The 70,886-nt window shown below is 35.5% G+C and overlaps 7 protein-coding genes across 8 annotated transcripts; 4 read left to right on the top strand and 3 right to left on the bottom strand.

Annotated features, from left to right (window-relative positions):
• Positions 1-4,031: 4,031 nt before the first annotated feature.
• Positions 4,032-4,718, bottom strand: LOC130636138 (60S ribosomal protein L8-like). Its single transcript, XM_057445764.1, has 2 exons — positions 4,361-4,718; positions 4,032-4,252 (listed from the first exon to the last, which is right to left on the bottom strand). The coding sequence occupies exons 1-2, from the start codon at positions 4,655-4,657 to the stop codon at positions 4,091-4,093; spliced, it is 459 nt and encodes a 152-aa protein (XP_057301747.1). The 5' UTR covers positions 4,658-4,718; the 3' UTR covers positions 4,032-4,090.
• A 12,197-nt stretch (positions 4,719-16,915) lies between these two features.
• Positions 16,916-24,135, bottom strand: LOC130636136 (60S ribosomal protein L8-like). The gene is made up of 4 exons (XM_057445761.1): positions 23,978-24,135; positions 23,355-23,634; positions 17,245-17,579; positions 16,916-17,136 (listed from the first exon to the last, which is right to left on the bottom strand). The coding sequence occupies exons 2-4, from the start codon at positions 23,632-23,634 to the stop codon at positions 16,975-16,977; spliced, it is 777 nt and encodes a 258-aa protein (XP_057301744.1). The 5' UTR covers positions 23,978-24,135; the 3' UTR covers positions 16,916-16,974.
• Positions 24,136-25,024: 889 nt separating this feature from the next.
• On the bottom strand, positions 25,025-26,318 carry LOC130636137 (uncharacterized). The gene is made up of 3 exons (XM_057445763.1): positions 25,948-26,318; positions 25,827-25,859; positions 25,025-25,750 (listed from the first exon to the last, which is right to left on the bottom strand). The coding sequence occupies exons 1-3, from the start codon at positions 26,303-26,305 to the stop codon at positions 25,386-25,388; spliced, it is 756 nt and encodes a 251-aa protein (XP_057301746.1). The 5' UTR covers positions 26,306-26,318; the 3' UTR covers positions 25,025-25,385.
• A 13,104-nt stretch (positions 26,319-39,422) lies between these two features.
• Positions 39,423-40,245, top strand: LOC130636920 (uncharacterized). The gene is made up of 2 exons (XM_057446771.1): positions 39,423-39,545; positions 39,832-40,245. Exons 1-2 carry the CDS (start codon positions 39,423-39,425, stop codon positions 40,243-40,245), a joined length of 537 nt encoding a protein of 178 aa, XP_057302754.1.
• A 2,947-nt stretch (positions 40,246-43,192) lies between these two features.
• LOC130636135 (F-box-like/WD repeat-containing protein ebi) lies at positions 43,193-57,879 on the top strand. 2 transcript variants are annotated; one of them, XM_057445759.1, is made up of 15 exons: positions 43,193-43,364; positions 49,312-49,452; positions 49,627-49,772; positions 52,419-52,628; positions 54,032-54,078; positions 54,167-54,293; positions 54,424-54,490; positions 54,771-54,868; positions 55,144-55,204; positions 55,448-55,569; positions 55,658-55,747; positions 55,838-55,935; positions 56,263-56,428; positions 56,627-56,728; positions 57,661-57,879. In XM_057445759.1, the coding sequence occupies exons 2-15, from the start codon at positions 49,392-49,394 to the stop codon at positions 57,697-57,699; spliced, it is 1,434 nt and encodes a 477-aa protein (XP_057301742.1). In that variant the 5' UTR covers positions 43,193-43,364; positions 49,312-49,391; the 3' UTR covers positions 57,700-57,879. The 2 variants fall into 2 exon arrangements, with proteins under 2 accessions (XP_057301742.1, XP_057301743.1); XM_057445760.1 differs by having other exon boundaries at positions 43,200-43,364; positions 55,658-55,732.
• Positions 44,610-45,197, top strand: LOC130636919 (uncharacterized). Its single transcript, XM_057446770.1, has one exon. The coding sequence runs from the start codon at positions 44,610-44,612 to the stop codon at positions 45,195-45,197; it is 588 nt and encodes a 195-aa protein (XP_057302753.1).
• A 5,727-nt stretch (positions 57,880-63,606) lies between the features above and the next one.
• On the top strand, positions 63,607-69,793 carry LOC130636134 (eukaryotic translation initiation factor 3 subunit F-like). Its single transcript, XM_057445758.1, has 8 exons — positions 63,607-63,837; positions 67,506-67,585; positions 68,141-68,278; positions 68,395-68,486; positions 68,583-68,658; positions 68,734-68,794; positions 69,155-69,268; positions 69,691-69,793. The coding sequence occupies exons 1-8, from the start codon at positions 63,643-63,645 to the stop codon at positions 69,769-69,771; spliced, it is 837 nt and encodes a 278-aa protein (XP_057301741.1). The 5' UTR covers positions 63,607-63,642; the 3' UTR covers positions 69,772-69,793.
• Positions 69,794-70,886: the final 1,093 nt, after the last annotated feature.

Here is a 70,886-nt window from a genome sequence, read left to right as displayed (position 1 = left end):
CGATACGGTGAGTTCGTGTTTCAACTTGCGGTAATGCTTCAGCTCGTCTAGTTCTTTGCTTCTTAAATCAGGGTAGTTAGTCGGTTTGTCTAGGAGGTGCCAGTTGTTCTTTTCTATAATACTGGCTAGATGTTGACATATTTTATCTTGTGAAGTTTGTGTTTTAATATCGTCTAGGGTAATCGCTTTTGGACATGCATATGTGGCTGTAAAGTTTACATATTCTTCTATGCCGTTGTTTTTTTGTCGTCGCTAAAGGTGTAAGGGTGTCTGCTAGCGTAATCTGATAAGTTTTCTGCACTCTTTACATGTTTTATTGTGAAGTTGTAACCTTGAAGTCGAAATGTTAGTCGCTCGATTCGCAGAGGTATCGTGGATTTTTGGTTACTTAAGAGATTGACTAATGCTTTATGGTCGTTGAATATGTGAACTCTCTACCGATTAAGTACAAGCGATTTTTTTCGCATCCGTAAACTATGCTTAAACATTCTCTTTCGATTTGCGCATATTTCATTTCAGTTTCTGTAAGGGATTTGGATGAATAAGATATAACCTTAACATCATCTTTACCCTTGCTTTTCTGCAACAATACGGCGGATATACCATATGGGCTAGCGTCTGTATACATAAATGTCTCTTTGTTTTCATCAAAATATGCTAAGCAAGATTCACTACCCAAAGCGCTTTTCAAAGTAGCAAAGGCATGTTCACATTCGGATGTCCATTTCAATTCGGCTTTCTCTTTAATCAATTGTCTAAGTGGATAAGTTATTGTACTGTAGTCCAGTATGTATGTTTGCATGTAGTTGGTGAGTCCCAAAAAGCTTCGAAGTGACTTGACATCTTCGGGTTAAGGCATGTTTGTAATGGTTTCATTTTCTTTGGGCTTGGTTTCATACCTTCTTCTGAGAAGATATGCCCAAAAAATTCTAAATTGCTTTTGCAGAATACACATTTTTCCAGGATCAATGTGAGTCCTTTCTCTTCGAAACGTTTTAATACCTTGTTTAAAATAACGTCGTGCTCTTCTTGAGATTTTGCGAATATAAATAAATCGTCCGCAATATTTTCAACTCCATTAATGTCTGCTATTAAGGATCTAAGCACATGTTGCATTTCTTCCGACGCGGAGTTCACGCCAAAAATCAGGCGGGTGTAACGTTTTATTCGAGTTTTGGATTGGAAAGCGGTGATAGGTCGTGACTCTTCGGATAATTCCAGTTGATGAAAAGCACTTCGCATGTCTAACTTAATAAATACTTTTGAGCCACTTAGCTTGATTTTTAAATCCTCTACGATGGGGGTTGGATATCTTGTTCGGTTAATAGCCTTGTTTGCTTTTCTCATATTGAGACAAATTCGTACTCCTCCCTCGGGTTTGGGAACAATAACTAGCGGATTTAACCATGGCGTCGCTTTGTTTGTGACATCTTCTATTATGTCTGCTTTCTCCATTTTGGCGATTTCTGCATTGACTTGCTTTCGTAAAGCACAAGGTATGCGTCTTTCTTTTTGCGCTACTGGGGGTACGTTGTTATTTATGTGAAGATGCACTTGATAGTCCTTCAGTTTTCCGATTTTCTCACTGAACACAGTATCTTTATAACTTTCTAAAACTCTGCAGAGGTGTGTTGGAATGTTTTCTTTTGATTTTAGTTTATCAGGTGTTTTGTAGTTTGGCTGCATGCTTCGCTGATTTTGTAAAGAAAAAACTTGTTTCTTCATCTGAATGACGTCAAGATCAACTGCTGTTCGGCCTGATAATAGGTTTCTATGGGAAGTGTCGATCAGGGAAAATGGAGCGTTAATCATTTTAGAGGTGGTTTTTACTAAGAGGTTAACGCGTCCTAAAACTTTCAAATTTGAAGTGTCACTTCCGTACGTTACGACGCTTGTTTTTGTTTTGAGTAGATTTAATTTTTTTGGAAGGCGTTCGTTTAACTGATTGAAAGTACGCAATGTGAGAATGTTAATGCTAGCTCCTGTATCGACTAGAAAATTTACTTTTACTCCTTCTAATTTAACAACAGTATGGAAATCAGAATTTTGCTTACTATTCTTATAACTGTGGTTACTGTTACTTGTGTTTTCTGTGCTATCGAATGGAGAATTCACAACATCAGACGAATAAGACACAGTACTAATCATAGGATGTTCACAATCATACAAAGTTTGGATAGAAAAAAACATTTCATCATCACTTTCAGCTTCAAGGGTATTTTGCATAGCAGAAAAATCGTTTAACGGCGAATGAGTAACGTTATTCAAGGGCTGTCTTGATTGGTAAAAGGATCCCCTCCCCAGACGTGCTCGGGTGTTTTGATGTCGATATGTTTCGGTTCTACAACATTTTGAAAAGTGACCGTGGTTTCCACATGCGTTACAAATTTGGTTTTCAACAGGGCATCTGTTTTGATGGGGAAATGGTCCATCACAACGATAACATCTAGCATTTTGAAGTCGGCCTCTTTTACTCATTTCTCGTTGGTTTAAAGAATGTGGCTTACCTTGGCGGTCGGTGTAAACCGACCGCAATTCATTGATTCGCTCTGTATCGTTCGCCTGTGCTTTTTGAAGAATTTATGCTTGCTATATGGTGCTTTCTAAAGTCTTTCCTGTCACCAGTATTTCTTCCAAGGTTTTATCAGAATTTCTGAAGCTATATAAACGTAACTTGTTGTTAGTAGTAGAAAGTTCAACCTGTCTTTTGATTTCCAAATTTTTATCGTGAAAGTCACATTTTACTGCTTGTTCTTTTAATCGTATAAAATACTGATGTATCGTTTCATCTTCTTGTTGTATCACATTGCGAAATAAATATGTTTCGTAACTCTTATTTACTTGTGGTTCGAAGTGTTTTTCTAACGCCGCGATGACATTCGGATATGTTATATCTTCTTCACGTTCAGGCTTAACATTTTCATATATTTCATACGTGCTATCTCCAACTCAACAACATAGCTAGTTTTTGAGACTCATCTGTGACACCAATAGCGTGACACAAAAGTTCAAATCTTTGTTTATACTTCTTCCAGCGCGAACTGAGTGTAGACACATCTTCTGTGGAAAACTCTGGAAAGGTTGGCAGATTAAGATTTCGAACAGCCATCGCAAGTGCATAAAAATTTAAAATTACTGCACAGATAAGAATTAAATCTTGTCGAATTTAATCTTCGTCTGTTATTCCCTTCTTCTCGTCGCCAGTTTAATATCGGGAAAGTAGGTTAAATAAGAACGTGTTTGCAATATATCTCTGTTTATCTCTTTCTCTCTATTCCCTATCATAACTCTCGTGTCATCAAAATCGTCCCTCTTCTGCCCAAGTCCTCTCCATCGTCGATGTCTTTACGACATAACAACATTCTGCAGACTCTTTTTCTCGCACGGTCCCGGGAGATGTCGGATTGGTGTATTAAAAGATTGGAAAACATCCAATAGCAGCAAGTCAGCAATATTTTCAGGAAAACTGGCGGAAAATAACCAACGACCCAGAAATGTTAGAATGGGTTTCGGGATTAAAAATTCCTTTTCTAAAAGCACCATTCCAAAAAGTACAACCCCATCAGGCTCGTATAAATTCATATTAAACAAATTTGATATCACAGGAAGTGGAAGCTATGCTGAAAGGGGGTGCCATTCAACCTGTCCGCAGCAAAAAAGGAGAATTTTTAAGCAATGTTTCTAGTGCCCAAAAAGGATCGGGGGACGGGTACAGGCCAGTCATAAACTTAAAGCATCTAAATCGTTTATACCTTACAAACACTTCAAAATGGAAGGTTTGCATCTTCTGAGAAAGAGATGTTGCAACAGAACGCAAAATAAATATAAAGGATGCATATTTCAATATACCTTTGCATCATGCTTCCAGGAAATACGTGCGCTTTATTTGACAAGAAATTCTTTACGAACTTTTGTGCCTGTGCTGTGGCCTAGGTCCAGCACCTCGACAACTTTTTTCGCCTTGGCTACTACTAGTAGAATGAGGTGGTGATCATAAATTGGGAGAGGAGGTTAACTTTAATAAATACACATTTTTAACTTTGGATTTATTTTATTCGTCATCAAATAACGGACTTTATCGACACGTCGGCTAATCTTTTTCAGTATCTCTGACTTTAGCAGTACCTCGAATCCTACCGGTACGCCGAGCAGCGATGAGACCAACTTTACGACCAGCTGAGGTATCACGTCTAACTGTTGAAGGGAAACCAATATGTTGATGATTACCACCACCATGAGGATGCTCAACAGGCTGAAAAATTTATAAAAAATAATTTATAAAATAAATTTATGTTGAATTTAGTTTCTTTATTTTTGAAAGTATAAAACACTTTATCAGACTGTGCGGAGGACGACTTACGTTCATAGCAACACCACGAACTTTAGGCCAGCAATTGCGCTTAACTTTGTATTTGTGATATGCACGACCTGCTTTTAATAATGGTTTGTCAATACGTCCACCGCCAGCAACAATGCCAACACTGGCTCGGTTAAAAGAAGGAACTGCTTTTTTTATGCCAGATGGAAGCTTTATCCTTGTAACTCTAGTGTCTCTGTTATGTGAAACAACAGTTGCATAATCGCCAGATGCACGGGCTAATTTACCACGATCACCAGATTTTTCCTCGATATTACATATGATAGTTCCTTCAGGCATAGCACCAACTGGTAAGATATTCCCAATTTGTAAAGTAGCTGATTAAAAAAAATGGAACAATATGTAAACTGTGGTGTAAACGATAAAACATTTCAGGCAATTTTTTAAAATAGGACAATAGTCTCATAACATCTCAACCTTAAATATTGGCTATTTTTCCTAACTACTCCCTAGATCTCTTTGAAATGATGACGAATAGAAAAATAAACAATGTCTGTTACGATGTAGTAAAAATTTGAAATACACACAATATCATGGAGAATTATGTGGTTAAATTTTGACATGTCTTATAACCATAATAAAATTGAGGAAAACCACTTTTAAGCCATTTTTTATATGTGAAATACCAGAAACGACAAATAGAATGTTCAAATTCGTTTGAAAACTGAAGTAAATAGACTTTACGCATAAACCCGGAAGCCCACATCTTTTGCGGTATCCAGCTCTCCCTTCAGTGCTCCCATATACCTACACCATGTCAATTCATTTTGTCTCTTTGACATGCCCTTACAAGAAAATTTCGTACCATCTTTACCTTCGACGAAATAGCACTTGGCTGTTAGCGCTATCATTCTCGATCCGATAAATTCTTCTTTAAATAACCCTCCGGTTCTACTTGAATATTTATCGGTGACTAGCCAATGAGCCACATCCTCATCGTACTGCTCGAGTAGTTCAGGACGAACAACATTACGTAGGTTATCACTAGAGATCGCGAAATACGCACTATCGGTATCCATGTAAATATATTCGAAATCTCGTCGATCTATGTACTTGTCAAGAAAATTATAGTAAAATTCGAGCATCCGCAATTTAGCTAATTAATACACTAGGATTCCCCATTGGTACGCCCTGTTAATGAAAACGCCTTGTTTAAGCCGCCTTACTTCGTATGCCTCTCCAATTTCTTCAAGATCCTCCAAGTAGGGGCTTCTCATAGCTGAATCTACTACCTTTTCATCTTTTGTAAATGTGGTATTGTTATGTCTCGCAAGATCCTCAATCATTTTCCCATAGAAGCTATTACCTTTTAATTTAGCAGTATCGCCAGCGACGCGCTTATCAGGGTCTTTATCTGCTTGGCGACGCGCATCCGCGATTTCCTCAGGAAACCAAGCGAATGGTTTACCCCGTGAGTATTTGAGTAGCTGGTAGCAAGCCGTAATTTTTAAACCATGCTCCAGGTACCATTTAGGCAGGTCAGTACAAAGCAGGATCTTCTCGGCTCTCATAACCCCTAACAGCTTCCTGGTACCCGGTATACGTTTTCGCCTTGTCTTGTTTAAATAATTGTGCATATGCTGCGGAACTTGATTGTCAGCGATCTCTCTAACCACAAATAACGGGGACATTTCACTGAATTTTTCGTACAACTCGGTGGGGACTTCAATATCAACTTGGGCAAACCCGAAGAGATCTCCGTCTATAATGCTCTGCACCAGATTATCTAATTCTCCAACAGGGTCTGCCATTTTTATCAGCTTCTCCTTACCACAAGGGAAATCTTGTAGTAGTGTGCTTGGGTAGAGCATATTGGCGTCATACCCGAGTATAGTCTTTTATTTGTTTGGCTCGGTATAAATATGTGAGCGAATACCCATCACATCCCTCTCGTGGTACCTGCAAAATACGATACCTGGGCCACCTACCATGCCTGTTTGGAGGAGTTCATAGGCCTCGTTCTTTGTACATATTGTACAAGCGTTTTTAACTTGTTTACAATCCTTGCATAACGCCTTGGTACAATGAGCTTCGCATTTATGCTTACATGGATCACCCGGAGCATAAAGCTTTATATCCGGGTTCAGCCGCAAGGATTTGTTTAATACATACCGCATCGACACACCCGGAATGCTCACGGCATCCTTCAAAATGTCAATCTCATCCTCGTAATATGTATTGCACTTATCCACGGCTTCAACAAATGGGACTACATCGGCCATATTGTATTCGGCTAACCAATCCAGCATCGTGATGCATCCCTTCTTAAAAAACCCATCTCTGAACGTCTGGTTACCCTCTTGTGAGAGGGTGTTTCTACCACTGAGTGTGCTATAAAACGCATCATAGTCGACTGGGCCTACATTGTTCAACGTTTCATAACATGTTAGCCATTCATATGGAAACACGAGCTTCTCGAGATTGCTATCCAGTGATTTGCACCATTTTTCATAACTCAGGCCTGGTGCGAGGAAATTCTTAATATCGATAAATTTGAACCTCGATGTGGTTAGAAACATATAATCGTTGTCTTTTTTCGCCACTTTGATATTATCATCATCCGCAATTCGTTCAACAAAGTACCGCTTTATCATGCTGATATCATATTTACCGCTGTTAAAGCCTATCACCGTCATTTGATTTATCCATTCGTACCAAGCATTTTGGGTTTGTTCCGGGAGCATATAGAAATCATCTGGCTTGGGATATATCCGTTTAACTTCTTGGACAATCCGGATCTGTCTCTGCTCCAGTTGCTCAACAAATTTTTGCACAAGCACCTTTGGGTCTTCATTCATGATGAAGTTAGGATGTTCTTGTAAGCTATCGTGGATGGCTACGCTGACGGGGATATGCTCTGAAATATATGTCAAATCAGACGTTTGCTGCTGGTTCAATGGTGCCAGGAGAGCCTCGAAATCAAAAACGATGAAATGGGGATAGGGTCGAAATTTTTTCTTGAATAACCTTTTAGCCTTAGGAGGCTTTTCGCACTCCCATGCAGTGACAAGATTGTAGCCTAGTTTCGTAATGTGGTCTTCTTTAAATTTGGTACGATTGAAATTATTTTTATCTACGTTGTTTCGCTATGGTTGACATGGGCATTCATGCCATTTACAGCCGTGATATTCGTATACTGTCTTTGTATGAGGATCATACCCATCTACCCTATAGACCTCTTTACCATCGCGTATCACACGCTCTCCTCCATGTCCACAAAGCGCGTGATGGATGTGTCGGCCTGTTTGCTCTGACATGGCCTCAATCCATTGGCATGCCGCGTAACTGAAACCCTTATCGGGATAGAATACCTTTTCAGAGCTACTCTGCATGCGCTCGATCTTTTCACTTTTGCAAATGATCTTGGTCTTGATGCCTTCGCATTCGTTATTCTTGTGTCGTGTGAGATTTTCGGATCTGGTAAATCTTTGTGTACAAACCTCGCATTCCCAATGCTGCGTCAATACATCCATCTTCTTGGTATAGAAACAATGACCTCCCAACATACCAATGTTGATCGTTTCCAACCCCTTCTTGTACTGGCCTTGTCCATAGACGAGACGCCATGGGGCCTTATCGTTGTTTGTTTTTGGTTCAAATACTCTTATGTTAATCTCGAATTTTTTGACGATGCCCTCCAAATCCAAGAGCCTCGTGGCACGTACCTCTTCCATCTTTAGATTGGGTTCCTCGTAGTAATCACGAGCTAATTTGACGGCTGTCCTTTTAAGGAACTCTGTCCCTCTTTTTACATCTGCTCTCTCTCTTACAGCTAAGCATCTCCAAAAGCACAAGCTGTCTGTTCTAGCATCTTCACCGTCCATGGCATATATACATCTCTTCTTTCGTAGCCAATCTGGTAATGGTCCACATCCAAATAGGGGTTCCCTCGTAGAAATTATTTTGATCTGAACGTGCTTGAATATTATTTTACCTTCATATGCACCGGGGTCTCGATAGTCCTTTCTGGTGGCAAGTAGGCTTTCGTCTCCGCATCTTCTAAATCAAGGCGTTTCATCTCACATTGCTCTATGAAAGCTTCGATTTCGGCCATACTTGATATTGACCCGGAGCTCTTGGATTGTGATAATTGGCCACATCGCCACCCCCTCGGTAAATATCGCAGCCAAATAAGTATATCACCTTCACACGCATGTCTACGTTGGTGTGATTTTTCGCATGATGGCGTCCTTCAATGGTTGGTTAATGTTATTATTAAATCGCCATGTTTTTATGCGGTTTCCCTCTTCAAATATTTTCACGTCATCATCCTCCCTCCCTCGTTATATATTTCTGGTATCTACTATTATGTGTTGGTTATTGGCATTTAGGGGAATTTCCCTTGGTCGTCGACTGTATTTATAAAAACTGGGTATATTCACTCCTTACTACTACTACACACAAAAGCTTCGTATTAAAACTAGACTAGTCGATAAGGCCCGTGAAAAAATCCACTTAGGCAAGAGGACATTACGAAAATAGGTTGTTTTAGATTTTTTGTTGTTTATTCGTTGTCTGTAATATGTAGAGGTTGAAACGCTGATCAGGAAAATGTATAAAATCATGTGCTTTTGATGAGCGGTTTATGAGATATAAGGTTTTAAAAATTTTGCTGACGTCGGCAATGGTCCGTCAAAACCTAAAATTTTTTTTTAGAAATTTATATACCTGTTGCTTTCATCGCATAACGCTGATCAAGAAAATGTATAGGATCATGTACTTTTGACAAACGGTTGCAGGGATGTTAGGGTTTGAAGGTTTTTTGATGACGTCATCGATCCGTTAATTCCGAAACGGATTCAGTTACCCAGGTTTGGGAAACTTACCCAGATTGCTCCCAGGTGGTCCCTAGTTACCCACGCGGTGAAAAATCATTGACGTCACTACCTTGTTTCCAAGTTATTTGACCTCAAAGTTTTAAGTGCAATGCAATGGCTTCACCAATCTTCTTAAAGAAGTTGACGGCAGTCTAAATGCATTGACGTCGCGCCGTAACGTTAGAAAGCTTGACATTTGAGAAAAAGAAACACATCCACTCTGCCTGTTACAGACAAACAGACACACAGACAGCGCACTCTCCGTATTATTATAAAGGCCCGTGGAAAAATCCACTGAGGCAGTATAAAAATGAAAAAGGAGCCTTATTTGAATTATGCTGACGTCAGCAAAGACCCGCGAAAACACAAAATTATTTTTTAGAAATTTGTATACCTGTTGCCTTCAACGTATAGGTCTTTAAACGCTGATCAAGAAAATGTATAGGATCATGTACTTTTGACAAACGGTTACGAAGATATGGTGGTTTAAATGATTTGTGATGACGCCATTCCAAAACCCAAAGGTTTTTTGATGACGCCATTCCGAAACGGATTCAGGTTTGGAAAACTTACCCAAATCGGTCCCAGGTAGTCCCTAGTTACCCACGCAGGAAATGACGTCAGTTATTTCCACCCGTTTCCAAGTTACTTAGCCTTAAATTTAAAAGTGCAATGCAATGGCTTTACTAATCTCAATATACTTTCCTTTGACGTCAATATTGCTTTAACGTCAAAGTTTGCTAATTTACAGAACACATTTATAGGCGATTTTTTATAGACTTATTTAAAAGAAATTTTATCCACTTTGAAAAAGTCACAGACAGACAGACAGAACTGGCGTATTATTATATAGAATAGTCGAAAGTCAAAATGGAAATCCACTTAGGCAGAAGAATAATGGAAAAAATAGGTTGTTTTAGATTTTTGCTGAGGTCAGCAGTGCATATACAAAAAAATTTGCCGAAATTTAGTTTCTTTACTGTAATGTGCAGAGATTAAAACGCTGATGAGAAAGAATATATTATCATGTGTTATTGACGAACGGTTAAGAATATATAAAGGTTTAAAAATTTTGATGACGTCAGCAAAGACTTGTCAAAACCTTAAAAATTCTTTTTAGGAATTTGTATACCTGTTGCCTTCATCGTACAGATCTTGAAACGCTGATCAAGAAAATGTATAGGAACATGTACTTTTGACAAACGGTTGCAGAGATATTAGGGTTTAAAGATTCTTTTATGACGTCATCAACCCGTCCATTCCAAAACAAATTTGGGGACGCAGGTTTGGGAAAATTACCCAAATTGATCCTAGGTGATCTCTAGTTACCCACACGGTGAAAAATCATTGATGTCACCATCTCGTTTCCAAGTTATATGGCCTCAAAGTTTTAGGTGCACTGTAATGGCTTCATTAATTTAATATAAGATAAAAGTAGTGTTATTGACGTCGCGGCGTAACGTCAGAAAATTTAACATATGACACACAGACAGACACACCTAGCGTGTTATTATATAGATTAGGAAACATTCGCCAGGTTTCTTATAAAAAAAAACGCGTAGAAGTAGAATCAATTAGTCAGAAGTGTTGCATTCATAGTCATCGATACAAAGACAAACAGCCTTTTCGAAAGGGCCTTCATTTAATCGGCAAAATGGGGGGAGATTTGATAAAGGAAGGAGAACTTGTCCAAGAAAACAAGATGGATTTAGGGAACCCTCTTTCAGCATAAACCCATTAGAGGTGCCGAATATTATTCCACTGGACGCGTTAAAAAATGTGCATCCTATTGTAAAACGGTTGTTTCCAAATACACCAATCCGACATTCATGCCCCATTTTGAATTAAATAATTGGGATCAAGCAGTAGTACCTTACCACGTAGGAGTTTGGTTTGATATTTTTGCATAAGATGGCCTTCTACCTCTTGTGCTGTTTTAACAAATGGAACATTGGTCTTAGCAGCAACAAACACTCTAGCTACCAATTCAACCTTTCTGCTTGAAAACTTTAAACCACGAAGCCTGAGGAAATCTTTAACTCATCCACATTCATTTTATTGACCATTCCGTAATCTATGGCAAATTATAACTTAAAATAAAAGCTGCAACCAAAAATAACAACCACTCTTCGCAGCTTGAGCTTCGAAACTACCGAAGGCGCTAGAAATTTGTGTACACTAACATTTTTAATATCGGGAAAGTAGGTTAAATAAGAACACGTGTTTGCAATATATCTCTGTTTATCTCTTTCTCTCTATTCCCTATCATAACTCTCGTGTCATCAAAATCGTCCCTCTTCTTCTGCCCAAGTCCTCTCCATCGTCGATGTTTTTACCTCATTACATCTTCCCCTTCGCTAGACGATATGCACGTGGTCCGTATCTAAATGTAACAAAACAACAGCAGGCAACGTTGATATAAAATGTCAGGGGTTTTGACTGCTGAACTAACTTTCTTTAACATAATGTCTTAGATGGTCCTAATATTTAAACATGGATAGTGTTCAGTATTTCCTCCACTGGTGAACTGGTCTTCTTGATATGTTGGGGCAAATTTTTCGATTTTGGTTGGGCGGTGTATAGTTTCTGAATGGAGGTTTGTTTGCGGGTTGCGATACTGGAAGTTGTGGCTCTATGTCTTCCTCCTCCTTTATAATGATATGAGTTGGTGCAGTTGTCGGGATACTTTTAAAATGAGAAATATTTCTTGTGATGTTGGATGAGTCAATTTCCGATTGAGCGGTAACCATTGTGTCATTTATTTTCGTAACTCTGTAGGGTTGTATGCTGTAAGGAGTGGAAAGCTTATTGTACTTCAGTTGCTTGACAATGACACGGTCTCCTTCACATAACGATGATTCTTTCGTATGTCGACGTTCATCTGCGTACTGTTTGTTCTTTATTTTGGCCGCTTTGTCATTGTCAGTGGCTACTTGTTGCTGGTTTTCGTATGTTAGTTTGTTGTCTATTGATGGTATTGAGTAGCTAATTTTTCTATTGAACATCAGTTCTGAAGGGGCAACTTTGGTGGTACTATGAGGTGTGGAGCGGTAAGCAAATAAGAATCTATGAACTTCTTCCCTCCAATCCTTGTGTTCTAGTTTAGCTGTCCTCATTATTTTATTAAGCGGTTGCATAAATCGTTCTGCTTCTGCGTTTGCCTTTGGCCATAGTGGAGTGATGCGTCTGTGTTTTATTCCCCTTTGTTTGAGGTAAGATTTGATTTTCTGCGAGCTGAATGGTGGGCCATTATCGGAGATAACGTTGCGTGGATTACCGTATGTGCTAAACATTCTATCTAAACAAGGTATCAGTGTTTCAGCATTGGTACTCTTGAGAAATTCCACCTCTGGAAACTTAGATCTTTGGTCGATCACGACAAATAGGTCATATCCTGTGGGAAATGGTCCAAGAAAATCAATGTTCAAAGTTTCCCAAACTTGTTCTGGTATATCCATTATTCTGATAGGCGCATTTGCTCTTGTTGGTGTAACAGCTTGGCATGGAATGCAGTTTGAAATTTTCTTTTCAACCAAATCGTCTATTCCTTGAAAATAAACTTTCGATCTGAGTAACTCTTTTGTTTTCTGAACACCTTGGTGTCCTTGATGAGCTAATGTAACAGCAGTGTTATGGTAGCGTTTTGGTAAGATAATGCGTCTTTGTTTTAAGACAATGTCTTTGTTGTTCGATACGGTGAGTTCGTGTTTCAACTTGCGGTAATGCTTCAGCTCGTCTAGTTCTTTGCTTCTTAAATCAGGGTAGTTAGTCGGTTTGTCTAGGAGGTGCCAGTTGTTCTTTTCTATAATACTGGCTAGATGTTGACATATTTTATCTTGTGAAGTTTGTGTTTTAATATCGTCTAGGGTAATCGCTTTTGGACATGCATATGTGGCTGTAAAGTTTACATATTCTTCTATGCCGTTGTTTTTTTGTCGTCGCTAAAGGTGTAAGGGTGTCTGCTAGCGTAATCTGATAAGTTTTCTGCACTCTTTACATGTTTTATTGTGAAGTTGTAACCTTGAAGTCGAAATGTTAGTCGCTCGATTCGCAGAGGTATCGTGGATTTTTGGTTACTTAAGAGATTGACTAATGCTTTATGGTCGTTGAATATGTGAACTCTCTACCGATTAAGTACAAGCGATTTTTTTCGCATCCGTAAACTATGCTTAAACATTCTCTTTCGATTTGCGCATATTTCATTTCAGTTTCTGTAAGGGATTTGGATGAATAAGATATAACCTTAACATCATCTTTACCCTTGCTTTTCTGCAACAATACGGCGGATATACCATATGGGCTAGCGTCTGTATACATAAATGTCTCTTTGTTTTCATCAAAATATGCTAAGCAAGATTCACTACCCAAAGCGCTTTTCAAAGTAGCAAAGGCATGTTCACATTCGGATGTCCATTTCAATTCGGCTTTCTCTTTAATCAATTGTCTAAGTGGATAAGTTATTGTACTGTAGTCCAGTATGTATGTTTGCATGTAGTTGGTGAGTCCCAAAAAGCTTCGAAGTGACTTGACATCTTCGGGTTAAGGCATGTTTGTAATGGTTTCATTTTCTTTGGGCTTGGTTTCATACCTTCTTCTGAGAAGATATGCCCAAAAAATTCTAAATTGCTTTTGCAGAATACACATTTTTCCAGGATCAATGTGAGTCCTTTCTCTTCGAAACGTTTTAATACCTTGTTTAAAATAACGTCGTGCTCTTCTTGAGATTTTGCGAATATAAATAAATCGTCCGCAATATTTTCAACTCCATTAATGTCTGCTATTAAGGATCTAAGCACATGTTGCATTTCTTCCGACGCGGAGTTCACGCCAAAAATCAGGCGGGTGTAACGTTTTATTCGAGTTTTGGATTGGAAAGCGGTGATAGGTCGTGACTCTTCGGATAATTCCAGTTGATGAAAAGCACTTCGCATGTCTAACTTAATAAATACTTTTGAGCCACTTAGCTTGATTTTTAAATCCTCTACGATGGGGGTTGGATATCTTGTTCGGTTAATAGCCTTGTTTGCTTTTCTCATATTGAGACAAATTCGTACTCCTCCCTCGGGTTTGGGAACAATAACTAGCGGATTTAACCATGGCGTCGCTTTGTTTGTGACATCTTCTATTATGTCTGCTTTCTCCATTTTGGCGATTTCTGCATTGACTTGCTTTCGTAAAGCACAAGGTATGCGTCTTTCTTTTTGCGCTACTGGGGGTACGTTGTTATTTATGTGAAGATGCACTTGATAGTCCTTCAGTTTTCCGATTTTCTCACTGAACATAGTATCTTTATAACTTTCTAAAACTCTGCAGAGGTGTGTTGGAATGTTTTCTTTTGATTTTAGTTTATCAGGTGTTTTGTAGTTTGGCTGCATGCTTCGCTGATTTTGTAAAGAAAAAACTTGTTTCTTCATCTGAATGACGTCAAGATCAACTGCTGTTCGGCCTGATAATAGGTTTCTATGGGAAGTGTCGATCAGGGAAAATGGAGCGTTAATCATTTTAGAGGTGGTTTTTACTAAGAGGTTAACGCGTCCTAAAACTTTCAAATTTGAAGTGTCACTTCCGTACGTTACGACGCTTGTTTTTGTTTTGAGTAGATTTAATTTTTTTGGAAGGCGTTCGTTTAACTGATTGAAAGTACGCAATGTGAGAATGTTAATGCTAGCTCCTGTATCGACTAGAAAATTTACTTTTACTCCTTCTAATTTAACAACAGTATGGAAATCAGAATTTTGCTTACTATTCTTATAACTGTGGTTACTGTTACTTGTGTTTTCTGTGCTATCGAATGGAGAATTCACAACATCAGACGAATAAGACACAGTACTAATCATAGGATGTTCACAATCATACAAAGTTTGGATAGAAAAAAACATTTCATCATCACTTTCAGCTTCAAGGGTATTTTGCATAGCAGAAAAATCGTTTAACGGCGAATGAGTAACGTTATTCAAGGGCTGTCTTGATTGGTAAAAGGATCCCCTCCCCAGACGTGCTCGGGTGTTTTGATGTCGATATGTTTCGGTTCTACAACATTTTGAAAAGTGACCGTGGTTTCCACATGCGTTACAAATTTGGTTTTCAACAGGGCATCTGTTTTGATGGGGAAATGGTCCATCACAACGATAACATCTAGCATTTTGAAGTCGGCCTCTTTTACTCATTTCTCGTTGGTTTAAAGAATGTGGCTTACCTTGGCGGTCGGTGTAAACCGACCGCAATTCATTGATTCGCTCTGTATCGTTCGCCTGTGCTTTTTGAAGAATTTATGCTTGCTATATGGTGCTTTCTAAAGTCTTTCCTGTCACCAGTATTTCTTCCAAGGTTTTATCAGAATTTCTGAAGCTATATAAACGTAACTTGTTGTTAGTAGTAGAAAGTTCAACCTGTCTTTTGATTTCCAAATTTTTATCGTGAAAGTCACATTTTACTGCTTGTTCTTTTAATCGTATAAAATACTGATGTATCGTTTCATCTTCTTGTTGTATCACATTGCGAAATAAATATGTTTCGTAACTCTTATTTACTTGTGGTTCGAAGTGTTTTTCTAACGCCGCGATGACATTCGGATATGTTATATCTTCTTCACGTTCAGGCTTAACATTTTCATATATTTCATACGTGCTATCTCCAACTCAACAACATAGCTAGTTTTTGAGACTCATCTGTGACACCAATAGCGTGACACAAAAGTTCAAATCTTTGTTTATACTTCTTCCAGCGCGAACTGAGTGTAGACACATCTTCTGTGGAAAACTCTGGAAAGGTTGGCAGATTAAGATTTCGAACAGCCATCGCAAGTGCATAAAAATTTAAAATTACTGCACAGATAAGAATTAAATCTTGTCGAATTTAATCTTCGTCTGTTATTCCCTTCTTCTCGTCGCCAGTTTAATATCGGGAAAGTAGGTTAAATAAGAACGTGTTTGCAATATATCTCTGTTTATCTCTTTCTCTCTATTCCCTATCATAACTCTCGTGTCATCAAAATCGTCCCTCTTCTGCCCAAGTCCTCTCCATCGTCGATGTCTTTACGACATAACAACATTCTGCAGACTCTTTTTCTCGCACGGTCCCGGGAGATGTCGGATTGGTGTATTAAAAGATTGGAAAACATCCAATAGCAGCAAGTCAGCAATATTTTCAGGAAAACTGGCGGAAAATAACCAACGACCCAGAAATGTTAGAATGGGTTTCGGGATTAAAAATTCCTTTTCTAAAAGCACCATTCCAAAAAGTACAACCCCATCAGGCTCGTATAAATTCATATTAAACAAATTTGATATCACAGGAAGTGGAAGCTATGCTGAAAGGGGGTGCCATTCAACCTGTCCGCAGCAAAAAAGGAGAATTTTTAAGCAATGTTTCTAGTGCCCAAAAAGGATCGGGGGACGGGTACAGGCCAGTCATAAACTTAAAGCATCTAAATCGTTTATACCTTACAAACACTTCAAAATGGAAGGTTTGCATCTTCTGAGAAAGAGATGTTGCAACAGAACGCAAAATAAATATAAAGGATGCATATTTCAATATACCTTTGCATCATGCTTCCAGGAAATACGTGCGCTTTATTTGACAAGAAATTCTTTACGAACTTTTGTGCCTGTGCTGTGGCCTAGGTCCAGCACCTCGACAACTTTTTTCGCCTTGGCTACTACTAGTAGAATGAGGTGGTGATCATAAATTGGGAGAGGAGGTTAACTTTAATAAATACACATTTTTAACTTTGGATTTATTTTATTCGTCATCAAATAACGGACTTTATCGACACGTCGGCTAATCTTTTTCAGTATCTCTGACTTTAGCAGTACCTCGAATCCTACCGGTACGCCGAGCAGCGATGAGACCAACTTTACGACCAGCTGAGGTATCACGTCTAACTGTTGAAGGGAAACCAATATGTTGATGATTACCACCACCATGAGGATGCTCAACAGGCTGAAAAATTTATAAAAAATAATTTATAAAATAAATTTATGTTGAATTTAGTTTCTTTATTTTTGAAAGTATAAAACACTTTATCAGACTGTGCGGAGGACGACTTACGTTCATAGCAACACCACGAACTTTAGGCCAGCAATTGCGCTTAACTTTGTATTTGTGATATGCACGACCTGCTTTTAATAATGGTTTGTCAATACGTCCACCGCCAGCAACAATGCCAACACTGGCTCGGTTAAAAGAAGGAACTGCTTTTTTTATGCCAGATGGAAGCTTTATCCTTGTAACTCTAGTGTCTCTGTTATGTGAAACAACAGTTGCATAATCGCCAGATGCACGGGCTAATTTACCACGATCACCAGATTTTTCCTCGATATTACATATGATAGTTCCTTCAGGCATAGCACCAACTGGTAAGATATTCCCAATTTGTAAAGTAGCTGATTAAAAAAAATGGAACAATATGTAAACTGTGGTGTAAACGATAAAACATTTCAGGCAATTTTTTAAAATAGGACAATAGTCTCATAACATCTCAACCTTAAATATTGGCTATTTTTCCTAACTACTCCCTAGATCTCTTTGAAATGATGACGAATAGAAAAATAAACAATGTCTGTTACGATGTAGTAAAAATTTGAAATACACACAATATCATGGAGAATTATGTGGTTAAATTTTGACATGTCTTATAACCATAATAAAATTGAGGAAAACCACTTTTAAGCCATTTTTTATATGTGAAATACCAGAAACGACAAATAGAATGTTCAAATTCGTTTGAAAACTGAAGTAAATAGACTTTACGCAGTGGTATTTTGGGTAAATTGTAGACGTTTGAAACACCAAAAAAAAAAAAAAAAAAAAAAAAAATAATTCAATCCATTGGAAAAGTTCGTTTGAACCGATTTGACTCATTTTGCCCACAAATCCACTTCGTCAAATTTGAGAGTCAATTATTCTATCTTTGTGTAAAAAATCAGAATAAACTAATGATTGAATCGTTTGCTCACTTTGCGCATAAATCTGCCATTTCTGAGCGATAAGATTTTTTTTCAGAAAACTGACTTGTCACATTTTAGGGTGTTCCTTATTTTCGTGCAAAACATCAGAAAAAACTAATGATGCAATCGCGAGAAATGTCATAAAAACCATATCCTTTGGACTGTTTCAGCTAAATTTGCACAAAAATCTGTTATTCTTGAACCAATAAGATTTTTTCTAAAAAAAACAGACTTTCGAAGGTATATTGTTACAGTTATCTGTACTAGGTGCCACTAAAATAAAAAAGAACAAGAAAACGCTGGTGGTTTTACATGCGCTGAGCATAAACTGGATGATTGAAAAAAGTAAATACAAGATGAAAGGTTGATGATCAAAATATATACTTGCACTTTTGAGACTTTTTAAATAAATAAAGCGATAAATGCTATGATTATGAAACTAGACACAATAGCTAACCAAAATGTACAAAGATATTTGATGTTTTCCTAATGTCTCGCCTGTTTTTAGCAATAGAAAAAGGTACATGCCGATATTTAAAGCATTTACCAACTACATCTGAGAGAAGTCACCAAGCATTATATCTATTTTATTATGAAATAAGCTTCACAAAACTAACTTATAGTAGGCACTTCAAGTCGCGACAATTCCCATTGATAAAAAATTGCGCAATTTCACGGGAAATATTCTAATTTATTTTTGGTACCAATTCTTAAATAAACATCTAGGTACTTTCTGTACCCATCGAAGTATAAACCTGGGCAGAGATTGAAACTAGGCACATACAGAGTTTTAAAACAACCTGAGCCAATGTTGGAGAACCAGATATGTTGTTGTAGGGCTGAAGAGAAGAGGAAAAAAACTGATATTCGTAGGTAAAACAAAAGTTAAGGAGTTGGCTCCCCGTTCATATGTATTCTTAACTATCTATTTACCAAGTATTCGTATTTTGTGTGCTCTGGATGTTTCTTAGTGCAGCAGTTCGTGTTTATAAAAACTATGTATTTACTTTCTCCTAAATTGCATATTTAAAGGCCAACCGCCTTTTTAGGTTTGTTGCTTTAGGATGTATATTACCTTAGCTAGTTTGTTTTGGCATAAGAAACATGCGAAGACCAAGTTCCAACAAAGTTCACATGGTACGAAAACAGGCCTATCAATAAGAAAATAACACCAGAGCAATAAATCGCTCCCCCAAGGTTACAATAATTTATACTTGGCGAGCAATCTGAATAAATAGAATAAGATTGTAAACGCATATTTTATCACAAAGTCTTTTTATCTATTTTTTTTAATTTTTTTTTTATATATTTTGGTTCTTTTTTACTTTAATTATAAGAAAGAGAACATTGATTTCCATGTGAGATGAATTGATATTGCTCAGCCAGAAAAACTTTTTTTGGAATTGGGGGAGCAATTAATGGCTCAGCTAGTTTCTCATTTCTTAGAATTGGGAGAGCCTTTGCGTGAGCAAGAGCAATTGCTCTCCCCTTATTGATAGGCCTGCGAAAAATTGTGAGTAAGTCATTAATTAAACTTTGTAACTACATGTGGGACAAACAATATTTAATGTAAAATACATTACGGAAAGTTGAAGCGTGGCTAATAACGATATTCAACATTTCAATGCTAAGGATGGATCATAAAATCCCTTACTAAAATAATATTTCGTTACTATCAAAGATTATTTTTATTTTTTACTTATTTTGTTTAAGTTATTTTTTAACTTTATTTCTCCGAAAAACAATTATAAATATATAAACCAGCATCAGGTATTGTTGCAAAGATGGTAAAAGCATCTGGAAATATTGGAGTTGAGCTTATTACAACTCTTGCTAATCAGATTATAAAGGATGGTGCTACTCCGAGTGAGTGGCAGTTGAGTGTAATAGTGAATTGTTTCAAGGGCAAGGGTGATGCATTAGAAAGAGGTAACTATAGAGGTTTGAAGTAGGTTGATCAAGTAATGAAAGTTATTGAAAGAGTGATTGATATGTTGCTTAGAGAAAGAATTGATATAGATAAGATGCAGTTTGGTTTTGTTCCAGGGTGTGGCACTACAGATGCAATATTTTTACTCAGAAGGCTTCAGGAAAAGTATTTAGGAAAGAGAAAGAATCTCTATTTTGCCTTTGTAGATTTAGAGAAAGCTTTTGATAGAGTGCCACATAAAGTTATTTGGTGGGCTATGAGAAAATTAGGTGTGGATGAGTGGCTAGTTACAATGGTACAGTCTATGTACAGCAATGCTAGAAGTCGTGTCAGGGTAAACGATTCACTTCGTGATGAATTTAGTGTAAATGTTGGTGTACAAGAAGGTTCTGTACTTATAGTCCTTTGCTGTTTGTTCTAGTCTTAGAAGCGCTGTCGATGAAGTTCAGAACAGGTTGTCCATCAGAGTTATTGTATGCAGATGATTTGGTTCTTATAGCAGAGTCGATGGAACAATTAGTTGAAAAGTTTGAGAAGTGGAAGAAAAGACTAGAAGAGAAAGGGCTAAGGGTGAACACAGCAAAGTCTAAAGTCATGATTAGTAGCATTGCAGCCAGTGTGATCTTGTAGTTGGAAAGTGGCCTTGTGGAGTTTGCAGGAAAGGGGTTGGTAGTAACTCAATTTTTTGTCAGAGTTGGAAGCATTGGGTACATAAGAAGTACAGTAGTATTGGTGGAAGGTTAAGAGCTGACATTCAGTTTGTATGCAAGCGTTGCAAAGGTGAGATTATAGAGAATGAAGTATTTCCAGCTTTAATTATGTACAACAGTGGCTCGTTAGAGATAGTTGAGAACTTCTGTTACTTAGGTGATATGTTGGGCAGTGAAGGGGGTGTTGGAAGAAGTGTTACTTGCAGGATAGGTTCTGCTTGGAAAAAGTTCAGAGAGTTACTTCCTTTGTTGACTAGCAGAGTCTTGTCAATTGAGGCAGGTTGTATGAGGCCTGTGTAAGTGTTATGTTGTACGGTAAGGAGACATGGGCAGTGAAGCAGGAAGATCTTCACCGTTTAGAAAGGAATGATATGAGAATGGTTAGGTGTATGTGTAACGCTAAGTATCCGTAGAATTAAAGATGTTATTCAGATAAGAAGATTGAAATGGCTGGGGCACTTGGAAAGAATGGAGGATAATTGGGTAAGAAAGTGTAGAGACTTGATAGTTCCTGGGGCAAAGCCCAGAGGCAGACCGAGAAAGACTTGGCAGGAGGTTATAAGGACAGACTTGATACAGAGGAAGTTGAGTTTGGAATTAACACAGTCTAGATCAGATTGGAAGAGGGTCATTAATATACCCCGTCCAACCCATGCTAGCATGGAAAACGGACGTTAAGCCGAGAATGATGATGATGATGTAATAAACAAAAGATTATTGAAGAAAAAATAGCTATTATAACTGCGCGTAACTATTGTCAAATAGTGTTAACATAACTATTCCCAATAGCATATTGCATATGTTATCAACTCTATCAATGTGACACGAAGAACCATTGTTTAATATATTTATTAAACAACAGTTTTGCATAGAAACTAAATAAACTAGCGAGAAGGCATTGTTGGTTGCGCGGGTTAAATAAAGCTTTTAAGCGATAGAAATTATTATATTTTAACAAAGATTGAAACTTTAATTTTGATAGAAAAGCTTTTTTAGATCACATTTTAGAAGTTTAAAAACGAAAAACGGTGATAGAAATGTTTTTTCAGATCGCATTTTAAAAGTTTAAAATCAAAAAACGGCGATAGAAATGTTTTTTTTAGATCGCATTTTAAAAGTTTAAAAACGAAAAACGGTAATAGAAATGTTTTTTTAGATCGCATTTTGAAAGTTTAAAAACGAAAAACCGCTATAGAAAAGCTTTTTTAGATTGCATTCTAAAAGTTTAAAAACGAAAAACGGCGATAGAAATGTTGTTTTAGATCGCATTTAAAAAGTTTAAAAACAAAAAACGGTGATAGAAATGTTTTTTTAGATCGCTAAAAGTTTAAAAACGAAAAACCGCTATAGAAAAGCTTTTTTAGATCGCATTTTTTGCGCGAAAACTAAATAGACAGCCAGATTCATTGTTTAAATCTTTTAAGAGATAGAGCTGTTGCGCGCTAGAAAAAACAAAGACAATGTTTTTAACAATAAAATGTAGCATGATACTATAAAATGTCAAAAGTTATATTTTTAGATTTTTTCTTTCTTCAGTATTAAAATCTAATTTGTTTTCGAAATCTTATCGCAAAGGGAAAAGTCCCGAACATAGGGTTTTTCCGTTTGCGTTGCTAAACGTTGCTTTTCATAAAAAGAACTTTTAAAAGTTTTGCATGTTAAAAAGTATGTTTCGACCATAAAGAAATATTACTAAAAGTTTTAAAAGTAGCATTAGTTTCCTTTAAAATATTTAGATCATTGGATTTGTTGTTTTTTAAAAGAGCTTGTGTTTTTTAAATAAATCAAGATTAAAATCGCGTTACTATAATTAGTTTCGTTGTTAAAAAATTTAAAAATTCAATGGCCTTCGCGTTTAATTTATTCTAGGGCAGAGTATTGTTTTTAAACAATGTTTTTTGCTATGCTTTTGTTTTTAACACGAAGCAATTATTTTGACGCAATTTGAAAGGAACTCGCTATCCTAGTTTTTTTTAATGAAAGCAATTATTTTTGCAAGTTGAGCGTACGCGTACGCTTACATCTGGACTGTACTGTAGATCCTCGCTAGAGACTTTTGTTAAACTCCCGTAATAAGGAAGAGGGTGACGACTTTTCAAATGAAATTGACGGTTGGCCGCCGAAACCACCCGCACTTTCCCGAACACGCCTGGAACATTCTCGAAATGCAACACCTTGTAACATAAACATGGCGGACGACAGTTGTAAGAACGCGCTTGAAGAGAAAGGAGGTGATAAAGTTTATATAAAAGTTATTTATCAAGTAAATCTTATCAAAAGCCATAAAAACAGTTCTTTTAAAAACTTAGCTACCATATAGTTAGTTCATTTTAATTTTTATACTTTTTTAAATAATTCTTTGAGTCATTTATGGTAAATCTTTTTTTTTTCGGGCATTGTTTGCCCGAAAAAAACCGCATAGTCCCGACTATGCAGTATTTTTCGGGCAAATACCTGAATTTCTTTTAAAACGCAGAACTCGCCCAAAATGTCCGCACTTTTTACGGCGTATGCGGCTTATCGGCACCCTCGTTAATAAGGATGGCACACACTAGCTATAATTATAGTTACCTTTTTTTCCACAATATACAAATTGTCCGGTATGCATTCCCTCTGTTGCAATAAATAACTCTTTGTTTAATTTAAATTTATATGGGTCCCGAAACACGACAACTGCCAATGGAGCACCCCTTCCTGGATCATGAATTATGTCTTTTATAACACCTTTAATGTAACCATTTCTTTCCGCATAGTCAAGAGCTCGTAATTTTGCAGCTCCTTTTCTCTTCTTTGTATGAGATTTGAAAATGCTACCGGCACCCTTACGTTGTCCTCTGATGACTCGCCCCATCTAAAAGAGACATGAAGTACCTAAAGTACAATAGCTGTTTATTGCTACACAATCATGTTTTTACATTTTTTTCTTTTTATCTGTGACTAAAAAATTCTCTTTTATTTATTGCCCTCAAAGACTTCAGATCTTCTTATGATTCGAAAAGAAAAGAAACCTCAGCGGACTCTTACGTATATGAGCAGCCAACAAACATGCATGAAATACTTATAAAAGAATATTTATCAAAAATGGAGCTATAGAGTAGCTAAGGTAAGTTTTTCTTTAATCTTTTACTGACATAACGTAACTAAATAATTGTATTCTCAAAGATAATTCCAGATAAGCAAAACACTGCACTGACCCTATCTTCTTCTTTCGCAAGGGGTAGAAAAGAACTGCGAGATAGCCATTATGAAAAAGTCACTGGACAGATTATTAGGCACCAACCTCCCCAGAAGCGGTTTCTGTTGGGGTACTGAGCAGATTGTTATTTTTTTCCGCAACTATAATGGCAGTTTTTCGGCACTAAGCTGGGCTAATATACAAGCTTGGGGAAAAAAGCTACCACGTTATTGTTGCTGCACCTTGGATACTTTTACCTTACATGAGCCATGTGAGGTTGAAAAAATATGCTTTCTGAGAGTGTCAATGAGAGAATTTCATTTATCGTAATTCCTCTTTGTACCCCCCTCCTTTTATTTAGTCTCCCTTCTAATAAGCCACCCCTCCAGCAACTTGAAAAGTTATTTAGCCACCTCCCTTTATTTTGACCGCCTCCCCCCTAAAAAAAAATAATAAAATAAAAGAGTAAAAGTTGTCAAAAAGAAAGTCGATATTATTCGTTGATTTAACGTCATATACAACGATAGCCATATGCTGCAGCTTTAATTTTGTCTCCCCAAGTTTTGTTAGCAAAATATCTATGGTACTTTATTTTACAACGGGCTGTGTATGTTCCAGTCAACAAGTCCATCTTCCAATTTTCTGTGACTCGTTGAAATGTTGGATAAGAAGACGCAGAACTTCTTCTGTTACACAAAGATGATGATGAAACAGATGAAGTTAACATTATGTATTAATTTGAAAAATAGATTTTGCGTTTAAAATTCCATTATTTATTTAGCCCCCTTCTATTATGCCCCCCTGTCTAAACCTCCAGAATTTAATAAGCCCCCCGGGGGCTAAAAAGAGGAATTACGGTATATTGTTTTAATAGTCAACATTTTTACACCTACATTGAGGTAAGTTCAGTTTTTATAAAGGACGTGGATATTCTGCCGGTACCGGCAGAATAAGTAGGGGTGTTTATTCTGCCGGCAGTAACCAACTACCGGCAGAATAAAGAGAGATAGTCTGCCGGCAGTAACTACCGGCAGAATAAAGGGGGCTATTAATTCTGCCGGCAGTAATCAACTACCGGCAGAATAAAGAGAGATATTAGTCTGCCGGCAGTAATAACGGAAATCACGATAAATACACCAAAAAGGTATTATTTTGCAAAAAGTAAATATAGTACATAATCGTGGCAAAAATACAAAAAAACTCAAAGCAAACAAAACTCCGGTTTTATTCCACGACATGACGGAGACAAAAAAAACGTGTAAAGTGTACCAAACACTACTAAAAACTGTACTATTAAAATTGCAGTATATAAAGATAAAGATCTCCATATACCAAACTTTCTGAATTTTTACAAAATGAAAGTTCTTGAACCAACACAAGTAAGTTAATTAGAACAAAAATAAAAATACATCAGTCGTGTTACCGGTTCATGACTTATACGCATTGACGAGTCGCATAACAATATGTTCTAATCTAGCACAGGTAGTTTTACCAATGTCAAAGCTCTCCTTATAACCGTGATGGACAAAATGTAAAATTTTTTCCTTTGGTTCAGTTTCATCATTGGCATATAACTTATACTCCTTTTCGAATTTCGGAAATGTGTTGAATAATTCTTCCAGCGCGTGGGCGTACTTTTTCCCTTCGTACTTACAAATCGCAAGTAATTTATTGTTATCAGGATCACTTGACTCTTGCACAATATCCATCAAACTTCCGTCATGTGCCATTTTTCTTAACAGCAGCCGCCAATGACAAAACCACCTTTCTAGTTCTTTTTTTTCACGTTGTTCTAAGAAGCAGAAGTGACTAATAATAAAAAATTAAAGCGAGTTAAGTGGCAAAAAAATATGATGCCGGCTATATACCTTCTTCAATTGCTTTTTCCATCTCCTCTTTTCCTAATGGAATATGGTAACATTATTTTGAGAATGTAATGACAAAATAATTATAGATTTCTGTATTATAAACTTTTGTAAAAAAACTTACGTTTTTTCAAAAATTTCTCACAACTAAAGCAAATATTTCCATCTGTGCTATTAAAACAAATGTCGTGGTATCTGACTAAGCACCTTGTACAAGAGCGTGGTTCGACCAACTCTGCTTTACAATTTCCACACAAACTTTCTTTCCGTGATTCAACTGCATCTTTTATGTATTTGCACAGCTTACCATAAGTTTCTTTTAGGCAAAATCTCCTAATTAGTTTTATATCGAATGATTCGTCACTTATGCAATTTGGAAGATCCTGTTCGACCATCCTTCGAAACGCATCTTCGTCTACACTTTCGTTTTCATTTATACAGTCGATAGCAAATTCGGGGCAAAACAAAACAGACAAAATCATTTTAGCCTTTCCTTCTTCGTTCATCTTGTTAAAGTCATAAGTTTGCAAATCACCTAAAATATAAAGCAGATGGAAATTTTTTGTGACATTCAAGTATAAAAAGAAAGAAACTGTTAATAAACGCAATAGATTAGACTAGTCGATGGCCCGTGGAAGAATCCACGGGTCCGCCCATCCTTTTTATACCACTTAAGCGCGTCTCGCTACTTACGGTACGGTACCATTTTGCGTGACAGACAGACGCACACGGGTATTATAATATAGATATTTACTTGAATTATGGTGTTCCTCAGATAGTGTGCCTGTATCTATTATCGAAGAAGCGCAAGATTTTTCTGAAACGCCAGCATCCTAAAAGATTTTGGTAGGTATTAAGAAGTTAGTTGCTTCAAAATTCATGAAAGGTAATAATTAAAAATAAAGAAACGACAAGGTGACATTTATGACATATGACTCACAGGAATAGTTGTCAGATAATTGATTTTCTTAATCTGCATGCCACCAATTCGATTGCTGTTTAGTTTCGACAAAATCCAAGATATGTAATTGTGTGTGTACGTCATACTGCAAGTCAAAAGGTGATAAAACCATTTGCGTATTTGTATCATGTCACCAGGATAAAAATCGAATTCGGCGTCCTTGACTATGTATAAGAAGTACATTACCGCAAATATGCCACAATCCACTCCGTTTCTCTGCCTTGGTAACTTTCGCGAAAAAGAAAACTCAAATCTCTCTGATGTGATTATGCACCAGTCTGGTATGGATTCCGGTATTGGCGTTTCCAAATTGTTATTGAGAATATTATACCAAATGATGTGGTTTATAACATTGATATCTTGCTTGAATTTCGTGTCTGGAACATAACCATACATAGGGTCCAGATAAAGAATATTCTTTTGCACACAATCAATCAAAACCAAGGACCAGTGGTTGGAGTAAAAAGAAGCAGACACGATTAAATCGATATCTTCACAGTCACCAGGCAAAACTGCCTCAAGTGTTGAATCTCTTTTAACGCGTTCGAAAAAGGAAGAAGGCAAAATGAAAATATTTTTCTCTTGAAATACTGTTGATGATATCAGGATAAATAAGCCATCAATAACTTCCCCTAACACCATAGTTCGTGGACTAAGTGACTGTAAGTCGTCAAAGTACAACTTAAATGGAGAGCTAGACGGGGTTAAAACCGTTTTTGACGACATTTGTTGTGTACAAACTGTTTCAAAAGCCATGGACCAAACATTGCGATTCGCCTCAATAGAAATTGGAAGAGGTTTTGGTACATTGATATTGTTTCGAACAGGTACTAAGGAAAATATAAATACGAGAAGATTGGAATAAACATATTCTAATTCATATATAGTTAAATATTTTTAATGTCAAAACGTATTTGTAGAATTGACAAAAAAATTACCTGAATTCCCACATTTCCTAGTCAAACACGTCTTGCACACCCAGTTAACCATTTTTGGTTTTTGTTTTAAACCAATGCATGTCAGGTGGTACCAATTTAAACACACTTCGCACCCTATCACGTGACCGTCTGCTTCATTTTTGCATCGTGGGCATGTCCAGGTTCCCTTTTTGTCTTTGACAATCAAAAGTCTCTGTAGTTTGGCAAATGCGGTTGAAGTAAAGTACTTGTAAATCAATTGCGTATCCACATTTTCATCTAGAAGTGCCATAGAGAGTGAACATGCTTTCGGAAGATCATTTTCACAAACTGTAGTGCCGTTTTTGACAATTTCTTCACCTTTTTGTTCTCCGAAGATCCATGACATCATGCGACATTGCTGCTCCCGAACAGGTAGTAATTTGAAAGGAGTTGGACGTTTGTCAAGTGCCTTTTTCCTGCGTTTGTATGGTAAACCAATTACGTTAAAATCCACTCCCTTTGGGCGACCTCTTCTCTTAATTTTAACCGGTAGTTTGAGATCAAGATTCGACTCTAAATTTAAATTATTTAAAAAAAATCTACGTCCCACAGGCAGATGAATTCATTTAACACAAAAATAAATATAAAAATCCGAGAGGTATCAGGAAAGAACATCTGACATACTTTCTAATACACCAACGTCTTTTGATGCCATGTCATCCGCCTCCGCTAATTCCACTGTTTCAACTTCACTTGGAGGTTCATCACTTTCTTTTTGTTTTTCCGTTTGTTCATAATCTTGACCACATGTAGATGCCGCTGTTTCATTTTGATTAGAATAGTCATTGGAATATGCAACTTCAACGCCATCTTAAAGAATAAAAGGAAATTATTAATCCGTGCATTTTTCCAGCCTATGCAGTTTATCCTTTTGCGCCATATTTTAGAAAAATAAATATTAAAAATAATAAGAACCTCTTGTTCCCAGCAATTGTACATCAACGTCATTGTCCCAATACCATACAAGTTTCTTTAGAACATCCATCTTTCCCAAAAACCGTTTCGTACCTTCACTCGACACAATTGTCTTTATTTCTTCGCAGACCCGATGCACATTGCGGTAACGCTCGTTAAGATTCAATACCTTCTTTTCGCCTTTTCTTAAGGATACATGAACTGGTGTGACTGGAGATGGGTGCTCTGATATAAACATCCGATGTGTTTTTCTATGAAAATCATTAGTCCACCGGTCAGCGCATAAACTTTCGTCAAAAAGAGGTAAACCTTCAAGTTCTCGTACAACAAATATGTGCCGACAGGGTAACAGCATCGAGGTTGTAAATCTGCATGTGCACGAATTTGTGTTGACATTTAAATGCATTTCACCACGAACTTTGAAAACTGTCCCCTCTTTATGAACATTTCCGACATTTTTCATTTCTTTTAATTGGTTCAGCACAAAATTTAAGGCGTAACTTGTTAACAAATTTGAATATTGGTATTGAGGGGTTGAAATATTAAATGGTATTACTTTGCGCTTGAGTAATGTTGATGCAGCTTTGTGATCTCGTTCGTTCCTTAAGGAGTACAAAACCGTGAAAAAACCGTCAATAAAGTCTTCTAACGGACTGTACAACTTAATGACAGATTTGAGTTTGCCATTTAAGCTCTCAAGTCTATTGTTCGTCGTATTTAGGAAGCTATTGACATTAAGGACATCACCTAAAACCCACTCATTCTTTATATCGTGCCAATTCTCTGTAAAGTAGCTTTGAACCATTTCTGGAGAAGCCTTCATAAATAGATCGTATTGTTCACGATATTCACTTTCCGTTTTGCTGTAACACATTTTCTGAAAAAGTTCTTTTAATACCACTTGTTGGCATTCTCGTAAATTAAATGATTGGTTAGAAATTTCACGCTTAAAACTACGTAGTGTGTGAAATAAACAAATCAATAGTTTACAGGTGGGGAAAATTTCTTTAACCACCTTTCTCAATGTCAGATCTTTGTCGGCCATTACGATGCGAGGAATTAACCCATTATTATTTTCTTTAAAAGTGTTTAAAAGCCAAGTAATTGACTCCTCATTTTCAGATACAAGAAGCCCCACAGCAGCAACCTCGGTTCCACCCATGGAATCTTCAACCACCAACAAATAAACAGGAATTTTTAGTTCTGTCAACTTATATGTAGCATCAATGAAAAATATTTCAGCATATGCTGCCGTTACAATTTTCATGAAATCATCTTGAAAGAAAATCCCAATCAAATTTTTTTCTTCATCAGCATGAATGCTAACAGTGCAACCTACAGTAGATTTACAAATTGTTTACAAAGTGAAAATTTTATTGCAATCATGTTTACAGTATCAATTGGTAAGTCAAGAGTTAAACCTCTGTATTTTTAGAAATTCTCTTTCAAAATAGAAGCATGAAGGCTAAAAAAACCCAAAAGAGAAACAAAGAAGACAATAACTGCCCCATAATACAGAGTTGATAAATAAGTAAAACCAACCGTATTAATTTGTTAAAATATCTACAACTGAGTTTAGGTCGTTACGAGTTTTTTCTCTTTTGTTTTCTGCAGCGATGTTGGAAATATCTCGGAGTGTTACAACTTTCCCACATTCTCTCGAGAGTTCCTGCTGCAATAACTTTTTGTTGACATTCATCGAGAGCAGGTACTTAGCCTTTTCCTTGCTTTGGTCTGTGAGACGCCTTTGTTTTGGCAAGTGGTTGAACAACTTCTATGAAAAATATACCATTTAAATGTATTACATTATAACATTAACATTAAAAATCAAATTTATATTAAAAAGATTACTTTTAATTTTATTATGTATATACAGATAATAAATGAAGGCAGCAGGAATTGAACCCGCAACTGCAAGGCAAGAGCCATGCCGTTTTTCCGTTAAACTATACCTTCGAACATAACAATTTTTAAGTTGACTTTGTACATTATTATTACGTCTTAAGTTATATATGACTGAACACTTTATTATTGTTACTATTATATTATTATTATTATATTATTAGGTTTCAATATTTTATTGTATTTATTATATAGTAGTCATTTATATGTAATTGTCAGTGTACAGCAATGTTTAATCTCTGAAATACGCCACAACAGGGTGGCGAAACGTCATAAAGGTAAATGATGTTTATCATAAAAATTGTACCACTGTGTGTAGCTAGCAGTTACCTGGTTGAGTTCATGATTATGTTTATCAACTATATCTTTTACTTCTAAAGTTTGGCCATCTGCAGATGCCCTAATCTTGATACTAAATGGGCAGTTATTCTTCAGTGTTCTGCAATAAAGAAAAAAGAACAGTAGCTAGCTAGGCTAGGTGAACACAGAGGAACAGAGCTTGCTAAACTAATACTATGCAGAAATTATTTTCAATAAAAAGCTAGAAATAAATAACTTATTGATATCTACTTACTGCGAGGAGCGTTTTCCTGAACTTTCTGAGTGAAATTTACGACCACCATGAACACAAGACAGTTTTAGCTCATAATATTTTAACTCAGGATTTAGTGTTTTCTTTACTCTCCCTTGAGAAGCTTTTATTGTCCGAGAATCTCTAATCCATAAATCTACGAAGTGTGATGCTTTAAAACGTTCTAATTTATTACATAAATCCTTATAGCTCGCAAACTTTTCACCAACAGTAAATGCACCATCAACATCATCCGCCATTACGATTATGTCTGAATGATGTTAAGTACGCGATTTGGCGGGAAATTTACTGCCGGCAGAATAATTTTCTTCCTTAACCAGCCGGTACCGTCCGACTAACGCGTGTTACTATTTCCGCCGGTACCGGCAGAATATACACTCCGTTTTAATAAACCCTGTTGTGTTTATTGAGATTTTGTCATTTTGTCATCAGGGCGTATAATCAAAGGATACGTTTATAGACGGGGGCGTTCATTTGAGGCATTTAAAAGTTCTTTTCATTTTTTTTTAAAATTATTAAGTCAAGTTTTTAAGTTATTAAGTCAATTATTTAATATTCAGTTTCCACGAGTCATCGTTTTTTTTCTCCATAGTTCTTTCTTGGTAATGAAACGTGTAAGGAAAAGTATAGTGCGGTATTTAGGCAATGTAATATTTTATTTTAACTAGAATTTTGTTAGATTTTTTTGAGTAAATAAGCTGCGCTACTAAAAGTTACCTAAAATTTTAAAAAACCCGCTTCAAAGAAAAGTGTACATAAATCTGTGCCTACTACGTCTAACCTTGTCCTACTTGGGGTATAATTTTGAAATGCCTAATTTTGAGTATATATCCAGCTCTGTGCTAAAGAGCGAAATACGTTCTCGCGGCGGTAAATACGCACAGAACATTTTGGGATAGAATGAATTTCTGACCTGAGCTATTGGGTCAGTTGGCTTATCAGGGAAAAGCTAAAGCTTGGACAAATATACTCTACAGCTATGCATGTTTTATCCTGGTTCTACACCCAATCTTGATTTGGAACTCAATCCTCCAATCAACATGATGTTATATACAGCTAGCTAGCTAGCTAACACCATCTACAGATTTTTTTGATTGATTTCTGGACAGTGTTTTAAAGCTTAGCTAGCTACCTCTTAGTTTAAAATAACTTAATCCCAAAGCACTCATAAAACATCAGATATTTCTTTTGCCTAGTTTACATTTAGCTAGTCAGCTAGCTAGCTAGCTATTCGGCGATTCCGACTTGACGTCATAACAAATTTTTTGGAGGTAGAAAGTTTCTGTATTTTAGGAGAAGAGAGTCCAGAGCTAGACACATTTTGGAGTTTTAAGAACAATGTTAGGAAGTTTGAGCAAATATAATTTTTTGGAGCAAAATCTAGATATAGCTATGAGCTATCTAGATTTTGCTTGCTTAAAGCATCATTTCCAGACAGATTTTTATTGTTGTTACCTTTTCTTAGCTAATTATTCTTCCATTTCCACATTTTTTAGCATTCTCCCCCCTATGAACTAGGTTTGTTTTCACCCTGTGAAATTTTAAAAATGGCGGATGTAGCACAAATGTGATTCCTCAATTAGGCCACCATAAAAAATATGCTGTGTTCGCGTCCTGAAGAACCCGCAAAAATGAGTCAGTCGGGCGGTCAAGCGTATTTTTTCTCAGGATTTTCAGATCGGAGCAAGCAAATTTGTTCACAGGGCCAAGACAGTATAGCACCACTCAACATCGTTTGTAGACTATTTTTCGCTGCCCTGTCAGTAGCCACAGGAGTGCCCTAAAGGAATTATTTTTTATTTGTCAATTTTCATAAATTAGTTCTGGCGAAAAAAATTTTCTTTTTGAAAAATATCTCGCAAATTTTTTTCCCGCTCTTTTTCCGACTTACCAACTCGGGTTTTTATTTCCAAAATTGAGTCGGTCGGAAGACACGAACACAACATATTTTTGATGATGGCCTTAAGCAAAATGTCAACCATTACTACGGCAACAAAGCTGAACCGAATTGCTGAATTCTTGCGGACGGGTTTGCGTCTTAATAATGGTTAAACCAATCAAAGGCCAGTGATTAAGCAGCTATTATGAAATGGTGTACTAATAATATTTTTGTGGCAAACCTTCATAAATACAAATACGAGGGTGCCGTTCAGACCCATACGAGGGTGCCGTTCAGCCGCATTTGAACAAAATCAAGTATTTGCCCCGCATAGACCCGAACAAAAACACTCAAAGAGTCACCATAAATGATTCGAAAAAATACAGTAAGTCCGAATGTAACCTTTCGCTTAAGCGCTATGCAACACCTTTTCCTACTAGTAGGTTTTTGTTTATCGTAATTTATTGATTTTTGCAAAAGCTATATTGTGAGTTTCATTGTTATAACTTTTTGAAAATAAAATCCCCTTAGGTATTACCGCAAGTAATGAAATTTAATAATTTGTTAACTACACAAAAGATTAAAATAAATTGCGCAAAAGCTATTGTTTTAAGATTTTTTTTTTTCATGTTTTTTTTATATCTTTCAAACTTGGTCCGTTTTAAAAAATATATTTCTTAACATTTTATTCTGCTTTTCTGTTTTTTACAAAACATGGGAAAGAAATCGCGCATAAAACTATTGTTGTTAAAAAAAGGTTTGATGTGCTTGTTTTTTGTTTACAAGACTTTTTTAAAAAATATTATCCTTTTGAACATTTTATTGCGATCTTTTTTTCTTAACTTAACAAAACTTTAGAAATAACTTTAGCAGCATAACTTTAAAATATAAGTCTTTGTGCATGAAAATAATTTACTATTTACTCCAACGCTCTTCCACCTCTTTCTACCACAATTTGTTAATGAAGAGGCTAGGCATGCACCACTTTGCATGCCGAAAAGGGGTCAATAACTGTTCCAACAACGGAGGAGGGTGTTACAACAAGCATATTTTCTGTGTGTTTTTGTTGCAAAAAAAAATTAATTCGGTTATTCGGTTTGACGTCATAACAAGTTTTTTGGAGGTGAAAAGTTTTAAGAACAATGTTAGAAAGTTTGAACAAAGATAATTTTTTGGAGCAAAATCTAGACAGCTAAGCATCCTTTCCAGGCAGATTTTTATTGTGATTACCTTTAATTGGCTAATTATTCTTTTATTTTCACTTTTTTGAGCATTCTTGCCCCTACGAACTAGGTTTATTTTCACCCAGCGAAGTTTTAAAAATGGCGGATGTAGCACAAATGTGATTCGTCAATTAAGCCAAATGTCAATCATCACTACGGCAACAAAGCTGAACCGAATCGCCAAATAATTTGTCTCTGTTAAAAAAAAATGAAAAAATTTGTTCTCTTGTATAGTAAAATAGTAGGTATGCAGCAAGAAGTTTTCTTGTGCTGTTTTGAAATTATGCGGGAAGAATTATTCTTTGCTGGTTCAAAAGTTATACAGAATATGGTGTTTTGAAAGTTATACAGCAGGTTTGGAAATTTATACAGCAAGTTATTCTCCTTTCACTGAAAAATTATTTTAATAAAAAAATGTTAGTGTTGTTTTTATGTTTTTCGCGCAATCTTATAAAAAGTCTTTGTCCCACATGTGCAAATGTTTTTAAGGAATATAGTATAGGCAAAAAATATAATATATCATAACGGAGCAGGGTGTTATGACAAACATATTCTGTGATGTATTTTTATATTATTTTTCCTATAAAGCGAACTATTTAAGCAATAGTCAGCAGTGTTACATTTTAGCTAACAAACGTTTACCACCATTATGTAATATATGATATATTATAATAATCATTACGAAGGAGGGAGTTACAAAAATAACGTGTATCTTGTTTTTTTCTCGAGTCTTTTAAGATTGGTGTCACGATTACTGACGCAAGATACAGTTTTACAAAAATTTTAAAGCAATGTATGTAATAAACAATGTATATATTGAAATCGTGTTCTAAAAATATAAGATATTTTAAATCTTCCTTCAACATAAAAATTAAGATAGTAACAGCAAAGTTTATTTTTAATTGCTTTTGTTTACAAATTCTATAGACTTTGTGCTAAAAGTATTCTCAACATGGTCACACACAGGTTATTATTATTTATACAATAAGTTTCCCTGATCTTTTCAATTTCTCATAGTGTAATTATTTTCTGTAAAACACAATAGTCTATTATGAAAGTAATTATTTATGCAAGCTGCGCGTACACAGAAGTTTACATTTGGACTGTACTGTAACTTATATATAAACTTTATAAACTCCTTTCTTCTTCTTTAAGCGCCTTCTTTCAACTGTCGTCCGCATGGTATATTACAAGGAATTGCATTTTAGAAATGCTTTGGCTGAGTGCGGGGGGTTTCAGAAGACAACTGCCAATTTAATTCGAAAAAGTCACCCGAATTCGCCCTTATATATGCGGGCGTTTGTGGCTTAAGCCTGGTTTACATTTGTGGTGCAAACACAAGCAACATAAGCATGCGCAATGTCAATTTTAAATATCTGACGCAAACGCAAGACGTTCACACAAAAAACGCAAGAAAACATAAACAAAGATGGATGAAGAAGAATTATGTTTGATTACATTACATTTATTACTTAAAGAAAAAAGAGAAGGGGGCAAAATAAAAAGAAAAAAAAAAGAAAATGGGTTAGAGATATACTTGTGAAATGAGAAAACCTTGGCGAGTATAGTAATCTAGTTTAGAAACTAAGGCTTGGAGATCGTCAAATTTAACTTCAGGTAATTCTTTTTTCGTTTTATGATTTTTTTTTTCAAATAAAGTTATTCAGTTTTTTTATTTGTGTTGTTGTTGCAGGTATATGCGTATTAGTGAGGGCTGCTATGTTCTGATATAAAGCTTCGTGTGCACATGTGTGTTAAAAGTGATTTTTTGATTTAAAGTTGTTCCTTAGGTCCCAAATTACCAAAAAAATATGGGTGGCAAAATTTTTTGTCCCATCGGACCAAATTAGATGACGTCATCACTTTTACAGTCAGCAAAAAAATAATTTCACATTTATATGTCATATTATATATCGTTGGAAAGAGGAGATCGAGTGGATCAAAAAAAATGTAAGAACCATGTCTTCAAAACGTAACGTTCGAAAGATATTACTATTCAAACTTTGTACAAATTACAGACCGGTAATTTACTGACCCAGCACAAAAATGACTATAACCTGCTCAATAGCGAAGTTTTTTTGTTGAATTTTAGTATGGTATTGGGTCACCCTAATGTCTTTCTGTTTGATCAAAATTTATTGTTCAAATCACTTCAAGGGATAATTTACAGACTAGTAATTTACAGACCAAAGCACGTGTTTAGTTGTTTACTTTCTTTCTGGCAATTTCACAAAGTTTAAAAAAAAATTGCTGAAAATAATGACAAAAAACAACTTCAGCAATGCTTGTACAATGTTTCATTCACTAATCATCACTAGAACTATATTCATCTGACTCGGATTCATCGCTTGCGCCACCACTGCTTTGACACGTCGTACATTTACACATGTCAGTGCACAAAAAACCATTTTTACGGCATTTACATCGGTTGGATATGCAACTTGTTTTGCAATTACAAGAACTTAACTCGATGAGTGCCAACGGTGCAGGAAGTTCATCAGTCATTATGGGGGATAAGTTACCGACTTCATCTGTATCCCAACCATAATTGACTGCATTCGGAAGTTGTTGAATGAGGATATGCGAGCTTCGTAAAACCATTGAAATGAAGTGACACCTGAATATTTTGTACTTCAATGCAGCTAATGTTGGTGGTAACATATCAGCATCACACTGACATTTGGAGAATAAATGCCAACGCAATTGAGATAGTGATACCACGTCTGCAGGACATTTATTCCCCTTATACATTGAAACCACGAAACGTTCTAAGCTTTCCAGTGTTTCCAGATTAGGAAGTTCGACAGTACTTCCAAGTGTCGATAATGCCAGAACCACCTCATTATCTGCCTGTAAAAAAATCTTCAGCCAAGCAAACTTCGATTTCTTGTTGAAACGCCCAGTTTGGTCACACCCTGTGAACGTATAAAAACCAAGAATAGCTTTCGCGTGTACTGCACCAAGGGCTTCAAAGCAATTACGAATATCAATATCGCGTAGAGTCGCCCTGTTCTAAAAATGGTATTTATTGGTAACATCTCATAGTAGTAAATTAGCAGTAGAAACACGTCAGTATCCGGAGAGTAAACAATACAACTGGTGAAAGGAGATTGTTGTGCAACATCCATAGCATTATATATAAGTGCTGTGTCAGCTTCTTCGTGGTCGTGTATTCTGCAATCAACAAAATTTGATTCCATTTTAGTATCATAAGTCACTATATACCGAATATGCAATGATGAAAGAGCCTCCATCACTTTCTTTGCCAGATAGATGGTTAAAGCTTGCTTTGTATCAATGTGGGAAAGAAATTGCTTGAGACTAATGGATGAAATATTGGTGTTGTCTGATACTTTGTATCGAACTTCATTACCAGATGTACGATGCTTTCTTGTCCGTGCTTTCAAGGAGTTTTCTATATAGCGATCAAATACCAATCGTATTTCATCACATCCTCTTGAAATTTGTAGTACACGTTCTGTGAAAGCTGATGCGAAATCTTAAAAAATTAACAGAGTATTTCACAAGTGCGTCAGAAAATTACGTAAGATAGTGATAAATTGAATACATACCTTGCATGTTTTAACTGCCGGTGTTTTTGGAGTTTGATTCACAACAGCCATTCCATCTATAATGATTACTTTGTTTGTTTCGACTTCTCCAGATAAACCATTGGTCGTTTGTCCTTTGCTGGCTAATTCCTCTATACCGTGAATCAATTTTGATTTGTCTAAACAAGCCAATGGAATTCCATCAGCACTGAACAAGGCCTTTGGTACAACAGAAAACTCAAAGTTGCCAATACAGTGCTCCAAATCCAACTCGGGACGTTTCCGTGCAGTGATTAAAAATCTTGATAGTAGCGTTTTTTCCTCTTTGAGTTGTATAACTTTATCCCCTACTCTCTTTTTGATAGATTTTCCAAGATCTTTGAAAGTTACTATTTTCACTTTTTTTAACGGTACCCATATCGATTTTGTTCCTTTTATCCTCTCCGTGACAAATTCTTCATAACATTTTGAGCCAATATCAGCATGTTGAAGTATTTGTGAATTATGAAGAACAGCTTTTGAAACAACATTAAATACACAATCGGATCATTGCCTAATATTTCAAACTATGGGAACTTTTCATCAGGAAGAATTGGTTTCTCACATGACAATGTTTGGTTGAATTGATTATGGATGAATTTCATTTTTGTATCACTATGGCGTGGAATTTCAAGATGTTCGATGCTCTTTATACCCTTTTGAAAAAGTACTTGACCAGTTCCATGAAATTCATTTTTACCATCTGGAGTGTCATTTTTGAAATCAGTATTATCAACTGCAAAGTGAATTGGCACTCCTTTTTTGATATTTGGGGGAACATATATCCCGTCATTTTCTTTCATTTTCTCTGAAACTGCATTAGCTAAATCTGTTTCAATTTTCACGATTTTATCGTAGCTAACAGTTAAGTTCAGATCAGATAAACAATCTAACACCTTTTTACTCCTAGTCTCTTTATAGATATGAAGACCTAATCCGACCGTGAAGGGTGTTTCACAATTATTTCTGAATCCTCCATCACTGGTTCCTATTTTTGGCTTGTGGTTGCTTTGCCTATTTGTTTTCAAACAATTAATAATGACTTGACATATGTTACTAACACAGTTGTCGATCAAAGATGCTCTTCTGTTTGAAGTCTGCTTTGGTCTGTAAATTACTGGTCTGTAAATTATCCCTTGAAGTGATTTGAACAATAAATTTTGATCAAACAGAAAGACATTAGGGTGACCCAATACCATACTAAAATTCAACAAAAAAACTTCGCTATTGAGCAGGTTATAGTCATTTTTGTGCTGGGTCAGTAAATTACCGGTCTGTAATTTGTACAAAGTTTGAATAGTAATATCTTTCGAACGTTACGTTTTGAAGACATGGTTCTTACATTTTTTTTGATCCACTCGATCTCCTCTTTCCAACGATATATAATGTGACATATAAATGTGAAATTATTTTTTTGCTGACTGTAAAAGTGATGACGTCATCTAATTTGGTCCGATGGGACAAAAGATTTTGCCACCCATATTTTTTTGGTAATTTGGGACCTAAGGAACAACTTTAAATCAAAAAATCACTTTTAACACACATGTGCACATGAAATTACATAGTGGCCCTCACTATATGTCCGCTGAGTCATTCCAGTACCTTTTAAATGTAGTTGGTGCAAAAATTGAAAAGAAGAGCGTAAACTTCAGTAAGCCAATTTCAGCATCAGAACGTTTGTGTTTGACAATTCCAAAAAAAGTTTTTCTGGCTAAGCAATGTCAATTCATCTCACACGGAAATCAATGTTCTCTTTCTTATAATTTAAAGTAACAAAGAACCAAAATATATAAAAAAGATAAAATAGAATACTTTGTGATAAAGTATGGATTTAAAAGCTTATTCTATTTATTCAGATTGCTTGCCCAGTATAAATTTTTGTAACCTTGGGGGAGTGATTTATTGCTCTGGTGTTATTTTCTTTTGATAGGCCTGCTTTTCGTACCGTGTCTCAGAGATTGTAAATGAAACATGCCGTGCAATATAGGATCCATTAAGGGGGATATACATCAAAGCTCCAGGAACACCTGACTGGAGAGAAATATCTCAAGAATTTGAATCATTGTGTAATTTGCCACATTGCATAGGTGCAATCGATGGTAAGCACATCAGAATCAAATCACCTTTAAACAGAGGATCATTATATTATAACTACAAAGGTTATTTTAACATCATCCTCATGGCTATGTGCAATGCGCATTATACTTTTACCTTGGTTGATATTGAAAGCTACGAATCCAATAACGACAGTGGTGTTTTTTGTAATTCAGAAATAGGAAGGTGTTTTTTTGAAGGACATATGCAGTTAGCAGCAAGTGAACCGTTGAAAATGATCCAGCACATGTTAACATCCCTTATTTTATTGTGGGCGATGAAGCATTTCCAATACAATCTTGGTTAACGAGGCCATATTCTGGTCAAAATATTCCTGAAACAATGCGCATCTTTAACTACCGTCTTTCACAAGCAAGAAGGGTAATAGAGAATACATTCCGTATTTTAGCGGCCCGCTGGCGAATTCTTCTACGTCCGATCCAAACTAGCAATAAAACAACACAATAGTTCAAGCGGTCGTTGCTTTACATAATTTTCTACGGCAAACTAACAGCGCTTCATACTGCCCTACGGGTTTTGTAGACAGCCATGATGAATCTGGCGTAATCAAGGAGGGTGAATGGAGAAGTATTGTTAGATTGAATGGTTCTGCTCGATTGTTAGAGCCTCTCATTGTGTTAAGAGGGTCGAGGATACCTATTAGTGCTTTTGAAACAAGTAGTAACTTAACCACCTATGTTAACTCGTTACAAGGTTCACTGTCAGAAGTAGAGGCCAGGTATTGGATTAATAGACATCATAAACATGTTATAATAACCTTCAACCCCTTGTTTTGTAATAGCATGTCAGTGGATAAATTCAATATACTATATTTGTCCCCTTTATTAGAAACTGTATCCAAAGAAAGGAAAATGTTGATTCTTTTAAGGGATTTTAACATCGACCTATTAAATTGTAACCTTGATAAATCTGTTGAAAATTTCTTAGATACAACATCCTCTTTCTCCTTGCTTCCCCATATAACTCTTCCTACTAGAATAACTAATTCCTCCAGCACCCTTACAGATAACATTCTCTAATACATCTAACTTTGACACCATGTCTGGTAATATTTGTACTGCAATCTCTGACCACTTGCCTCAGTTTGTAATCTTTCAAAAGAAAGCTGTAATCTGCCCACCTGAGAATAATGCCATGGTCAGAGATTGGAAAAAATTTGATCATGAAAATTTTATCCTCGAAATTATTGATACTAATTGGGAACAGGCCCTTGAAATTAAATCTGATGATGTAAATCTCTCTTTTGATAAATTCATCAACAGTGTGGATGGGCTTCCGGATCAGCATGTGCCCATAAGGTTATTGACAAGACATAAAAAAAGCGTGATTCCAATCCTTGGATCACTAAAGGCATCATTAAATCTATTCAGCAACGTGATCGCCTTTATAAAAGGCTAAAGATCCTTTGATTAAATCTGCTCTCAATGATCAATATAAGTAGTATCGTAACTTAATCGTATTCTTGTGTAGGCGGAGTAAGAAAATGTTTTATGCGTGCTATTTCAACAATAACATTGTAAAATTCATAAGGTACGGAAAGGCATCAATTTTATTATATCTACCAAACAATCCAAGCCATCCTTTCCTAACTGCTTAAACCTTGACAATGCTAATGTGCTCGGTAATATCCAATGCTTTTAATGATTATTTTTCTTCTATTGCTGATACTATTCGATCCAAGATTCCTTTTTCTTCAAAAGACTTTTCCCAGTTCCTTCATAAAAGAAATCCTGCATCTGTTTTTCTTTCTCCAATGGACACTGATGAAATAACCTCCTGCATTGCATCATTAAACAGGAAAAAAGCATCAGGTCTCTTCAGTATTCATACAGTACCGTAAATGTAACTTTACATGTGCACGATAGTTATCACCTTTACACGAACCTTCGGTAGCGTCAGAACTTTCGTTGTTATTGTTAACCTATTGTTAAATACATGAGCTATTTTTGCATGTTGAAACAATAGAGTTCATGTCACACATGCGGATTTAATTAGCTCATGTAAACTTCACGTAACTCATTGTTGTATTTAATTGCTATAGCCGTCAAGGGATCAACGGGAGAAAAAATATAAAATGTAACAAAGCTTTAAGTTTTTATTGTTTCTACTCATAACGGCAACGTATTATCTTTTGTTTTTACATGGATTTATTATGATACTTAAAAAGAATCTTGTGTTTTGCGCGCAATTTTATTGTTTTTTCACAAACCTAAATGTTGTATTTTATTTAGCACACGAAACAATTTTAAAAAAGTTAGTGTTTCGACAGAATTACAACTGGGCTACGGGAATTAAAAACATAAACAAAAAAAAACATTGTTTTAATGTCCAGATGCTTGGCCTTCTCTTTCAATAACAATTGGAATAACTTTATACAAATGGTCGATGTATTTATTACATTTTATTACATTGACTAACTCTTCCTTCGTCGACGGTTTAATGCGCCGACGTATATATTGCTTTAATTCCGACCACATCATTTCAATTGGATTAAGATCAGGGCTTTCAGCGGGTGTAGGCCAGTGATTAATATTATTTTTCATAAATTCTCTTGCTAGAATGGACATGTGCTTTGGATCGCTATCCTGTTAAAATCGATGACCGGTATAACTTGTCCAGTGACGGTTTCAAAGTATTTTGCAGGATCTCTTCCACAAAAAATTCCTAAAAAGTAATTAGACATTACGCACTAAGAATTAATGTTTTTAACTCGTTTAATTTTTTCAGCAAAAGCCAAATGTTCTTATATAATTAAAAAAGCGCTGATTTATTTATCGTCTTACGCATTATCCCTGTAAAAATGAGCAGTTTATTTCTTCCTCGTCGAGAAATCCCTCCTCAAACGTGAACTTTATATGGATGTTTTACTTTTGGCTTCAGTTTTGGTATGTCACCTTTTTTTCAGAAACATCGAACAGCGTGTCTGTTGATTTCAATTGTAGACTCATTAGTAAACATCACGTCATTAAAGCGATCTTCTTCTTCAGCTAACCACTTCTTGCAGTAGGCTAAACGTGATTCGCAATTTGCTGGGCGCACAGCTTGACAATATTTTGGTCTAGTCGCAATCCATCCTAATTTGCGTCTAAACTTTTTGACAGTGGGAACAGAAACATCAATATTAAAGGTGTTTAAGTTTTGTCTGTACGTCAACTGCCAAATATTCATCGTTCTCATTGTAACATTTGTCGATAAAATTAAAGTGTTCTATGAGCTGTTGATATTAATATGTTGTCTCCATAATATAGACTGTAAACAATAGTGAATGTTATTGGTGGGGCCTCAAGTGGTTGTGCAGTTGTGTTGATATCCAGTTGTGTTGTTGTGTTACGGATCAAGTTGTGTTGTTGTGTTCCTGCTGGTTGTGTTTGTGATACCGCTGAGTAATCAAGTGAGACAATCAAAGTAAGTCATTATTGTTACTTAACAAATGGTAGGAGAGGAATAATGGCTTCAAGAAAAGATTACAAGGCCCCGCCAACGTTAAGTGAGGACATTTCATATGAAAACCGGAAAAAGGAGATAAAAATTTGGCAAATTTTTAAAAATGTTGATAAAAAGAAACAGGTTGCTGCTATTTTTCTTACACTTGAAGGTAAAGCTTCAGAAATAGTAAAGATAATCGTCAAAGAAATGCTGTGGATATGAATGGAGAAATATCGAGATGTAACATTTGTGGATCTGTGTTTCATTGGCAAAGAGATTGCCCAGACTCATACGAAAATAGAAAGAAAAAGAAAGAGGAAGTGAATGTAACATTGTATACAGAGGTAATGGATGTATTTATGGGTGAAACATTGAGCGCTGCTGTTCTGGATTCAGGCTGTTCGAAAACTGTTTGTGGAGAAAGTTGGCTGAAAGAATATTTAGAGACATTGAGTGATAATGAACTTAATCATGTCACAGAGTCACAAAGTAATACAATATTTAAGTTTGGAGATGGAAATGAAATGAGATCTATTAAACAAATGAAATTGCCAGTCAGAATTGGAGATACTAATATCAATATTGTAACAGATGGTGTGAAAGGAGATTTGCCACTACTTTTTAGTAAAGATGCCATGAAGAAAGCAGGAACAAAAATTGATTTTTCAAAGGACACAATAGAAATTCTGGGAAGGAAGCAAAAGGTGTTTCTCACATCCTCAGGACACTATTGTATCCCTTTAGGCAAAAGAAAATTTGAATTTGATGATATTTCAAGTGTGAATGCGGAAGAAATAGTTCTGTATTCAAAGAGTTTCGCTATGAAAAATGAAACCGAAAGATTAAAAGACATTGTTAAACTTCACAATTTAGTCATCCGCCGCCAGAACGTTTAAAGAAGTTACTTCGGGATGCAGGTGTTGAGGATAAGAAGTTACATACATTGATTGACCATATATCACAGAAATGCGAGACATGTTTCAAGTACAAGAAACAATCCCCAAGACCTATGGTGGGTTTGCGTATGTCCAATGACTTTAATGACTGTGTAGCAATGGACCTAAAAGAGTGGACAGATGGCAATACAAAAACATGGTTTTTACATTTAATCGATACTTTTACAAAGTATAGTGCTGCTACTGTCATCATAGCAAACGAAAAGAAGTGATTGTCAAAAAGATATTTGAAATCTGGATAGGAACATTTGGCCGTGCAGGGAAGTTCATGGTTGACAATGGAGGGGAGTTCGATAACAGTGAATTCATTGATTTTTGTGAAAAATTTAACATTAGGGTTTTAACCACTGCTGCAGAGAGTCCATGGAGTAACGGAATAGTTGAAAGGCATAATGCTATCATTGGAGAGACTGTTCGAAAAATTATGAATGATCAAAACTGTGAGTTAGAAGTGGCTTTAAGTTGGGCAATTAGTGCAAAGAACTCACTTGCAAATTACAATGGCTACAGTCCAAACCAATTACTTTTTGGCAAGAACCCTAATATACCATGCATATTGACAAATAAGCCACCTGCAATGGAAAGTAAAACTGCTAGTCAAGTAGTAGCGAAAAATTTAAATGCTATGCATGCAGCAAGACGGGCATATATCGAAAACGAGTCATCAGAAAAGATACGACGAGCTTTGAGACATCAAATTAGACCTTCTGGAAATGTGAAATACATAAATGGTGATAAAGTCTATTATCGGAGAAAAGACGACAAACATTGGCATGGCCCAGGTACAGTTATAGGTTTTGAAAGTCAGCAAGTTTTGGTAAAACATGGAAGTCGATACATTCGTGTGCATCCATGAGAATAGTTTCCGATGACACACCGAAACCTGAAACATATATACTTTGAAGATACTGAAAATACTATTGAAGAAGAAGAAATGAGGAGAAATGATGATCACTTTGATAGTATAAATCCTATTGATGAAGTAAGCAAATTAGAAAATGTGTAACACAATAAAGATGTAAGCGAACAGCGGAATGTCAATGCTAACAATAAAAATGATGATGCTGAAAATGATGTTGTTAAATTAAAACCAAAGATGAAAATACGCATTGCAACAAAGAAAGATTTGCAATTAAAAGAAGTTGAAGTAATTTCAAGAGCTGGAAAAGTTGGAAAGGCTCAGGGAGGAAAATATAAAGATTTTTGGAATGTTCGCCATAAAGATGGCTCTACAGAATGTATTGATATGAGGGAAAGGGAATATCAAAAATAGAAAGAATAAATAAAGAAATTAGTCCATCAAATAGTGAAGAGATACTGTTAGTTGACAGCACAGAGACTGAATTAATTAGTCAAGCAAAAACGAATGAGCTGGAAAATTGGATCAAAAACATCTTATTCTGTAAAAAATTTTGCTCAGCGATTAATGCGTCAGATTTTCCCGCTGTCAGAAAGGCAGGATCGTAGTGTGTACGGCACAAGCATCATTAAAAACGGGCATGTTCTTACAACAGAACCACTGAATGCTACCAAAGTAGAATATATATTCAATTTTTATTCCGTTACTGAAGACAGGAAGAAAGGTCTTTGTTGCGATGCTAGAAACAGCATGAATGAATACCTTATAGAAAAAAACACAATGAAAGTGACATAGATTTTAATTCTGTATAATTGTACGTGTGTTTTTTTAAATTTTTTTTTAACAAACTTGTATATGTGCAAAAAAATTCTTTTTTCTACACTGCTTGTATTATTCTTGACTTTATCTCTATACACAACGCAACAAAAATTATTAAAACTTGGGATTCATGAAAATGGCAAATTACTTATTTATTTTAATCTTCGTCAAGTATTTTAAGTTTAATTTGATCGACCGAAACTAGCATTCAAAACTACTATTTTTAGCCGCATGCACAAAAATCGAGGCACGTGTGTATCGAAACAGTGTTCTTAAAATAGAAATAAAAAACAGGTAGCAATGCGCAAGGTACAGAGCTATTATAAAAAGTTTTAGTATGATCGCTTTCATTTTAAATTCTTCGCATAAACATTATTTTACATTACACACAAAATCTTTAACGCTTTTCGCATGTTCATTCATTTTTTTAAAAATATATATCTTTCAATAGCTTTTGTGATTGTTAACACTTAAACAATAGCATGCATGTTATCTCTTCTGAAATATGAATTTGCTAAACTTTTATCACTCTTGATCAATCTCTCTTTCTCTTCGGGTGTATTTCCATCCAACTTAAAAATTGTCAAAGTTATTCCTGTTTTTAAAAAAGTGTCCAAACTTGATTGTACAAATTATAGACCAATCTCTCTGCTATCTAATATTGACAAAATCTTTAAAAGACTGATCTACAAACGTGTATATCAGTTTTTATCACAACACCGAATTTTATACTTTCAACAATTTTGATTCAGACAAAAACACTCCACTGCACAAGCTCTTCAAAATGTGTGCCAAAAAATAATGGATGCCCTTGATAATGGTCAGTTTGCTTGTGGTGTTTTTGTCGATCTCCAGAAGGCCTTTGACATGTTGATCACGAAATTCTCCTGAAAAAACTTATCATTATTGTATCAGAGGAACTCCTCTTAATCTGTTTCGTTCTTATTTATCTGGCAGACAACAATTTGTATCAATTAATGGAACTGAATTTGAGTACAAATTTGTTAGACATGGTGTACCACAAGGATCTGTTTTTGGCCCTCTTCTGTTTCTTATTTATATAAATGATTTAAATTGTGCCATAAAATTTTCCATGTTTCATCACTTTGCTGATGATACCAACCTAATGTGTTTTGATAAGTCTTTAAAATCTCTTTCTGAAAGAATCAACATGGATCTGAAATTTCTTTTCCAACGACTCAACGCCAACAAAATCTCTCTGAATACAAGTAAAACTGAATATATCTTGTTTAAGCACAAGCTTAAACCAACAAACTATAACTTCAAATTATTTATCAACGGCAAGAAACTCTTCCCCAGTAACTGCATTAAGTACCTTGGTATTCTCTTAGATTCTGATCTCAACTGGAAGTCTCAGTCTCAATGTGATTGCGGTTAAACTCAAGAGGGCTAATGGAGCTATAGCTAAACTCCGACACCTTGTTCTACAAAGTGTTCTGAAAACTGTGTGCCATGCCATCTTTGGTAGCCACCTTCATTACTGCAATGAAATTTGGGGCCAACCTGGTCATCACTTTATTGATCGTATTTACAGTTTACAACATTGTGCAGTTAGAGTAATTTCTTTTGCACAGTGCAGAATGACTTTTACCCCTCTTTTCTCTAATCTTAATATTTAAAAACTTGCTGATTTGGTTCATATGAAAAATGTAATTTTTCAGTACAATTTATATCACAGAAAACTTCCAGATGCACTTCTTGATACTTACAAAGTTGACTTTTCCCACTCTTACGAACTCGTGGATCTATTTTTGGTTTGATAAATCCCCCCCACTGTGCAACTAAATCCTTCGGCTTGAACTCTATTCGATGTCGGTCCATTTATTCATGGAATTTTGCGCAAAACTCCTTTCCTTCAACTCGACTAGTCTCTCTCACCTCTCCCAGACTAACTTCTTCTCTGATCAAGTTCTTTTTCTTATTGTACAGCTGAGTTTGTCATAATTTGTTTTTCTTTTAATATGTTACTGAGTTTTGCGTATGTTTTTGATTGTTTGTATCTTATTTTTTTGTTTTGTTTTGTATATTTAGGGTGGCCAGCATCTTGTCATAGCCGTAGGCTAATAATGCTGGTCTCCTTACAGTGATAGCCAAATTTTTTTTGTAATCATCATCATTCTCGGCTTAACATGCATTTTCCATGCTAGCATGGGTTAGACGGGGAATATTAATGACCTTCTTCCAATCTGATCTAGACTGTGTTAGATCTAAGCTCAACTTCTTCTATATCAAGTCTGTCCTTATAACCGCCTGCCAAGTCTTTCTCAGTCTACCTCTGGGCTTTGCCCCAGGAACTATCAAGTCTCTACACTTTCTTACCCAATTATCCTCCTCCATTCTTTCCAAGTGCCCTAGCCAATTTAATCTTCTTATCTGGATAACATCTTTAATTCTACGGATACTTAGCCTGCTTCTTAGCTCATCTGAACTCTTTCTGTCTCTTAGACTGGCGTAACACATCCACCTAACCATTCTCATATCATTCCTTTCTAAACGGTCAAGATCTTCCTGCTTCACTGCCCATGTCTCACTACCGTACAACATAACACTTCTTACACAGGCCTCATACAACCTACCTTTTACCTCAATTGACAAGACTCTGCTAGTCAACAAAGGAAGTAACTCTCTAAACTTTTTCCAAGCAGAACCTATCCTGCAAGTAACACTTCTTCCAACAACCCCTTCACTGCCCAACATATCACCTAAGTAACAGAAGTTCTCAAATCTCTAACGAGCCACTGTTGTACATCATTAAAGCTGGAAATACTTTATTCTCTATAATCTCACCTTTGCAATGCTTGCATACAAACTGAATGTCAGCTCTTAACCTTCCACCAATACTATTGCACTTCTTATGTACTTGCAAGTCTTGCAAAAAATTGAGTTACTACCAACCCCTTTCCTGCAAACTCCACAAATCGATATTTATTTGACCTCTACCTTATGTATGCTTTTACTGTAGAATAAATACTTTTCTTCTTCTTCTTGAAAAATTTCAACTTTTCAAATTTTGTGGAAAAAATATAAAAATCTATTTGCTCAGATGTCCTCTCGTGCTTAATTGAGAGGAATTTTACATAAGATTTTTTTTTAACAATAGAGGACCTTCTTTAAGAGAGGCACTTATTTAAAAGAGGCCTTAAGTTGGGAAATTGTTTGCATATTTAGAGTTTAGTTTCTTGATTGAAAAGCACGGAAAAGTCTGCCATCTCTATAGAACATTGTGTTGCTTGAATTATGTCTGTTTTATGTGTCTTGATTTATATTCCAGAAACATGTAGGCTATGCAAATACAACAAATACTAACTTTTGGGAAAATTACATTATGAAAAAATTGTTGATCAAGTGCTCATGATGAGTATATTGAGTGATGAAGTCAACTTTTTGGTGTATAGATATCTTCAGGAATCAGGTATATGACATTTCTTTATTTAAATAATGTTTATAATAGGAAATGTTGTTTTGATTTTCCATCTGTGTGTGATTGCATTTTTTATTGTCTTTTTTGGTTGATATGGAACGACTTGATTCCTTTATCTGACACAGTTATGCTAACCATCTATATTTTTTGCTTACCTTTTTTAAGGTTACCAACACTCAGCATACTCATTTGGTATAGAGAGCCATGTGGTGCAATCGAATATAAATGGCTCATTAGTACCTCCAGGTGCATTGGTGAATATTTTACAAAAAGGAATACAATTTATTGAAGGAGAACTTTGTATAAATGATGTAAGTGGTAGAATGTCTTATCTTTTTATCATGTATAGAGCAACCACAAGAAGCACCTAGGAAAGTCAGGAATAAAAACAGAAAGTATTGAGTAAAGCTGTAGCTTAGGGTGCTTTTATCTTAGACAGACAATCATCAATTGAAAATACTAGCTCACTTTCCCAAAAAAGCATTTTTTTCTATTCACTTTCTAATGACAAAGTCAGCCACAGATTCATTGGTTGCATATGCATTTTTATTTTTTACTCGCCAAAGCATGCAACAAATGTGTTAGGGTTTCCAGCCAAATACCCAAAACCAGATTAGGGCACAAAATATGACATGTTTGTAACAATATGATTTTAAAGCGTTTAAACTAAATACAATAAAACGAAACATGTAAACACAAAATTTAAATAATTGATAAATAATTGATAGGGACGAGCAAAAACAGTAAGTTGAAAAGAGAAAAACAAAGCCACATGAATAAAACTCACCAGCTTGCCAGAAAAAATGTGCTGAGTGCCCTGATGAATTTATTTGTTGGGAGCAATTTAAGTTTTGAATTTCAAACCATTTAAATTTGACTTTGAAAATAAGAAAATGCGCTTGATGTTGATGCGAAATTTGCAACTCTCACCAGTTTTGAGAGGAAGACTTTTTATATATTGAACTAAAAATATATATACTACAAATAATGATAGCATTGAGACATGACACACAATAAACTACAAAACAACGAACAATACATTGAGGAGAGTGATAACAAATGAACACAGTGATGGAGACAAAAAGAACAAGTGAGACATTGAAGGAGAATGGAAGACATAGGGGACAATAAACAAACATGGTGGAATATCCAATGAACATAAATAAATACAAGTTATTCAGAAATTTATTTTTTCAATACTAACTCATTAAAATGAACCATATGTTAAAAATAAAATTATAAACAACATGTATGCGTACCAAGACTTAAATATGCCAATAGAAAAGTAAAAAAAAAAACTATCTAAAAAAAAAGACTTTATAGAATTGCGAATTTTTCCCTATTGATGCCACTTATTGATGATCCATATGTCTGAGACTATAACAGAAATTTCCAATTGGGAACTAATATCCAAAATTGTAAATACACTGTAGACTGATTTCTGGACTTCTGCTTGGGAGAGGAAACACAAAAATTAGTTGCAAATGACAGCAAAAAACTTTGATGAAATAATTAGGCTTGTTGAAAAAAGTGTAATTACTTATAGTGCATCTCCTAAAAGCTCCTCAATGACCTAAAATTTTTGACCCAAAATTGACCTTAAAATCTCCTAAAATTGTTTGTGGTGAAATCCAATTTTTTCAAATAGTAACTTCTTGTTATTCTGTTTTATGTGACAAGAGTTTGCTAAAATACAGAATAGTTGTCATACATTTTTTAGTTTGTTCTCCTGGAATTTGACCTCAAATTCTCCTGAAATCCCCTATAATTATGAAGTTTTAAATCTGTGGGCCACCCTGTAGTACAATAATGAGAGATATATGTGGTATGAGCTTAAATCAGCCTAAAAAGAATTTTAGTTTTCCTTTCTGTGTTTTTATCAGCTTTTTTTTCCCTTTTCAAAGGCTTTCAACTATTTAGAATTATTACCTAATCAGTAGATTTTTTTTCAATTCCTGAAATTTGGCGTAATTAGCAATTTTGTCCTGGTAAATCCAAAAATTTTTAATTTTAATTTTTTTTAGTGGATATGTTCTGCCCAATCTTGGAACGCGCCCGTCTTAAGACTGGCCAGGCCAATCTTCCGACAGTGACAAATGGGTGGCCAGTCTTAAGACTGGACTGCCCAATCTATGGACGTACATGCCCAATCTTAGAACAATTGTGGAAGACAAACAGAACAATAAATTTTTTAGAATTTACCTCTTAATAGGAACTTTAAATTGAAACTTTTCTTGGAAAATCAAAAGGCCGAAAATTTATATATACCATGTATTTTATGTATAAAAAATTGAAACTACTCAACTATATTAGTATAGTCTAATAAGGTTTTTCTTCTATAGACTATGATATTAGCTAGCTGGCTACAGCTCACTAGCTAGTTAAACATCTCATCCAATGAAATTAACAGCTAGCTAACTAATAATATGGTTGAATACGATTTTTCTGATTCTTCATAAATATAAACATTTTATTTTTAAAATTTAGCCACTACTACAAGCTGTATATAAATGCTAAATGTATAACACGTGCTCTACCAGCTACCTAGCTAGCTAGCTGCGATTTTCACTCTATGTGTCCAAAAACTGGCCGGGTCAATTCAACATGTTCAATGTGTTTTAATGTGCCTGAGAATGTTTGTTGGGACTTGCAAAAAACAGAGCTCATGTGGTACATCCCTTCCCTAAAATCTAAAAGGCACTAAGGATGCGTCTAACATGGTCTTTTGCCCAATCTTGTGACGCCCTGCCCAGTCTTAAGACTGGCTGGCCAGTCTTAAGACTGGGCAATTTTATGTCCAAAGATTGGGCAGCGTCCTAAGATTGGGCAGAACAGATAGACTGGATTTTTTCTTACAACAGCGACAATATTTTCAACTACTCTACTGTCTGAATTTAAATTTGTATCAGTTTCTTCTCATACTTTTCAATAGTGACTGTTGGATTTGATTTCTTTAGGATGGTAGTTTGATCGACAACTTAGATTCGTTAGGTAACCTGCCATTGATAGATGCTGTTATTCCAGAATCCTTAGCAGATAGAGCAGCTTCAATGTATAGATTAATATCACAAAGAACAGAAATAAACAAAAAAATTATGCCACAAGCAATAAACCAAACCAAACAAAATACGGACGGTGAAATTATTTTTAATGGACATAAAAGTGAGGTAAGAAAGCATTGTGAAATAAATTTTCACAAAATTTTATATTTACAATAAAGATTGAGTTATTTAACCTGTTGTAACTCCATACTTAAAGTACTAGTAAAAAAGTTTCCAATCAGATAACTTAAAAAAAAAAGAAATATCATAAGCAGTTTGCAAACAATGTGTTTTCGTTTGAAATAAATTGCCAATTATGAGCTAGTAGAACTCCAACTATTTCTTAAAGAGGAACTAAAGTCAATTTTTTTAAGGTTTTGGTTCAAGAGCATGGTAATAACTTAGTTATAACATAATTAATCCCAAAATTAATTAAAACCCCTAAAAATTCCAAATATTTTTCTCTTCACAGTTGGTCGCCATTTGCATTTAAAAACAAAAGTAATCTGCAAGATTATTGATAAAAACATAATTTTGTAACGTTAACTTGCAGGACTTGAAAAGAATCATGGCTGACAAACCTAAAAAAATTAAAACTCTGATAAGAAAGTTAAAGAATTACAATATTGTACATACTCCTAGCCTTTCTGTTTCCCTTATGATATAGCATGTGATAAAGCTAATCATTTTTTACATTTTCTGTTTTAAACATTTTAACAAACATAAATTTACTGTTACAGTTTCAAGTCATTAATTACTCAAAAGTTTATATTTTATTAATTTCTTTTGTATATAATAACACATATTCAAAACAACTAAAACGTCAAAATTGCACGCGGTTATAACTTCATTTGAACAACATTTCAATACAACGACTCTTGAGAATAAAAGGTGTAGACATTCACTATTAAAGGTCTTAACACAAACACACAGAACTGCTTTTCAATTTCTTGAAAAAGACACTACCTGGGTCTTCTTAGGATCTGGCTAAGTTTTAAAGTTTAATTCATTCAAATAATAATATAATGTATTACATTTTCATAATGCAAAAATGTAATTATGATATGGTATAACTTCAAGAACAAAACAAAAAGTTATTACTTTACTCTCAGAGATCCTTGCCTACATGCCACACTATTTTTCAACGTTTATATGTATTTATTTATTGCTTTTGCAACAGTGATGTCACATGACTGTAAAATTTACGGTAGCCCGGTGCAAACAGGGGGCGACTGCAGGACTAAATCCAACTAAATTTGGGTTTTTTAGGCCTAACATTCATACAAGAGTATTTTTTCTGGCGTTTGTTACCATATTCAAGAAAGTAAACTTTTGACGTTCGTTCTCCTTTATTATTCTTAAGTTATCCTTGTTTAATAATTTGAATATTTTGTTATACTGTATAAATAATAATGTCATAATGTAGCACATCTTGACACTAATTGTGGAGCCTATTAAGAGATTCCAAAATAGTGCTCATTCGTTTTCTGCAAGCCTTGTGAAAAAACACTAGAAAAATTTTTATTTAGGTGTTTAGTTGTTCTTGGCATCCATCATGCACATATTTAGCTACTGGGTAAGTAACATTTCAAAATATTTTTTGCATAGGTTGCCTATTTAAATTCAAAAAATTTAAATATCAGTCATAATAATGACTTTTTTAGAGCTGCAGATGGTATTGTTGGTGTTTGGTCCATGGATACTGATCATAGTGACATGATGGTGCTGGACCATAGCTTGGATGTGGGTGTTAAGAATCAATCTGCTGATATAACTAGCATATGTTGGCATGTAAGAATTTTATATTTTGTTTTCAAGAAAAGAACTTTGATGTGCCTTATATCTGTGTTTGTCAGACAAACGTGTTAATGAAATTGTTCGTATGATTTAAATGTAACTTATTTTACCTATACCACTATAGCCAGATGGACATTATCTTGCCACAACATCAGCATTAGATTATAGTGTAAGAATCTGGGAAAAAGCTGGTAATTCTTTATTAATTTTTTATGTCATTGTCGTGAAAGTGCTATTGAAGTGGCGCAAATACACTTATTCTTAGGTATGGTTAATGTTACTAATGCATATGTTTTCCCATTTTTAAGTGCATTTTTTCTTTTCGCTGCTTTTTTTTCGCGTAATTAATTTACCGCTTATATAAAAAGCACACATGTTGTTTTGTTTGATAATTTTATGTTGTAGTGCAGTTACTTCAATTAGGGCCTGTCTTACAGGACTTTTTTTCATATTATTATTTTTATTTCTAAGGGAACTTTGTCACATCATTGGCAGGACACAATGATTTGGTACTAACATTAAAGTGGAACAAGGCAGGAAACTTTCTGCTTAGTGCAAGTTTGGATAAGGTGAGCGTTTCTTGAATATCTTGTTCTTTCAGCAAAACAGCACTTTTTTAAATTTTCACGATGGAAAAAAGAAGATTATGATCTAACATGCTCCAATATTTTAAGTTATTGTTGACACGTAAGATATCGAATGCAACTTTTGTCATTTAATTTTTCTTATTCATAGCTTTTTTCGTTTTTTTCTTTATAATCTATTGCGTTACAACAAGTACATCAAATTCCTTTTAAATTGCTTTTAAATTGAATTCCTTTTTTCTAAAACAATCTTAATCTAGAAATGTATCACATGGAAAACTGAAAACTGGCAAAATCTCCAAGAATTTCAGTGCCATACAGGTGACTTTTTACATGGTAGCAGCTTTCTTAGAATTGTTAAATCTTGACTATGAACGTGAAAAGTTTTTCTGAACTTTTACTGGCGGACCCTAAATAAGTAGAACTTGTGCTAAATGGCACCTAATATTTTCGATTCTTGGAACTTACTTGCTAAATAAAACCAGCGAAACTTTGCTTAATTCGGACCCTGGATAAGTGGGACGTCACATCATTGGTTTCTTATCTATGCATGTTGTCGTCTAGGTCCAATTGTAGACACTGACTGGCAAAGCAACGTAATTTTTGCCAGTTGTTCGACTGATGGCACGATATGTGTTTCCCAAGTTGGTAGTGAAGATGCTGTCAAAAATTATATTGGACACACAGTAATTATACTTTTTTCTATTTCTATTTCACCTCTATACTTGCTTTTTAAAACAACACGTTTCTTACACTCATTATTATTTTATTTAGGACGTAATCAATAGTATAGAGTGGGATCCTTCTGGTACAATTCTTGCTTCCTGTTCTGATGATAGATTGATAAAAGTACGTCTAGGTCAAGTGTGTTGGTATTGAACGTACAATTAATGAATACGGTTGTATCATTTTAGAAGCTACTTGCGTAAAGCTTTTTTTATATTCTGTTTACAGCTTTGGAACCTGAAACAGACTAGGGCGCTTTGTGATTTATCTGGACATACTAAAGAAGTAACTCAAGTTAGATGGAGCTCAAAGCGGCTTTTAGCGAGGTAAGTCGTTATTAAAAGGAGTGGCACAACTGACGACTGAAAGAAAATATTAGAGAGAAAACAATAGTTTTTAAGAGAAGAAAAAAGACTATGCATGTAATTTTTTTGTGCACACTCGCTCTGGTGGTTTATTTCTTTTGTTTCTGCTTCCTTACATTTAGGCTCAAATAAAAACACACATTTCAATTCAAAGTCAAGTTTCTTTTTTAAGGCGAGTCCTGCCTGCCCTGTCAAATGAGATCAGATATTTAAATTACCAATAAACTCGCTGAAAGACGACAACCTTTTCCAAGATTTCCGGTTTAGCACTTTTTTTCTTTTCCATAGTGCGAGCTATGATACAAGTGTTAGAGTTTGGGATGCTGAGCACGCAGTATGCTTGTATACGTTGACGCGGCATGTAGAACCCGTTAACTCGATATCCTTTCATCCGGATGGAACCTATTTAGTATCCGCATCTCTAGACGGCTATATAAATATATGGGAATTACAGGTATGTCGTATAGTTGTTATTTTCTATTTAACCGAAGAGAAGCGAGTTGCTGTTTTACCGAAATCAATTTTAGGGTACTATAAAAATATTTATTTTAAAAAAAAGTTTCACTTGTCGAAAAATACTAGATATTCCTGTCTCTTATCAGTTCTTCGTATTGCAGATATAGGCCGTTTTACTACCCCTTTCTTTTTTTAGACTGGAAATTTTATAGTTTCCAAAGCGAGCAGTGCAGGTGTATTTGAAGCTTGTTGGAGTCCAAATGGTTTATATATAAGTATGTGTATGGCAGACAAAGCTGTGAGTAATATTTGGATATTTGGACACTATATTTTGAAAAGAAAATCTATTAAAAGAGTGATCAATACGAAAAGTGTAGAGTTGATATTCATTCGTTTATTTACAAGATAAAAATATGTACATAACTCTGAGTTTCACGCTGAGCGATCATCAGACGTACACTAACTTAAAAAAATATATCAATGTCTTATACGAAAGTAATAAAATAAAATCTAATTAAGTCAAGTCTGGTGGGATCGTTATAATGTTTTTCAAGAAGTACTTGTTTACATGACGGCAAGTAGAAACCAGTTCCGTTCTTTTATTTAATAGTTTTAAGTTAGATGTGATGATATGGTACTTCTCCGTAAGACAAAGGTTGCATGTGTTTCCACCATTTTTATAAGGAGAGGCATAGTTTCTTCAAATGCCACACGTGTTTAGACAGTTCTGTGAAGTTTGCCTTCTTTTCGTATCTAAATGTGTGTATATGTGGTTGTAACAGGACTTGAATGTACTTGAATGTATTCTATACTGGGAGTCATGTACTTATTTTAATTTTTATCTTGTAAATAAACGATTGTATATTTGGACACTACAATGTTTAGTTGGCGTTTAGAACAAGCAAAAAGTGTTTAAGATCGACGCCTTTTCTACTACTGCTACTCTGAGAAACCAAGGTTCCTTAAGTCATAACTTGCAACCACAATTCCATTTGTCTCAGTCTTACATTTGAAAAAAGTTGTGGGCATTATTACGGTGAATCAAAACAACATGCTGGACATCGTTATGTTTTTCCACGAAGCACCATTTTGGTTAGTCATAGCAAAATTCTACAAGACCAATTGTCTCAAAAGAAACGTGAAAAAGGGACAAAAAAAACGAATTAAAAATGCACCAGAATTTCGAAACAAAAGCTTTAGGCCGTTATTCCACTTTTTTATTTCTTTTAGGTCAAAATTTTAGATTCTCGAAAATTATTGGGAAGTTAGCATTCAGCAAATGCGTTTTAGCTTGCAGGATGTATATTTTAATGTATTCCAGTTGTGAAGTAAGAGAGAGCTTTTATCAATGCGGACATTTTATTTATTTGTATACACGTACTTGTGAGATTTTCAAATTTGTAATTAATTTTTTACAAAAATTTAGTGAATAACGTATGTAACTTTTTAGTGGTCGTTGTTCGTTTAGTGTCTCAAATGAAATCCGAATCAGTATTACTTTATGTTGTATCGTTTCCATATCTTGCAACATCGCGTAAACAAAACTGTCATTCATTGTTCTACTTAAGGCTTAAGCATTTTTAGATTCCAAAAACACGTAAAACGGCTATACCTTGGATTTCTGGAAAGCTGGATAACATCACTTTTCATGCAGTGATGAAGACACATATTGGCAGAAAATAAAAAAATTATACTTAACAAAAAAGTGTGGGGGGAGGGCTGAAGCCCCCTTAGTGTCGCCGACCCTGGGCTATTCAAATCGTAGTTTTTTTGCAACGTAGTCTAGGTTAATCTTCAGAAATATGTTAACTCTAGAGGCCGCTGAAGCGCTTTTTTTCAGGGACAGTCAGAGTTTGATTATGCGACAATATTCGGGAACTTCGGTAATAGACGAAGTCTAAAAATTTGCACGCTTGATGTTTAAATTTTCTATCTTTCGGTAATTATCATGGACACCTGTATATAATTTAACACACAATAATCGACTTAACTCGAACAGTGCGAATTTTCTTCATTCGTTTTTATAAAAGTAAAAGCTGTCAGATCTATACAACTTTGCAGACCATGCCGTGTATTATACTTGCAAGGAGATCCACTGTTGCCATTTTCACAAGTACATGCACCCCGTCTTCATGTTTAGAAGAAAGGTTTTATTTGCGACGCTATATTTTCGAGCACTAAATGACATCCATAATCAAACATTTTTGCCCATTCGAACACATTTCTGTCGAAAGCAGCGATATGATATTAAATTTTCGGATATTTTGTTGCAAGTCTACTCACAATTATTGAGAACATGCAAAAACTCAACAATTAATGTCGCAAAAGTTGGAGAAAAAAGGATTTTTACTCCATTATTTGTAAAAAATATCGTTTGCGTGGTCAATTTTTGCCGAGTTAGTTAAACTCGTATATACTTAAATGCATGGGTAGTCATAAAAAATATTTTTATTGAGAAAAAAACGTCATGGAAATTAATAAAATCCCAACGATCATCAAATTATTGTCAAAACGCAATAATTTTTGTTCGCAACAATTTTTGTCCTAAATTTATTATCTTCAAACATTGATTTTTTTTCCGCGAATACCGACTCTTGCTAGTCAATTTTCGGAAGTTAAATATTAGCAGTGTCTCGTTACACTGAACGAACGAAGCAACTTCATCTTCATCTTGCACTTTGTATTGCAACGCAACTTTGAACAAGAAGCTCCCTTTCACAGCGGTATTTCACAGTACGTTTATACCTTTTGACAAGGGCATGAACAAAGTCACTAATGGGTCAATTCCAAATATGCACGTCTTAATGTCATATTTTTTCCCACCGCCATCTTGTTTGTTAACTGTTAGGAAAAACCCCGCCTTTTTCAATTTACTTATTGTGTTCTCTGACCATCTCAAATATTTTCAATGAAACTATCGTCAATGAAACTACCAACCATCTCAATGAAACTACCGACTATCTCTATGAATCTTCCAACCATCCTAATGAAACTACCGACCATCTCAATGAAATCACCGACCATCTTAATGAAACTACCAACCACCTCAATGAAACTATCTTCAACTCAATGAAAACCACCGACCATCTCATTGAAGCTACCGACCACCTCAATAAAACTACCAACCACCTCAATGAAACTACCCACTATCTCAATAAAACTACCGCCATCTCTATAAAACTTCCAACTGCTAAACAACTTCAGGTGGGTGGAGTTGACGTTTTTAAGATGTGAATGTTTATCAATTTCGTTTAAAATATGCCAGTTACCTTCTAAAACTAAGGTCATCAGGCATTGCAAGAATTCGTCTTTCTCGGTTTCGGTTTTTATTAGATCCAGAGTGATCGCGTTGGGTGTGGATATATCGGAGATAAAATTTACCTATCTCTCATTTTTTTCGGACGGAAGACTTTTCGAGACAGGGTGACGGCTACAATAATCCGAGATGTTGTCTTCGCTCTTGACGTATTTTAAATCGAATGGTAACCTTGGATACTCAGAAGCATGTTTTCGATGCGTAGTGGTAGAGTGGACAGCGGTTTTTGTAGTAAGGTTACAATCGGTTTATGATCGTTGTAGATAACGAATTTTCTCCCCAGCAGGTAAAGGCGATTGCGTTCACATTTGCGAATATTTTTGTTCTGTTTCCGTGAGTGATCTTGATGAATAGCTGATAACTTTAGCATATTTGTGCCCAGGCGTTTTTTGTAATAAAATTGCTGAAACTCCCACTTTGCTTGCATCACAATAAATAATAGTTTCTTTTTCGTTATTAAAATAAGTTACACACGAGTCGGTTGTGATGGCGCTTTTGAGAGCCTGGAATGAGCTTTCGCAGTCTTCGGTCCAAATAAATTCGGCGTGTTGTTTGAGCAATTTTCTTAGCGGGTGAGTTTTTGTGCTAAAGTTTGGAAATAAAACGTTTCAATTAATTACATAATCCAAGAAAGCTGCGTACGATTTTTTGATTCTCAGGTTTTAAGTTTTGAAGGGAATCTACCTTAGAGGGGACTGGGCTTCCTGCCATTCGCATTAAAAATAAAGCTGTAAAATTCAATGTTTTCTTTCGAAAAAATACATTTTTGTAAGTTGTTAATCTATCTAGAATGGCTTTTTAATTGCTGTCGTGTTCTTCAATGTTTGTTCCGAAAACGATGATGTCATCAGCAATGTTGGCGACTCCTTTCAGGTCAGATAGAATTGTACGCAGGGCATGCTGAAGCTCTTCTGATGCTGAATTGGCACCGAACATGAGTCGTTTGTATCTTTTTATTTTGTCTTCTGTTTGAAATGAGGTAATGTATCTTCAGTCTTCATTTAAGGTCAGCTGATGAAACGCTGCATTCATGTCTAGCTTGGTAAAACATGTGGCTCCTTCAAGCTGTACGAGCAAATCATCGACCGTTGGTGCAGGGTATCTTGTGCGGGTTATCGCGGTATTACCCTTTCGCATATCTAGACATGGCCTAACGTCGCTGGTATTGGCTTTCGGTACTACTACTAACTGGCTCAACCACGGGGTGGGCTTGCCAGTTACGTCTTCTATGATGTCTAACCCTTCGAGTCGTTCAATTTCCTGTTGAACTTTCCACTAACATCGTGACAACGCCTTTCAGCGATATTAATGGTTCTTCCGCCCCGTATGTTATAATTTTCGTATCTGTTTTTCTCAATCTCAACTTTCCGTTGAACTGTCTATTAATAGCGTTAAAAGTAGTCATGTTTAAAACATTTATTGCAGACCCGGAATCGATCAGAACACTGACAGGAAATTTTTCGATTTTTACACGGCAATGGAACTTGGCAATGCTGAAAACAGGAGAGTGGATTGAAAACAACCGCGCGACTTGCTCTTCGTCGAACGTATCGACATCGACGTTTTTAGTGGCCTGGGGTTGCGTCTATAATAGCTGCGGTACGAGCTTGCGCTTGTGGAACGACACACTCTCGCAAAATGTCCGATTTCGTGGCAATTATTACAGGTTTTACTAGTTGCTGGGCATTTATTTTGGTGTGGATATTCGCCACCGCAGTAAAAGCATATTTTTGAAGATTTTTTATGCAGATTAAAGTTTTTCTTACCCGGGTGTGGTTTCCTTTGATCGGTCGATGCGGTTGAGTTCTTCCTGTTTGATTTGTGTAATATCCTTTTGGTCGCTTTTTTCCACTAAAATAGCTTGGGTGTTTGTGTCTTCTAATGTTTTTGCGTAAACTAGGAACTGTGCTAGAGTTAAGGTAGGATTTCTGAATTTTCTCAGTTTGTTACTTGTCGTTGAGAGTTCGAGTTGACGTTTTAGCTCGGTATCGAGTGCTGCTCCAAATTCACATTTTTGGGCTTGTTGCTTCAGTCTGATAAAATATTGTTGGATAGTTTCTTCTTCACGCTGTATCATTGATCTATACATATAAATTTCATAGTTTACGTTCGTTTTCGGATTGACATGTGTGTCAAATAATTCAAATGCGTTATCTAGTGTTTCATCGGTGCCAGAAACTAATAAACTATCGTAAATATCGTATACTTCTTCCCCAACGTAATTTAATAACATAGCCAGTTTTTGCTTGTCATCCTTAACATTGAGCGCCACACATAAATTCTTGAATATTTTTTTATATTTTAGCCATCTTGTTGCGATTGTGGTAACGTCGTTGGTATCGAAAAAATTAGGAATAGTTAGATTAGCAACTGCCATAATGTAAATTATACTGCTTGAATACTCGTCGCCAGTTTTATATTCAGAGCGTAATCTTCTCTAACTCAATATTTACAAAAGTGTGCTCTTATTGTTCATAGTGTGCATACCAAGTTGGCCACTTGGTATGCACCAGGTTGACAATATGACACTACCGACCATCTCAATGAAACCACCGACCATCTCAATGAAACCACCGTCTACCTTATTGAAACTACCGACTGTCTCTAAGGAAAATGTGCGCCGCCGAAGCTTAACGTAATTTAAAGGCGTGTTTCCACTCACACGAAGAACAATGCATAATATTCTTCGATCGACGTCGTCCTCGTGGCGGTCGAATTAGATCGAATTCAAAAGTAGGATTTTTGTCGATCAATTGAAATTTATCCAATGAAATCATTGATTTATACCTAAGCGCTGTAAACAAATGTAAACATGAAGCAAAGAGTTTGGAGGCAAATGGCTGGGAAATTTGGGAAGAATTGTACGAAAATATTTTTGTTTTAAGTGCAGAAACTTTTCCAAATTTTGGCTAAACTCGCAAAAGTTAATGTCGCGAAATTTTAAGTTTGCGAAAGATTCTGTCTGCTGTGGTGCAAAGAGCCTTTGCAACGGAGAGAATCTACCTCTTACAAAAGTTAGCCTATACTTTAAAGGAAGAAACTTTCGCGGAAGAAACTTTCGCGAGTTCGCGATTCTTCGGCAAAATCGCGAAAGTAAAATCCCGCGAAAAATACTGAAAGTCTTCATTCGCGAAAGTTAATTCCCGCGAAATATCTGGTTTTGAGCCATTCGCGAAAGTTAATTCCCGCGAAAAATGTTATTTTTTCACAAAATTTTCAAAAAATTAGTGTTTTTTTTTTTTTGTTTGGGGTGGGGGTCACACTACAAAAATATAACATGCTTTTTTAAGGGTTTTCCTTTGAGTATCGTTTGAAATGAATAGGTATGCTTGTAAAACAAAAGTCACGAAAGAACTCTCTTTATTTTTAAAGCATGCTATATAAAGTGTGACCCCTTTAATAATGTTCAAGACAATAATAAAATGACGTACAAATGGAAGCAAAGATTATTACGTAAATAACAGTTTTTTTATCTTTAAAATATAATAGCTCTACATCAATCAATTACAACGATTTTAGTGTCCTTCTTCATTTTTTTTTATATTGCCTTATTCGCGAAAGTTAATTCTCGCGAAATATAGCCAAATGGGTCATCCGCGAAAGCAAATTCAAAAAATTTCGCGACTTTTTCGCCTCGCGAAAGTTGCTTCCTTTAAAGTATACCCAGTGCCAGATACCAATCGCATACCATAGATAGTGCTCGAGAAGTGCAACCTCGATGGCAGGGCCTGTAGCGTTATTTGACATGAGGTTAAAACGCGCACGCGTACGCGTTTCATCCTCATATCAAAAACGCTTCTGGCCCTGGGATCAAAGTTGCAGGAAGTGATCCGGGAAACAAAACGAAAGTCCGTCTGCTGTCCTGCACGTAGCGCATTTCTTTTTCCTAATACAAAATGGCGGCCAGTTTAACTACATGTGTCACTAAAGTTTATATTCACCCAGTTGCTGTATTTGCGATTGTGGACAGTTATGAAAGGAGAAATGAAGAAGCAAAGCGCGTAGTTGGAACTTTACTTGGCACTTTAAACAATGGTGTAGTAGAAGTGACAAATTGCTTTACAGTTCCCCATGTGGAAACGCAGGAAGAGGTAGCTAGCTAAACAAAAAAGATGTATATTTGCCTTTTATTTCAGCCAGTCTTATGTACAAGTTACAGGTTAATTAAGCATATATATGAACTTAATAATCCATTTCTAACTAAATCAGCAACATTTAATTACATGTTTTTTGTCGTGTGTTATAGCTTCTTTTGGAGTAGTAGCTAGAAGCATATACCATCCTCTAATTATGTGATTATCTAAACAAACAACTACAGCGACAGTCTGGCAACTCTGCTCACCACTTTATGGTTTTGACTATAAGCCATATATATGAAACATCTTTTCAGCAGATTTTACATTGTCTCCCCTTAGCTTGGAATTAGTATTGACATCTTTAAAACTTCACAAATTATCTTGAGAAAACCAATCTGGACTGTACTTTGTTTGTATTTGAGAGATCCTTTTAACATTGTCTTCGTAAGTACAGTCAAACGTTCGGACGAGTCAGCCATATCGTTTATTATGTTAAAAAAGAATTATTTACCATAATAAACTAAATTATATGTAGCATACATTATCACTGAATAATTTAAATTGTCTGGCATCTTAAATAGCATCAGTCACTGGAGAGATAAAAAGGAGAAATGCGTAAGAATTGCCAAATATTTAAAATGTGAGCAGGAGATAGCATTTCTTTTCGAAACGCGGGAGACTTGACAGGTCTGGATCTGTGAAGGAGAGTGCACGTTGTGTTACTAAAATTTTCTTAAAAATATTTTCAAGCCTATCTAGTTTTATAAAAATATAGGTTTGTTTGGTGTTTAATGAATGATTACAAAGATAACAATAGATTAAAATGTCACACCCTACTGCGCAACATTTTTCTCATCTGTGATGTGTGAGCCCAGTGATGTTTGGGCTGTGTGTTCTGTAAGGTGCACAAGTTTGGGTAGCAATAAAATAGTCATATGGTACATCTTAAATGTAAGGCTCAGGATATCATGTCATAGCCTTCAATTGTTGCCGGTGAAAAGAGAAAGTTACTGATAAAAGTGAAATCACAGAATTAGACGTTCACATAATAACATTATACGCTAGTGATTTATATTTTATGTGGATTTTTAGTAAATAGACAAAGGTAAACTTTTAGTTGCTTTTGACAGTTACCATTTAATTTCTGGTAAATATGACAGTTAAATCAGTGGGATACTTTAATGGGATAAATTTTCGCAGGGATTAATTTTGCAGTTGAGCTTATCCGTGAAATTTTAGCATTTTGCGGAGACTTATTTTCGCGGATGAAGGATGTTCTAATATTTCACGGGGACTTAATTTCGCGAATGAGGTCATAATAGCAATTTTTAAAAAAGTTGTCAAAAGGGTGTGGGGCCGAATGGCACTGTCTCATCGACCCTTGTTACACTGGTCACTTCTACACCAACACAAAATGTAATTTTGCATTTTAGTTCAAAGCTCTTTCAACACAACTATAACATCAGGTATAATAAACACAACTAAATAAAAAACGAAACGAACCTTAATTGTTAATCAAAAGCGTCAAACGCAGTACAAGAGAAGTTAACATCATCTTCATCTCCAGAGATTGGTTCATATTTTGATTCTTCATCTGATTCATCCACTACTATTTCACTTCGTGGGATATAAGCAACTTTCAATTGTTTATCCGTAGGGCTGGGAAGAGAACTCAAATTCGGTTGATCATCTGCATTAGCTGAGAGCAAAGGATCGATATCCTGAAAAGGGTCAAGTGATTCGAGACCTTCTACACGAGCTTCAAGCGCTTTAGTGATACCTGCTGCTTTCCAGGCGTTTTTAATAACATTCTTGCCACCTTTTTTGGTCATATCATTGTATAAAACCACCATCCATTGAGCTTCAAGCGGGTAAGTTGCAATGGGTTATGTCTTGCAGCGATTTACCTTCATGTGGTTGCAGACCAATCTGAGCGGTATACCAAACGTAAAACTTTTTAGGTGTGTGCTTCTTTGCATAACCATTTACGGTCAAATCCAGAGGTTGGAGTAAATACGTCATATTAGTAGGAATGCAGACTATTTCAATATTTTTTCTTTCTCATACAGATCCAAGACTTCTTTGTCATTTGTCCAGTAAAGACATCCATATTGACTAAGGTTTTTTGATCAAGTGGTAAATTTAATAATTTTTCTTGTTCTTTAATAACTTTTTCTATGTACGGCTTGAGAACTTCTTTGATCATTTTGCAAGCTTTATCTGCGTTACTGTAGTTGCCGTAGTGGGTTTGTGGCGCTGTAGATTAGTGGTTATAGCTCTCGTACTCTGTGCAGGAGACTGGGGTTCAATTCCTCTTGACGGTGATTCAACATGGGCGAGTGAATGTTACCATAGCCCCTGGTTAACCCAAGCCATGCGAGAGAAATTGGAGAGATGGCACACTGTAGAAAGATGTGCATATTTTACATGGCTAGCCTCACAAATATCGAGGGATATACCCTGTCTATTATTTCCAGGAGGGGCCATGGCGTAGATGGAGAGTCCTAGAGTATTTAATGCTCATTTTGAGCTACGCAGACCCAATTAGAGCCCGCGCTCTACTAGACAACTCCCGGCAACTCAAAATGGGCATTAAATACTCTAGGACTCTCCATCTAAGCCATGGCCCCTCCTGGAAATAATAGACAGGGTATATCCCTCAATATTTGTGAGGCTAGCCATGTAAAATATGCACATCTATCTATCTATCTATCTATCTATCTATCTATCTATCTATCTATCTCTAGTTTTGTTGAAACTCAAAGATTCTTGGATCATTTTTGATTAAATCTTGCGATGCGGGTTCCCTATCAAAAGCTAAAAAAAAGGAAAAGAGTAAACATTCGTCTGCTTTTCCATCCAAGAAACCGCGACGAGATGGTGACATCAGAATGATGTTTTTAAACGGTGCTGTCAGAACCAGACCTACGTGTGAAGACAGTCGGAAAAAAACAAGCGAAACCAGCTGAAATTATATCTATTGTACTTCATTAAGTAGTTTTTAAACTTGTTTTATTTCTAGAATCATTAGAAAATATAACACCTGCTAAAACTAGATATTTGAAACAACTTTCTTGACATTTTAGTCTTATTTTTTCATCTTCAGTACTCAGTTAAAAAAATTAGGCCTACAAGAAGAAAGCCTCAGACTTTGAAAACAAAGGAAAACAAAAATTTAAAATTTCGCGAATCGAGCAATTTTTTCAAATTTTCGCAGGGACAAATTTTTAAAGGGACATATTTAATCCCAGCGAAAAATTTATCCCAATAAAGTATAAAGGAACTCTTTAATCTTTATGAAGTAAACTTGGACCAATATTAGGTTGGGTCTTGTGAATAATGTTTGTTTACCATTTATTAAATGCTCCCTCTAAGAATAACATTTCGCCCAGCAACACATATTTTTCTAAGTCTGAGTCAAAACTGACATTCCTCAAGATTCTTTAATACTAACCAATTCCTCACCCCATCCACCCCTTCCTCCCCAAAAATCTAGCACAATATACTGATGGTTGCTTTCTCCAAACAAACACCAACACAACAAACACCACCTGCAAGATTTAAGCTTTCCTTCAAGGTTAAAGCTATCTTGCTATAAACATTAAGGAAATCTTAATCTATTTGCTTTCCTGTAACTATTTGAATACTTGTCCATGATCAAGTTCCTGTATCCCTTCTTCTAGGTTGCCTTTGATAAAGAATATGCCAGTTCCATGCTGGAATTGTATAAATATGCTTCTCCAGCAGAGGATATTGTTGGATGGTATGTCACATGTTTTATACACTTTTTAGTATTAAAAACCAGGGTATATAATCTGATCAACAAGTAACAATTGAAGCTTCGAGCCCAATCTTGGTGCCAATTTTATCTTTTGGTTTGAATGTTGTGGTTTTTTTACATGTGTCAAATCACAGCCATCAGATAGTCTTACCACCAATCAATTTTCAATGGCACCTAAATGTGTGCCTGGAGCTCTTCTACACCTGTATAGCACAGCAGTTGAAGAAGCAACTTAAGTGACACTAAGTTGTTTTTGATTCTGGAAAAGAATTTACTTTTGCTGATAAGAAAATTCCAGGGAAAAAATACTGACTGACTGACTTATTTTTTCAAGGACTTTAGGTTGTGAACATTTTTGATGATAGCCATGGGAGTGCAAGATTAGCAAAAATCGTTTAAAAAAGATATTAGGTGTATTAAACATTTATATTTTGTCATCCCTTCACTCACGACTAAGTATAACAATCCATACAGTTATTTAATCTGTTAATGGATGTAGTATTTAAGTAAAGTGTAAGCTCTATCCACTTTATTCAGGTTTGCCACTAGTCACGATGTCACAGGACATTCAACCCTCATTCATGATTATTACTCCATCGAATGTGCAAACCCAATTCATTTTACGCTGGATACTCAACTTAAAACGGGACACATGACAACAAAAGCCTATGTCAGGTATATGAAAATTATTTCTATGGAAATATCTAGTTAAATATTTGCTTCAAGACATGCAAAAATTAATAATGGTTTTGTGAGTTGTGTCTCTGGATTATTTTTTTTTCATGAGATAGCTCTCTAATGGGTGTACCTGGTGGCACGAGAGGAAGTATTTTTACACCAGTGCCATGTGAAATCAAGTCCTACGAACCCGAAGCTATTGCAAGTAGGTTGTCGTTTTTCTATATGCTTGTCTCATTTGTTTTGTCTTTTAAACAGACTTCTTTGCAGGCATCAATTTGGGTTTCTTTGCTTTGTTTAGTTCAAACATTTGCCAGGAATAAGGGTGGTTCAAAAAAACCGACCAGCTTGCTCAGTGGTGTGCAGCATGTTTCAAGGTGAAATGTTTGAATATCATCTCATGCTGGTAAAGTCCTATATTCAATCAATTAATTTACTAATTCCTATTGTAGGTCAGCCAACGACTTAGTGGATCGATTAAAGAATGTTTTGCAGTATGTAAAAGACGTTATTGTAAGTAGCGTCTAATTTGTCAAATGTGCATGATAGGGTGTGCACCAGGAATGTGAAGAATTATTTTTAGTTTCAAATATTTAATTGGAACTATTTTTATTCTTACAATATTGTCAGGATTAAATATCAAAATTTTTCTTACAATATTTTTAGTCATTCCATATGCTCGTCATTATATTTACAACATTTAGGGTAACGTTCCAATAAGTGAAATTTTAGGCGAAAATAGCTAAAAAATGAAAATGTCTGGAATTTTAGTGAAAAAAAAGTCAGGAAAATGTTTGTTGAGAATGCGTTTTGTTTTAAAATTCATTACACTGTAAAAATGTCAATATTGTTACATGCTTGTTACAATTGCAGAACGATACAACACCAGCCAATAATGAAGTTGGACAAAAATTGATGGCTATGCTTGGTCAAGTACCGCAGATGGATTCGAAACAAATCGAAAAAATGATGAACAACAATATGCAGGTATAATTCATCCCGTATCATTTATGGTGGCACACAATTATAAGGGTAGGTTAATGTTGAGGAAAGGAAGAAAACATCAGCTTATTATAAGCCTTGTACACAAGGAGAAATCCCACGCTGCCGTGTGATGTATAATGGTTCACTTTGTTTTGAATTTAATCTAAATTTAAATTTAAGCAAATCTATTGTCTTTGTCACTTTCAATCGTGCGCACTAATTGAAAACCGCATTTCACTCCAGGTGTTTACATGAAAACCTTGTATGCATTCAGAAGTGAGCTTCACTTTACCTGAAGGGATAAAAAAGCATGTAAACATTCCTAAGAAACACACCATGCACCAAAGTGGCTCAAACCGGTTTGAGTCTACTCCGGGTCTTACATAAACTACATCTTACATGTAAAATGTTTTTTCTTTTTTTAGGATTTGTTGATGGTACTGTACTTAGCCAGCCTAACAAAGACACAATTATCTGTTGGGACAAAAATAAACAGCATTATATAATTTATTAAAAAGCATTCACAAATTTAGGTTTATTCTTTGATGATATGCTTAAAAAAAACTTTTTCCGGTATAGATCTTTTCAGAGGCAATAAAAGTACGTTACGTTTCGAGCATATAAAGAAGATGCCCGTAGCATTCAACAAGGAAGATAATCGTTTTTAGAAAGTCCCTTATGTAGTTCTTTAGGGGTTCTGATAACAGTTTTGGTAGGGATTTCTAATAAGGCCAAAAAAGATAACAAGAACACAATTCTAGCTGTTGAGATGGCTGATTTACTTACATCACTATTAGTTGCGTATTTTACGATTAGAGTAACAGAACAGTTCAAGTGAAATGTTAAGTCTATCAAAAAACTCGGTATAAAGGTACACTACTTGTAATGTGGGAAGTGGATCTTCAGTCTAAGGTCCTAGATGTAGCGGTAGTGGAGGGAATGAGAAATTTTTGAATTTTTCTATTCAAAGTGCATTTATTGAATACGAAAGGAAGTCCCGGGGGAACGAGATCGTATTTTCTGGTATTTATTGTCGCATATAAAGGCGGTGATGCGATGAGCAAGGAAAAATTTCGATTTTTTCCATATTGTTATTGTTAGTCTTAATGTGCCAAAATAAAAATGGTAGATCTTTACCATATCACTAAAGGACATCGTTTCGCGTGTAGAGCGATCGGAATTTTAAATTCCGAACATTCCCACATGTCTGTTTTCATTGGTTGAAACAACATCGATCCTGATAATTTATTGGCTGAAAGATAAGACACTTTTCGTCGTGTCGTATTTTTCTTCGTGGTGTGGTTTTCTTTGACTCGTAATAGTTCTCGTCGTGTATCTTTCTTCGTGGTGGGGTTCGCAGCGTATTGGTTTTTGTCGTGGCGAATTACTCTTGTTCGTGTGAACTCATGTTTCGTCGTGCCGTATGTCACTTCGTGGGGTATTTCACTTTGTGGCAAAATAGTTATGCTTTTTTTAACACGGAATTACTAATTTCTTGAAGCTGTTATTTTTGTCATTTTTTTTAATAAACCATACATTCTTAGCTATAGATTTAGCTAGCTATACATATTAGCATGCCATAATCTATTATCTATTTTGTAGTTTAAATGGATTCTGATGA

The sequence above is a fragment of the Hydractinia symbiolongicarpus genome, chromosome 3, assembly GCF_029227915.1.
Source record: "Hydractinia symbiolongicarpus strain clone_291-10 chromosome 3, HSymV2.1, whole genome shotgun sequence".
Lineage (NCBI taxonomy): Eukaryota > Metazoa > Cnidaria > Hydrozoa > Anthoathecata > Hydractiniidae > Hydractinia > Hydractinia symbiolongicarpus.
This window is presented reverse-complemented; position numbering and strand designations above follow the sequence as displayed.

Coding starts and splice junctions, on each gene's coding strand:
- LOC130636138 (XM_057445764.1), bottom strand. CDS start 4,657: ATGCCTGAAGGAACTATCATATGTAATATCGAGGAAAAATCTGGTGAT. Junction 4,253..4,360: donor TTCGTGGTGTTGCTATGAAC/GTAAGTCGTCCT, acceptor TAAATTTTTCAG/CCTGTTGAGCATCCTCATGG.
- LOC130636136 (XM_057445761.1), bottom strand. CDS start 23,634: ATGGGGCGAGTCATCAGAGGACAACGTAAGGGTGCCGGTAGCATTTTC. Junction 17,580..23,354: donor TGTATATTGTGGAAAAAAAG/GTAACTATAATT, acceptor TTTTTTAATCAG/CTACTTTACAAATTGGGAAT. Junction 17,137..17,244: donor TTCGTGGTGTTGCTATGAAC/GTAAGTCGTCCT, acceptor TAAATTTTTCAG/CCTGTTGAGCATCCTCATGG.
- LOC130636137 (XM_057445763.1), bottom strand. CDS start 26,305: ATGATTTTGTCTGTTTTGTTTTGCCCCGAATTTGCTATCGACTGTATA. Junction 25,860..25,947: donor TGAGAAATTTTTGAAAAAAC/GTAAGTTTTTTT, acceptor ATATTCCATTAG/GAAAAGAGGAGATGGAAAAA. Junction 25,751..25,826: donor GGAAAAAGCAATTGAAGAAG/GTATATAGCCGG, acceptor TCTGCTTCTTAG/AACAACGTGAAAAAAAAGAA.
- LOC130636920 (XM_057446771.1), top strand. CDS start 39,423: ATGTCCGCTGAGTCATTCCAGTACCTTTTAAATGTAGTTGGTGCAAAA. Junction 39,546..39,831: donor GTTTGACAATTCCAAAAAAA/GTTTTTCTGGCT, acceptor CGTGCAATATAG/GATCCATTAAGGGGGATATA.
- LOC130636919 (XM_057446770.1), top strand. CDS start 44,610: ATGGTTGACAATGGAGGGGAGTTCGATAACAGTGAATTCATTGATTTT.
- LOC130636135 (XM_057445759.1), top strand. CDS start 49,392: ATGATGAGTATATTGAGTGATGAAGTCAACTTTTTGGTGTATAGATAT. Junction 56,429..56,626: donor TAAATATATGGGAATTACAG/GTATGTCGTATA, acceptor TTCTTTTTTTAG/ACTGGAAATTTTATAGTTTC. Junction 56,729..57,660: donor TGTGTATGGCAGACAAAGCT/GTGAGTAATATT, acceptor TATTTCTTTTAG/GTCAAAATTTTAGATTCTCG.
- LOC130636134 (XM_057445758.1), top strand. CDS start 63,643: ATGGCGGCCAGTTTAACTACATGTGTCACTAAAGTTTATATTCACCCA. Junction 68,279..68,394: donor ACAACAAAAGCCTATGTCAG/GTATATGAAAAT, acceptor TTCATGAGATAG/CTCTCTAATGGGTGTACCTG. Junction 69,269..69,690: donor TGATGAACAACAATATGCAG/GTATAATTCATC, acceptor TTCTTTTTTTAG/GATTTGTTGATGGTACTGTA.